Source organism: Netta rufina, assembly GCF_964035555.1.
Source record: "Netta rufina genome assembly, chromosome: 16".
NCBI classification, from domain to species: domain Eukaryota; kingdom Metazoa; phylum Chordata; class Aves; order Anseriformes; family Anatidae; genus Netta; species Netta rufina.
The window spans coordinates 13,704,915-13,765,862 of record NC_140140.1 but is presented as its reverse complement, the minus strand read 5'-3'; the positions used below and the strand labels follow the sequence as shown (position 1 = coordinate 13,765,862).

Sequence of the window (60,948 nt, the reverse complement as noted above, 5' to 3'; positions counted from 1 at the left end):
TCTAAGAGTAATTAAATGTCCTGTCCATGTGATACAAGCCAGCTGGGCCAGACAGTGCCTTCAGGTAAGAGGAAGAGCTCTGCACTGGAAGGACTGAAAACTTGCAGTAAGGTGTGCATGGGCAAGAGTTGCACTCACACCTGTGATATCTATTTCAAAGACAACCATAATTTTTCTGGACTCTTCCCATTTATTTTCTGCTGTCAGGAATGAATTAACTGTGCTCTCTCTGTAGTCACAGTCCCTGAGGGATGCAGGTGAGCTGTCCCAAACTTGCTATCACCATCCTGTCCCTGGGCATTCAGCCTCTGACCGGTGTGTGCTCACCCCACAGGGCTGCCTGCCCCCCTGGAAGCAACCCCAGCATTTTGTTTGGTGCTTGGGGCTGTATCAGTGCTCGTGCACTGCAGGAAGGGTTTTGCACTTGAGTGCCCACCGTCTCTTCATGCTTTCCTTCAAACTTAACAGCCCACATGAGACTTGTAATAATAACCAGGATGCGCTGCCTTATTGCTTGAATACCCTCGTGGATATGCTCAACCTGATCTACAGTTCAAATAAATTCAATAAGGCAGAGGAGGGTTTAAAGACATTTTAAATAAATTAACTTCTGGATGGATGTTTATTAAGTTTTATGAAGCCATTTGCTAAAACGCAATGTTTGGTTCAAAAGGCATCTTAAATATTCCTCCTGTGAACTATGGAAATTACTTTTGTAATTGAAATGAGAAATATGGGCCAAATTGAAAGCGTTTCTCCTTGCTTGAGTCTGCCTTTCTAAAAGGAAAAGAAACATAGAAACTCATTGACTCACAGTTTTTTGCTTTCCTTTTCATGGTGGGGCATGATGTGAGGCCTCATTGCATGAGATAGGTGGGAGGGGTGCATGGGTGGACTGAGGCTCTCTGGTTCCCAGGAGTTTTTGAAGAAATTGGTCCTGAGCTAGAGAATTCATGGGCAAAGGGCAACATTTTTCACCCCAGCACAAACCTGGTCTGGGTTTCTGCATGAGCACTGGAGACTCCACCGGGAGCATCCAGCCCTGCAGAAAAATCCCATGCAGCCAGAAGACGAGGCCATGGCTGCATGGTGTGGGTTTTCTCTGCTGAGGGCAGTCACTGCAGCTCTGTGGGCAGCAAAATGAAAATACACCCTCTAACAGAGCAAGGCTAAATACCAAATAAAAGGATCCATCAGATAAATGATTTGATTCTTCAATAATTGGTCGTGTAGGAGCAATAGTGGCTCCTGCTCTTCTCATCTAGAAGCAGCACCGAAATGCTTTTGGAGAGGCAGAAAATCTCAGCTAGGATTTAAAAGACGAATTTTGTGGCCGTGAATGACTCCAAACATTTAAACTTTATTTTGTTGTTGCTTTCCAAGCAACCTTTCATGCTGCCAGAAATCAAAACGGTTGGGCTGAATGGCTGAAAACTGTGAAGATTTTGTGGGTTTTCCTGGAGATCAGCTGAGCTATTTCATGACAGAACTTTACCTGGGAGCTGCGGGGGGAATGGAGCTGACTGATTTTTGCTCATTATGTGTAAAGACACTTTAATCTAGTCGGCAATACCTAAGCGTCCTGTTCTTACGAAATTACATCTGTGTTAGAAAAATCAGTGCTGGGAGGAAATGAGCCATGCAAAAGAGAGAGGAAGGTAGGAGGGAAAGGCTCACAGTTAGGGCACAGTAAATAAACCTGCTTTGTCTTTCAGCAGCAAATTCTCTGGGGCCAGGGCTGTCTCCTTTGCTGTGTACCTGCAGCTCCAAGTGCAAAAATGCCCCAATCTGCCCAGCGTCCTACGCGGAGCTATTGTAGAAGTAATGGCTGAGACAGAACGGTTTTAGTGCTTGCTCTACAACAGGGGAGAGCAAGCAGGCAAGGAAAGCAAGGCAGGAGTTTGGAAAGCAGCAAAACTCGTGTATTCCCACCTGGATCTGTGCAGCACAGGTCTTTCTTGAAGGCTGGAAGATCTCCACTCCCGTACTTCAGCCTTGTGCCACACTCTCAGAGCCCAGGAGTTCAACCAGCAGGAGCTGGATGCTCTTTGCTGCTGCTCCTAACACCACAGCAGGCTGGACTCTGAACCAGCACGGACTCTCTGATTTTGCCAGGTCTCGGGAGGAATTTCTCAGGTTGATCTTCACTGATCAGTGTCTCCCTCAGCCCAAGCCAGGCTTCTCACCCCTTTGTTTGCCTACTTGCAGGTGCACACACGAGCTGGCGTTTGGACACAGCATTGGTGCCAAAGAGCCAGAGCTTGCTGTGGGACAGGAGAGCTCAGGACCCTTCTGCAGAGGGGTTGCAGTGGTTGGTTGGAGGTCGATGTGATTTCACAGGTCAGGACGGGCAGTCAGATAGCCTGCTGTGGTAAGCAGGCAGTATGATCCAAGCACAGCTACCAGGTCAAGCATAATCAGCCCAAAGCCTTAAATTCAGATATTTATTTCTTAGGATCAATAAACGACAAAATAAAATAAAATGAAGTAAAATACCATACAGTACAAAGGCTAATATCAGGAAGTAACCATTTCATTACTGTTTGATCAGTAAATACAGTATCAATAATATCATGTTACATTGAAAGAGTGTTTCCCATTGCTATACAAAAGGATTTCACACCCTCTTCCTTCCCTTTGTCACAGAAACTCATACAAAAGAGACTCACACACTTTTAACATTCATTTTTTTTCCCATTGCACAACAGGCCACAGAAAATAAAGCACATCAACATTTTGTATTTCAGAAAAAAATAATAAAAAAAAGGTGCACTTCAAAAAATGTTTACCATAGATACAGTATGTGCAGGACTATCAGGTGGCACAGCTGGGGAAGGACTCTTGATCACAAAGCCAGGACACAGCACCATGGATTTTAGCAATTTCTGGTTCTCTACTGAATGGATCCAAACTGAAAACAGAAGGTTCATCTGTGATGTCAAGAATCAGACAGAGCTCCAGCAGGTACAGCTTTGTTGAAACAGCCACCAAACAACACGGTCAGGAAGATACCCGACTAACATCTCCCTAAATGTTTGATGCTAGAAATGCAAAGGTCCTGTGACTCTTGCCTGTATCCTGCTAACCCTCCTCACCAACCTTTCCGTTTAGGTTTCTTCTTTACCGGCGCCGCCACTGAAGTGAGATCTCGTGCACTTTACCAAAAGACAAGCTCAGCAAAGCGTTCGGACTCTGATGCATACTGGGCCTCTGGTGAGAAAGTCCTGTCTGGGGGAAATTTCTGAATAGCATAACGACTTGGGAAATCTGATTTCACACGCTGCCAAATGGATGGCCCTGCCTAGAATGCTGTCAAGATAAATGAAAGCTGAAAATAATATCTGGAGAGGTCACTTGGTAGTCTCTCTTCAGATGGGAATCCCTCCGAATCCATCTGGCAGCACTTCACATCTGTGGGTTCAACAGATTTTTTACTTGAAACAAACAGTTCAAAACACTTAGAGGAAATTTGCATAGATTAGCAGCGTGCTGCATGAATGCTCACCCCTCTGCCCCAGCAGAGAATTCAGACAAGGCAGGAATACAAAGGATGAGAGCATGCATTTTGTCTAATGGCAAAAGCCACTTGTACTCGATCAGGTTTAAAGCCAAACCTTGTTGGGTTAGTTGTTCAACCATCGTTAAAAGGCATGGAAAGAAAGAGAACCATTTGTTTCTGACAGATGCCCTTGGTATATACCAGGCTTTTTGTACCTTCTTCCCTTGAGTACCGTGCGTTCATCTACAAAACCGCGGGGCCTTGTACTGAGTTATCCTCACTTCTTTGAGCTCAGGGACACTAAAATTCTACGCTGGATACAGCAAAACTAGGTGGGGAGGAGGAAGAGGGTGAAACCAGCTGTAACTCCCACTTCTCTACTCAGGTAGTCAGATTTGCCCTGTGGAAGAGGTAGCTTTGAGCTGCACTCTCAGGTTAAGGCCATAGGCTTAGGTCTGCACCCACTAAAATTGCAGGAGCAGAGCTTTAGAAGCCAGTAAACTGCTCGGATAAATCTCCCAACATGAGCAGCTCTGCAGGACTTGTGTAGCCCAACAAACATTGCAGAAGTTTCTGATCAGTTCATTTTCACTCCAGCTCGTTCCCATTTTCATGTTAAACCCGAAATAAACCTACCACTCTTTCAGAGCTGTGATCAAAAATTCTGTAAACCGCCGGTGTGTCTCAGCAATGAAAATCAAAGCCAAACAGCTTATGTGAGACAACATTTTTTGTACAGTGTTTTCTAAGCTAATCAAGCGCATTTCAGCAGGTTGGTGTTTAACAAGCATAGTAGTAACTTTAAACGTTTCAAAGGTGGATATTCAAAAGCAACTGAGACATGCAGGATGTTAAATCCTAACAAAAGTCAAAGCAATGCACAGTTGGAGCTTCCACAGGAGGCTTCCGACATCACCTCCCAGCTGTTGACTCTTTTTAGATGTGAAGTTAAAAAGTGTGGGTCCTCTCCAGAGCCATTTAAACGTTGTCTTGCCTTGAAGGCCAGTAGTAAGCGTGTGACATTAAGACTCTTCTTCCTCTGCTCCTTGTACCTGGACTCCTGTAGCACAGGAGCAGTGAGGGCAGTGGAGATGAGTGGCTTTGTAGGGTCTGTTACAGATGATGCCCACACCACGTTATTTGCTGTGTGGCCACCTCAACCTCCTTGTCTTATTCAGCTGGAAGCTGCCAAGCTGCCATGAGTGCTGCATCTCCCCCGTGCCTGTACAAACCTGCCTCTTTCAGGGCTGCTGCTCGCAGCTGCAGTCCCCCATAAAAGTCAAAATTGACTGAGCTTCAATGGACAGACATAGATGAAGGCAGCAACAGTGAGTAAACCAGGAGTACACAAGTAAGTCTGCCCATGATTCTGCAGTTCCTACACGTAGTACATAGCCCACAAGGCAGCACGTAAGGTCTATAGCTTCTTCCTCCAGCCTGCCCAAGCCATTTCTAACACACACGCGATATTAAACACCAACATGATAGCATTTGCTGGTTCCTCACAGATTTACTTCCAAGGAGAGACCAGTCTCCTTTTTGCCTCTCTTATTTATTTGTCCCATTACCAGTTTTTCGTACTGAAGAGGAGTCGACTGCAAATGAGCAACAAAAGCGTTTTGTCGATTGTAAACTCTGCCCTCTGTTTCGTGCAACCAGGGCAAGAAATTAAGAGAAGGCATGGCAGGACAAAGCCTGTAGTTTGGCTGAATCAGAGGGAACTAAGGCCCTGCTGATTCCTATTTGGAGCCCTTTCTTTTGGAGTGGTTCTGTACTAGGCGTTAAAATAATTTCCCCATCCCTGCTAGGTGCGGTTGTAAGTCACGGCTGGTTGTAGCCAGATCCACGTGGTAGTAGCCAGCTCTGTACAATGGCTATAAATGCCTCAGGAGCAGATAGCCATCGCTCCCAACTCACAGCAAACACCACAACGTACTACATCTGGAGTAGGAAATGTCACTGGTACCTGCTGGAGGTGACAGCTCCCCACGGCTGTGTGACGCTGCTCTGCAAGGGCTCACGTAGCTGCCTGCGGGGTCAGAGCCACGTATCCAGCACTGGGACCAGTGTCACGGGCTGTGGGTGCTCCTCAGTTGCAGGGTGACAGGGGATGGGCAAAGCCTGCAAGCTGGATGGAGCCAAGGGGCTCTTTTAGTCTTTATAGTCTTTAGTCATTATAGAGGGAAGCCAGTGACACGTGCCAAGGGGCTGGGGCAGCTCCTGCACGGAGCCTCCTGCCACCAGAGCTCAGCATTGTGCCCTACCCCTGGATCTCCCTTCTTACAGAGCCTTTCTGTGCTTCTGACCAGGAGTGATCCGCAGCCACTGGCTTTCCCACAGCTGCTCTGAGCAGCAGAAATGAACAGCAATGTGTGTCACCACCAGAGAACAGCCCTTCTCACAGCTAAAAGCCAGCCTTAGCAGCGCTCTTTGGTCTGCCCTTTGCCCTGACACTGCTCGCCTCTTTTTTGGAGTCTGTCTGAATGCCTAGCAATGGTTTGTCACTGTCTCCCTTTGCCAAAGCCAGACCTTTAACAAAATGTGAGGTTTTCCTGATAGGATGTCTTCGGCTCACCTTAGTGTGAGCGTAACTGGAGGCTCGCTGGGTGGGTTTCTGACTCTGCCCAGGGTGTGAGATGTAGGAGGAGTGCACCGGCAAGGAGCATGTGGGCAGGGACCAACCCGATGTAGTTTCTGCCTTGGTGTGAAGAGGGACACAAGGTTACTAACAGCAAATCAAGCACGGGCTGCACAGGATGATGGTTTTGTTCCCAGGTTTGTGCAGGTCACAGCACCATGCTGTGACCACAGGGAAGGCCCTTTGGCTTTGTCCCAGAGACCCGTGACTTCTGGTGCTAAAGGCTCGAGAGAATTTGTTGCATCTCCCAGTTGGCTGTTAGAGGTGGGACCATATGGGTGAAAACCTCATGCTACCCATCCTGGCCAGCTGAGAAATTTCAAATTCAAAGCAAAAATCAAGGTGAAGAAAGAAGGGGAAGAGAAGATAAGCTTTATATTCTCTTATTTTAATCCCTTTTTTTTTTAGAGTATGCTCATAGTCATGGTGCAGCACAACCTCTGGCTGTCCCAAACTTGGATTTGCTGCAAACAGCTCTCACTGATGCTTCTCTGACTTGTTAAAGTTGTTTTAGAGCTAGACTCCCCAGCTTAGACTGTCCCATGTTCTTCATTTGCACTACCTGAAGATGTGTATGTGCAGATCAGTAAGCCAGCAGGATTGGTAGCAAAAAGAAATAAAAGAAAAGGTAGAAAAAGAGGCCCTACCGCCTACAACTGATAACCCATGAAATGTCAGCCGTGTGAAAATAGTGTGGAAACAAGTAAAACTGGAATCAGATTGTGAAAAATCTGAGAGTCCCACAGAAATGGGGCAGGTTGCTCTTCTCTCAGCAGACTGGAGCCTGGGAAAAAAAATAAATAAAAAAAGCAGGGTTTGGCTGTGTGGCATAAGGAAGATTTTCCATTTCTGTTCATTTGCAGCAGTCCAGCTGGGCACAGTTTCTGCATTCCTGGCTTTGCCAGAGACTCTGTTACTTACTGGTGTTGCAATACCCAAAGCAGGGGGTGCAGGGCTCGCTGTGCCAGGCACTATACATGCCCTAAAGTGAACGATGATCCCAGGCTACTCCCAGCCCAATCTAAGTAAGGCATCATCTGTTGGTATTTAAGTTCAAGGAACCATCGTGGCTCGACTGAGCACCCAGGTCATATTCATAAGAATTTAGATCTATTTCTAAACCCACCACCTGGCTCCCTGAGGTTTCACTCCTTGCTCATTGAACATCCCATAGATGAGCACGTCCCTTCTCCAAGAACATCCCTCCCTGTTCAAAACTGCTTTCTCCTCGTCAGACTCTGCTCGCTGCCGCCAAGAGATGTGATCTCGAACCCTTGGACATGGAAATGGCATCTCTGCCTTGAGAAAAGGATGAAATGCAGTATGAATTTGCTTACGTTTAACATATATTGGCTTCCCAGTTAGCACTGCACCTGGATTTATGCCAGACCGAAGTTACAAAATGTGTAGACATTACTCACAAAGAGGCAAGGCCAACGCGTTAAAATAACCTCAAAGTTACTGGCAGAACGAAGCCTATTTTTCCCAACAAAAATGACTTTGCTAAACACGCTTGTGTTACGTGAATTTGGAGACCATGCCTGAAAGTCACAGAGGCCTCTCTCAAGTTATGACTCCACGATGAAATGCATTTCCCTTCCTCCTTTGGCTTCAGTACGTTGTTTCCCTTGTGACCTGGCTGGAAAACGTGTGGTTGCTGGAGATACTGTTGGATTTCCTGGTGAAGGCCAGTCGTTTTTTCTTCTTCCTCCACGGCAGGCACAGGAGCGTGAGGGTGGAGAGGAAGATCTGTCGGAAGTTTGCAGACACCAGGTTGTACAGGATGGGGTTGATGGCCGAGCTGACGTAGAAGAGGACGTTGGTCAGCATGTAGAAGTAGTGGTAGAAGTTGTAGAGGAAACTGGAAGGACAGATGAAAGACAGAAGTCTGAGTGTGGAGAACTGAAAGAATTCAAAATCACAAGGGTGAAAAAAGTGTAAGTTGTTCTACCAGCTAAGCTTTCTCTGCTATGTGCCCTGTGTTGTCAGCTGCCACTGGACAGATGTAGGTCAAATAGCTTTACAGAGCTCTTGCCCCCGTTGTTATCAGTTCAAAACTCATTTATGCCCTGGGACTGGATGGGATATTTACCTCACATACTTATTTTGCCTTTGAAAATAGACTCGCTTGAAATTGAGAAACCACTTGGAGATTTGCTTCCGTGTCATGCATATACATGAGCTCGACTTTCTGGCTGCAATTCTGGTAGACAGAGCCTGCGGAGGAGCCAAGACCCTGTAAGAGAAGCAGCGATCTCCTCCCCAGGCAGCGAGAGCTGTGCCAGCTCCTTCGGTGGGTCCCTGCGTTGGGATGTGTCTGTGCTCTGGGATGGTTTTCTCTATTCTGGGGGCAGGCTGATGACAGTGTGCTTTTAAACATATCCTGACCACCACAAGATAATGTTTTCAGCTAGAACTGGTTGAAAACACTTAGTTATTTTTGTTTCTTTCTGAAATAGTTTTCTTTGGGAAAACTGAGATCAACATCTCGGAGATGGTAAAGGGTTTATAAACAACGTGGGTCTCATTTTCAGGAAAATGTTCCTCGGGATCATTTATCTCAGTGGAAACCACAGACCTTTCTGTTAGTCTGAGCACTGTCTAACAAAAGACAAATAGCCGTGTGCTGGAGTACATCACCACTCCCCCATGGCCCCCTCAGCCCTGCCAAGTACTGCCCGGCCCATCCAGCTCTTAGGAGCAGAGTTTCTCAATGTAGTTGTGAAGAATTAATTTAACGCAGATTTATCTTCTTCAGGGGCAGGCACATGCATTTCATTTATAAATGATTATGTCAAGCTGCTGCGAGCTCTTGATTAGCTACCGTACTGATAGCTGAGCATTCATAACATGCCTATAAATTCAACGTTTTCCTAAAATCACTCATGGCTTTTAATAGAAGAGAAAAAAGAAAAATAAAAAAGTGAATGCAACCACAATGCATAAATTCACACTAACTGCTGATGGGATTCTCTACCCCTTTTGCTCATAGCAAACGCGGGCACTACAGAATTGATTGCTGCTTTAAGTACTTTACTTATAGGAAAGCAAACAAGACACCACAGTTGGCCCCAGTGTGTGCCTCGAGCTCCGTTGTTTTCGTGATTAAAGATAGGGTTTGGCTTTTACTACGGATGGATGTACAATCCCATTCAGGAGGCTGCTGTATCATAAATTACTATTATTTGCTTTTGGCGTTTATGAAATTTTAATGTCTCCTTGTTGCTCGGCTTCTTGGTACCGAGGATTTTTTTGTTTCCTGGACATTGCAGGAAGCAGAGCTGGTTCCAGAGGGAAGAGGGATGCAGCTCTGTGGGAGGAGGGAAGCATCTCTCACCGAGCACCTCTCATGCCATCTCTCTGCCAGGCTAAACTAGGTTTATATCCCTGGACATAATGAGCTCTTAATTGCATATTTGAAATGAATAAACAGTTCCGTGGCTGCTTTGCCAAGGGACCTGGCCTGATGTGGCAGAAAGGCTGCCAGCAGCCGTCTGTGAGTACCGCACGTGCGTTCAGTGTAGGTGTGCAATGCGTGTAGGTACCTGTCCCTCAGTGACAACTACTGGTATTTAATTTTGATCCACTCACTTTAAAACCCAGTAAATACCCTCAGTGAGCAGCCCGGTTATTTTCTCATCTGCATAATCTCTCCTGTCACTAAGGGAAGGTGGCGTTGGGGAATGAAACTGCGCTGACAGGAGCTGCCTGGTCCTGGGGCCGGTGATCGATATCTCCACCACGGAGACAGCGATCCACTTCGGATGCATAAATGCCTCTGCCAAATATCATCTCATCAAGGGCTGTCAAAGGTGAATATCCATCAGCGTTGCCAGCGGGGGCGATTCTGTGGCCACAGCCACAGCAGGAAGGGCTGCTGATGCATTTCAGGGCAAGCTGATGCTTTCCCCTCCCACACCTGGGGATTTAGGTGATAAAGCGAGGACTCCTAATTTTGTCTGGCAATCACGGCAAGAAATCCATAATAAAGAACAAACCAATTAAGAGGTTGAGGCTTTGACCCTGTGGTCACACCTCTGCTCCCCAGGCCCCACTAGGCCCCGATCACTCACTCTGTCCAGTGGCTGGAGGGGACGTAGCAAAACATGAGGCGCCGTATGTGGTAGGGGAGCCAGCACACCACAAAGGCGATCACCACAGCACCTGCAAAGAATGAAAAAAGTTAACTTTTTGCGAGCAATTCTTCATCGTGGGTGAGAAAGGGACCTGTGTGGGGAGGTGCTTATCAGTATAAAATGATTTGCTAAAGTCCTGCTTTGTTCTTACCTTGCTGCTGTGCCAAGAATTAATAACCCGGAGGGAAAAACAGCCTGAAAATGTCCGTAAAAACAGGCATAACAGAAATAATAGAAAATATCTATAAGCATGGAAGCAGTGACATTATGAACAAAAGATACAGCACAGATAAGGGATGGTTGATGCCTAGTTCAGACAAAGGCTAAATGAAACTGCTCTGCATTTGCACCTGTCCTTGTGTTTTATGCCCTCAAAAGCACCAGGTATTTTGTCTACAGTGCTCAGAGAAGCAGTTAGTGGATGTTTTTCATGCAGGTAGACAGGGAAGCAGGGACGCCGCAATCCCATTAGTTGGTTATGCGGAGCCACTGGCCGCAGTCCCCATGGTGCTTGGGATCATTAAACAGCCTCAGGAGCTGCTTTGTGGTGGCAGAGCTCGGCCTTTTGTTCTATATTTGTGCAGTACCTGAGACAGTGATTACAAGATGCTTGGGTCTGGACATTGCCATCATACAACTCATTAATTAAAGAGCAAAAGAGAAGGATGATAGTTTTTCTTCCTCTCCACATTCTCGCCAAGGACCATCAACCAATGAGAAACAAAATGCAAAAACTCTGAAGGATAAAAGCTCTTCTGGTGCTGAGCATTCGTCAATATAGATTAAAAAGCAGATATATCAGGCAATCAAGGGAAAGACTTGTTTCCTTTTGTAATATGTATTTCATCCTCTGTATGAAATGACGGGATTCTGGCAGAATCCCAGCAGGAAACAAAGAAATCTCAGTTAAAACATAACACAATAAAACCCAAGAAGAAAATCAAGACTAAATAAAATGATTATGTTAATTTTTTTTTATCCCAAATTTGCTCTACAGACAATAAGGGCCACATTTTTCTTGTCCTTTATGTGACCTGTAAAGGGCTAGGAAGTAGCAGAGCTCTTATCAAGCTACTTGGCACTTGGAGGCCAAAGTTGCATTTCTCTCTGCCTTGGGACTGAAAATATTTATGTGACTACATAGAAGTGATGTGTATCCCTTGAAAAACAGTCCATGAGGAGCAAGACTGCCTATGGCTGCATCTTCCCATTGCCATTACACAGCCAAGAAGCACAGGGGAGGCTCAAGTAAATGCAGTGAATTTCCACCCCTCCAGTGGGGCAGGGGTGGGGAGACAAATGTCTGTGCCCTCTTTCTGGGAGTGTCATCAAGGCTGGAGTCACTGAGCGATTTGTACAGAAATCCAATAATTCTTGGTGTCCATCTCTGTACTCACAGCTTTATTTCAAGCCCACGTTATCGCGTTTATTAAACGTGTTACTAACAGTGGAGATGGGGAAATTCTCTTAGCGTCAGCCCGTGTGATGTAGGAAAGCATCTTCCAGGAATGCTGAAAAAGCCATTTAATCAGTAAAGTTTTAGGCATTGGGAAGGACAGGTTTGGGAAAGAAGGCTAGAGAGTTTGTTCTTATTCTCTAGAATAAGAATTCATTATGATATATAATTATCTATTATATAATTATATATTATTATTATATTATTATATATTATTATAGTCCAGTTGAATTCATTATTTCAATCTGAGTAGTTTTGGCTGCTATATGGCTGTTGCGATCGCAGATGTAATCCATCACTACAGCCCCTGCAGCTCTTCAGCAGTCCAAAAAGACACCACTAAGGGGATGGATTTGGGCCGTTTCTGAGATTTCATGCCTCAGTTTTTTGAACTAAAAAATTCAAGAAACCTGTGACTCGTTTGCCTCTGTGCAGAGAGCACGGCTGCTCCCCTGCTCTGCTGGACAGGTAGAGGTGCATGCCTTGCATCAGAACCAGGCCCTTCCCTCGCTTCTAATTAATTCAATTGCCACGTGGAAATGTGGTTTGCAGAGGAGCAGAGCTGCTCCATTAACTCCTGATATTTCCCACATTTGAGCAAACGAGGTGCCAAACCTGTGAGGCTGGGAGCAGAGGGGGGAACCTGGGCAAGCCAACCAGGCTGCGTCTTCATTTCCCTTTGAACTCAGACTCCTAATTTAAAAGCGTATTTAAACCTGAATTATTGCATCCTATAATTCTCTATTTGGTCTTGTTGTGGCTCAGTTCTCTGCCTCTTTGAACCGCATCCCAAGGAGGAAGGGCAGGGAGGAAGGAGGCGCGGCGGCGCGGCGAGCCCCTGTTTATCACGCAGGAAACATAAATTTTGAGTGACAGCTTTTACATTGTGCAAGAGAAGATTTAAACCGTGCCAGTCTTGACTTTCAGACTAAACTGAATGTGGAAGCAATCCGGGAAGTTAAATTGCATTAAATTGCAGTGAGTATTTTGTTTTACCGTGTGTATCCTGGGGCTCTGGCTGGGAGGCAGCCCTTGTCCAGGGCCAATGTCTCAGAAAACTGTCATGGTGTTAGCATGAACCTGGAGCAATGCCTGACATGTACAAAGCCCTGGCAGTGCCCAGTGGAGGGAGAGAAGAGAGATGCTGCTCATGCTTTCAGCTACCTCTGCAGTTGGTAAGACTTCCAGAGAAGCTCCAACCCAGCCTCCTTGATAGCTTTGTTGCAGCAATTTTGGCCAATTTACCACTTTTCCTTTGTGTTTCGAGGGGAGCTGAAATACGTGCAGCATATCAGAACTTGTGGGCAAAGGCAGGAGCTGTTTGGGTAGGGACAGATCTATCGGAGCAAAATCTCTCAGCCTTTCCTGAGGTTCAGCACATCAGCAGTGTCACATCTCCAGTGATGCTCAAGGAACACACACTCCGGCTGGTACCGAATAACCTATAAGGCAGTGTAATGGGGCTCATGGCTGGGATTTGCATTAATTTTGGTTTCTGGAGAAACAGCCCCTGTGCATTCGAAGCTCCTTGGGTCTGTGCTCTTATTTAGTTGGTGCCGTTACAAGAGAATCTATCCCAAAGGGAACACGTCACCGTGCGGTTTGATGTGAAAGATGGAGAGAGCTGGGCCAAGTGCAGATGTGGCTGGCAGTGCCTCGCTAAAGCTGCAGGCGCTGTTTATGTTAACATGATGCAGTACCTGACAGGTCGTCGGCAATATTTATTCCAGCAGGCCCCAGACGAGGGGTTGTGGTAGTTACAACGTGGGCATGAGCCTAGTAAAATGAAAACTGCTTATGCTGGTATTTGGGTCAGAAGGCTGCAGAAGAAAGGATTTCCATAAAAGTCGATCCCCACCAGTGGAGATTGGAGACCACCACTATGCACCAATAGTGCTTGGGAGAGCAAAAAAGAAGAGAAACTGGGAACAAGAAAGGGTCTGGGAAGCCCTCAGCTCCTTTAGAAACTGGTGAAGATGCAGCGTTTGCAGGATGCAATCCCCTGTGCTCTTGTACTCATTACTGAGCAGTGTAAACATGAAATTTGACTTCTTGATTTCCATTCCAGTGCAGCCAGAGATCTGTTTTTATCTTCCCATATTATTTTCAGATAGCAGAATAAATAGAAAAACTTTTTAAAAGGTTTCAAAAAACAAAGTTTCATACTCAGGCTCCAGTACTGATTTTCAGTGGCTTCAGCTGACGGGTTTGAAAATGGATGTGAATTCCTGGCTCTGCTCACGCTGGTGGTTAAAACATCCCCTGGCACCAACAAGACCTGGTTTTATCCAAAAAGAGCAAGGCAAAATAGGAAGGTTAAAAGCTAAGCAAAGAACCGGGCCCAGCGAGCAGCACGCCCATGCCAGCGCTGTGCAGACCAGGGCCTCTTCCAAAGTTCCCTTGTAAAGCAGTCTTTGTGAAAAGAAAGAAGGTGCTGCATTCAATTTGAGCTTTGTTCATGTCATTTCCTCCAGGGATGTCAGGGTGTTTGAAGGAGAAGAAAGAAAGACAGAAAAATTCCCTTTTGAGGGACAGATGAGGGCTCTCACCTTCTCCTCACCAGGTTCAAGGTTCTTTCTCTTTGCTAAGATCTGCTATAACCCAAGCTGACATCCTTTGCAGCCTCTCTTAATTCCCCCCATGTTGTCTCATGTGTCTTTTATTCCTCCCTGAGCTGTTTCAGCTTGCAAGGGGGGCTCTGAGGATGTGTTTGCTGCGTCCTTCTGCAGTGACCAAGGCTTCAGAGCTGTAGCCACGAGAACCTGAACTGCAAGGCCGGCTCAGCAGGAGCAGGAGCAGGGTGGAGGTAAGAAGGGCTCTGCCCATTGTTCTGCTGTGTTCTCCTCAAACTGAGAGCTCAGACTTGGAACAGCCAAGAAGAGGAATGGATGAACTCTTCAGGACTTTAATTCAGGAGCGGAATTACTCACACACAAAGGAATGAAACATGTGGGCTGCACCAATGCTTCCTTAACACTTGGCATTTGCCTGGTATTACTTGAAGAAGTGAAGAGGCCCCAGCATCACAATTTAGAAATTCTCAGATTTTCAATAAAAAAACATGGTTTAATTTCCTCTCCTAAGAAGCACCTCACTGAAGCATCACCCAGCCAACGGTGGGAGACTGAAGGATATTGTTTCAATTGCTTAAACCTCTCTAAGTGCTTTCTGACTGCTTTCATTAAGCAGCTCCTTTAACGGAGCAAATGCTACCTGGAACTGATCACACTAATAGGCTTAGCCAATGTCCACCCGGGGACGTGCAAAGCCTCCCCTTGACGTCCATCAATTTGCCTCAACGTTGTTCTCCGCGCTCAGCTGTGCCATTCAGCGACTCCTCCTTCCAGTTGCTGCAGGAACCAGCCTGGTGTGTGGATGGGGACAATAAGTCCATGTCACAAAACTGTCCCCATTCGAGAAGAGGATGTTGGCCAAACAGCGCTTTCAGCCTGAGCCAAGCTCAAGTATGCCCTGATTTTTCAGCAGCTGTACATGTAAAAATGAGACCAAAAATGTTTGTATTGCCTCCGGATTTGGTATGCAATAGTCTGGACAGTGTGTACGGGGTTTAGCTGCTGAAAGCTGCTTGTTATGAAGGGTGAGTGCGTGCCTGTATGTGTTTAAGACTTAGTGCTGTAGTTCAGATTAATTTAGGAAGTTTTATGCCTTCTTAAATGGTTGGTGTGTCAGGATAAGCAATCAGATTCACCCTTCCATGCAGTATCACACAGCACCCAAGAGACTCAGCTCCCCAGCACCCCTCCAATACAACCAACGAATAACAACACAACAACAGAAGTCCAAAAAAAAAAAACAAAAAAAAAACACACAAAAAGTGGAGGTGGCTTATTTTTGGAGACCTGGAAGCTGTATTGGCTGGGTGAGGGAGGGTTGAAATCCCTTGGTGGGAGGTATCGTTAGCGGCAGCACTGCATTGCCCAAACATTGCCCAGTTATCCTCAGAAAAGAGCTGGAGAGCTGCCAGATCCTGGAGCTCTCTGAATTGGGATCCTCACACCTGGAGAATGCTGACAGCAGAGAGGGAATTGCAATCAGGAATCACACGCTTAGCGAATTAACGAGCTGGCTTACAGGCAGCTGGGCTGACAGTTCCCTGATCCTGAGCTCCCTAATTATTTTGTGCACGACCAAAGTCAGACAGAGCCAAGAAAACACTATCAAAGAGGAGGAAAATGATGCTGTGGACATTTTGAATGAAGCTGTTAGCCTGACCATTATAATGTAAATAAGTACATTCTCTCAGTAGATGTGGAAGAAGGAAGAAGGGCTTTTGCTGCTCCTATCTCATCAAACCATTCTGCACACCATGAACCGCAAAAATTTCTTTTCTGAGCGCTAGTTTGATGTGTTCTGAAACATTTCACCCTTAAGACAAAAACAAGCTTTCTGTACTTCAGGCCAAAGTTTACCTTTGGAAATGGAAAATGCTTTGACCCTCATAAAGCCTGATTTTGTGCCAACAGTTTTATTAGTGTGGACAAGTGCCATTTTTCTTTCCCCACTGCCTTCCATAAACTTGTCCAGTCTGGGTAGATGGTTTTGGATGCCATGGAGGCCAGGATAAATCATGTGTCCCCGTGTTTGGTTTTGCTGCTTTTCAGACAGCTCAGATGTTTAAAAAAAAAAAAAAAAAAAAAAAAAAAGAAAGTTGTGAGGAAGAGGTGACAAAAGTAAATGTGAATCAAGCACCTCCAGTAGTCAAGTGCATCTGAAAAATGAAACAAAGCAACACTTGCTGGATAAAAAGAGCCTTTTTGCGTGATGTGGTGAGACACAGGCAAAACTGACAATGGATTTATTTGCTGCTTCTTCCTCAGTCCAGAAAGGGCACAAGCAGCTGCTCTGCCCTCCCTGCAGGGAGGGGACCACAAAGATGCACACAATGTCTGCGCATCGCTGCCCAGCACCCTACAGTGCCGCCTCTGACCCATTGCCACATCAATGCAGACCTTCAGGACCAAAGCCCTCACTTCTGCAGACTTCTCTAAGTTTTTGCAATACATAACAAAAGCAAAAATTGGCCTGGAGAAGAAGAAATCAAGCTTATCATTAAGAGCAAGAAGGGCTGGTTTTCAGTGCCAAGGAGGAAACAAGGTGCTCTCCCACCACCACCAAGCAGTGCCCGGGGAATGACAGCCGAAGATGTAGGTCTCTCTGTTATTATCCACAACAAGTCTCCCTTCTTGATGTTAGATAAGTGTACAACACTGAAAGGAGAGAGTCAGGTGTGAGCTGTTGGAGCAGAGGTGAGAAAAGGCAGATGCTCACTTGCCAGCAGGAGGCAGGAGCACAAGAGGAGGGCAGGGAAGCACAGCCCTGTCCTGGGAGCACTGAGCCTTGGTCCTAAAGCAAGATGCAGGAGAGGAAACCCCTTAGCCTAATAGGATCTGATGTTTTCTGGGGTTCTGACTCCTTTTCTCGACAGGCGTGGTGTTTGAAGCCGTGGTGTACCCAGTGGATTGCCTGTGGCACACGCACAGCGCGCTGCATGGGATGCATCCCTTGGGAAAAAGAGCTGGAAAAATCTGGAGGAAAATCTAATGGGGGTTTTTGGTGGCTTCTCTAGAGCCAGGATTTCTTTCCTTATGGAAACTGGGGCCAAAGCACTGCAGCCACCAAGAGCCTTGCAATGAGAACTGCTGGTCGGAAAGCTTTCAGCTAGCAAAAACCATTTCATGCTCATGAGGGCTCTCCGAGTGTAAATCCAGACCTGGTGTATTTTATTAGATATCTTAGCGTGCTATTTTTGAACAGCTTTTGCTTTATCATCTGTCAGACGATAAAGCTACCAGATTCTTTGGTCTTTTCCTCAGCTTATTTAATTAAGGCATCCAGTATTTCACAGCACAGCTCAATTCCTGGGTGCAGGATCTTTCATTTAACCTTTGTCTGAACCTGAGCTCTGCAGAAAAAAAGAAAGGAATAAAGCCATATATTCAAGTCTTAAGTTGCTGCTGACAGAATCATTGAAATGCTGGGCCAGTTTTGCTTTTGAATTCCTTCAAAAGCTCTTCCTCCGAGAGTCTGTGTGTGCGAGCAGGTCTGTTCTGTAGCTTTACATATCCGCAAACAAATGCAGAAGAAAAAGATTATTTGTGATGACTCTAATTGTGGCTGTCTGGAAGAATAAACAAATATTGAAGCTCTTTCTGCCTTCTTGCAGAGAGATGATGATTGTGCCTCGTCTCTCTGCAAAGTTACGAGTGCTCATCCAAGCAGTTCATAAATGGCCATTTGTGCTCACAGCTATAAATGTTGTTTGAAACACTGCAGTAATTACAAGTGCAAAGGTGAACCCTTTATTGCATGTGAAATATGGAGAAAGGCATTTTCAATAACAGGGCATAGGAATTCATCCGAAATATATTTAGATACCCAGCCCTCAAAGCTCTGCAAAATTTAATAACATTCATATAAGAGGAAGTTCCTTTTTCCTTCTCTTCTCTTCTCTTCTCTTCTCTTCTCTTCTCTTCTCTTCTCTTCTCTTCTCTTCTCTTCTCTTCTCTTCTCTTCTCTTCTCTTCTCTTCTCTTCTCTTCTCTTCTCTTCTCTTCTCTTCTCTTCTCTTCTCTTCTCTTCTCTTCTCTTCTCTTCTCTTCTCTTCTCTTCTCTTCTCTTCTCTTCTCTTCTCTTCTCTCTTTTTTTTTTCCCTCTGCTGCATGCAAATTTGGCTTAGGACAGAGAAAACATCTTTATTGTGATATCGTGTATGGCTGGGTCAGAGTTTGCAAAACATTGATTGCTGAGTTTGGTGAGAGCAGAAAAAACACAGCTCACAAAAAGGTGACGTGCAGCCCCCAGGAAGGCACGGGGGAATGATGATGATGTACAGTCTGCTGCTGTAAGACACCGAGCACCAGCGCAGATTTGCTTGACCCTGGTTACGTGCAGCACAGGGACGGGGGAATTCTCTGCCGCCGCCGACAGAGCCGTTGCCCGTCACTGCCTTGCCTCAGGCAAGGATTGTGTGAAAAATGTTTTGCTATCAAATCAACAGAAATGGTGACATTTTAACATTGTTTCACTTCGGAATTGGAAGTCAGCGTTCTGAAGAGGAAAAACAATCTGATTTGATCAATTATTATTATTTTTTTTTTCTGTCAGGAAGACAGAAATGGAAATCTGAATCAAAGCTGTGAAGGTTTGTGAGAAACTCATTTCTGTGTGTGTATCTTCAGGGCAAAACTGATTTTCTGTACCCTCTGGTGAAGCAGAGAACTTCTTCGGAGCAGGAGCTTTTGCCTGGGGAGCAGGGGAAGGAACCCCCAGCAGCGTGGGGCCACCGAGTGGGATCTGCAGCCGTAAGTGACCATGGGCAGCACCAGTGGAGCTGCCCATCCTGTGCCTTGTGGCCACTCGGGCTGATCTGTTGAAACCCAACCCCACGAAATATCTTTGGTTTTAAATCTGCATGAGTTCCCCCATCACACTCAGAGCCCCAGGCCAGCACCAGCTGAAAGGGAGATGTTCGAGCTGGAGCTGCCCAGTGACAGAAGGAGGAGCAGAAATTGGTAATACCAAGTTGTTTCTGTCTCACAGAACACAAAGTATATTTTTCCTTAAATTTGCAATTTTCATTTCTCAACTTCTCCTTCATTGAGCACAATGAATTAAACGCTACTTAAATCCCTAGCTTGCTTTCTCTATAATGAATTTTTGTATGCTTTAAGGGAAGATTAGGACTCAGAAAACTGTCTCTGGGAGAAAAAGAAAATAAAGGGAAATAGAGGATAAAATTCCCTAGAAGACTCTTAGTGTCTAAGCAAGAAATAGATGAAGAAGAAAGAGACCAAGAGAAGAAACAAATACAATTTCCAGAATGTGAGGCTTTGAGATGAGGACTGGACAATTACGGCAAACGTCAAAGCATTTGTTGGAAGCAATTTGGATTAAAAAAAAAAAAAGTTACTTTCCATTTAAGATGTTTCGGATGAAAGCATTTACCAATTTCTACCTATTCACCTTCAGATCAGATTTACACAGACAAGTTCAGTGCCAAAATGTGTTGCTACTTACGCAGGACCCTGACGCCGTGCTTCAGGGCTTGCACGCGGCCGGGCTCCATGGACATGCTGAGCATCGTCTGCTGCCCGCCGATGGTGCACACCTGGTTCTCCTGGGCTGCCTGCTTGAACATGACCAGGAGCTGGTTGGCGATGATGGTGTTGAGCACAGAAATGACGACCATGGGGAACACGAAGGAGATGAAAGTGTTGACCTGCAGGAGAGAGACGTGGCACGGTCAGGCAGGAGGAATGGTCAGTGAAGCGGATTGTGCTTCATTTCTCACAGCAGCAGAGGAACAGCCTGCAGTGGAGATCTTTTCCTTCCTCTTACTCTGCTGCCTTTGGTTTTAGAGACTTATTGAGCACAGGGAAAGCTCAGTCTCCACTGACATACGTTCATTCAGGTGGGTCAATGCTCATGAAAGTCAAATTCACACGCACCCAATTACATTTCCTTCCCCTTTTCAGTGTAGTTCATTGCCACAAATGTCATGACCAAAACGTGCTGTTATCTTCCTATCTTGCAAGCAGTAGGATGCTTCTTAGCTTTCATTGTGCGTAGCATGACTTCTAAATAACAGCATGTTATTTTCTTATTTTTTTTCTTTATTATGAGCTCTACTTGGGATGTTTTTAACTTTCAGTTTGTGCTCTGGCCTTCCCTTGTAGATTTAATGACAGCTTTTCCTTATCCAGTAATCAAATTATCCAATAGCCCTTGTGCCTTAACGAATTAAAATTGATCAGAATAAACAAGTGGAAGTTATAATGGTTTTGGTACAAATTATTTGATTACTGCAGTTTTGATAAAATTAAATGGAGGATCAAATTAAGCCGTGATTGAATCAAGTGGAAGTCGCTGTTCGTGTCAAATAAAAGCAGGAAGCCTTTGTGAGGGCCTCCTGCACTGCCGAGGAACCTGCTGGAGCCGAGTTTAACAAGCAGCAGCCTGGGGAAAAAGATTCGCTCGGCACCTGCAGGGCTCGTCCTTGCTCTTCAGCGGTTCAGGAGGAGGCACAGCACATCCCTGAGATGAGTATGTGACAGATCAAAAGCCTCTCAAAGTTTAAAATTTCAAAATATTAACAAGAATTGAACTGCATGCTGCAAATTGCCATGGAAGCAATTTTATTAAAAGCAAGGAAACACCAACAAAAGGACAAAACTACAAAAAGTAATAGGGAACTTTGCCCTGTGGTGGGGTTATGAGGCATGCTAACTTCTTCCACCCAGATAGACCTATCTCCTGAAGCTCAGTGCTTTAAAATACAGAAGCAACCTTGCACCCTGAGCCAACCCCATGTCCCTCTGCAGCCCCAAACCCAGGAAAGCCTCATCTACCAACATCTCAAATGGAGATGTCCCCTCTCCACCACCACACACAGCATGATCACCATGGTGTCCAGGCACGTGCTGTATACCCGATATCTTGTTCGGATATACATTCTCTTTGCCTTGGAGGGATTCAGAAATACCAGAGATGAATGGAAAAATGAAGAATGAACAAAAATCAAATCAAACTAAAACCTAACAAACAACAACCCAGAATGCAACAGAGGATCCCTAAAACAAAGAAATAAGAAGCACGTAATCATGTGCGTAGCAGGTGCACTGCAATCAGAAGCACTTCAGTTTCTTTGTCCATAAATTTAAGCAAGATGCAGCTCCTCTTTTGGTGAGGGCAGGCAAGGTTGCTGCTGCCAAAGTTTTCTTTAGTTAGCTCAAGTCTCTGTACAGCCTTGTGCTGCAGAGCTCGATGCATGCAGTAGAAGTACCAGCTGGGTTTTGTCTCTAGCAGCCCACATTGTGAGAACATCGTCTCTTGGTTTATGCTTGTAACAATAACAGAGCTCCTCTGTGGACAATTTCCCAAGGAAATTCCTAGATATACCCCACCGCTGCAAGCTGTTAACGGTCTCTGTTGTTAAATAGATGACACTTTTCTAAGCTTGTGTTGTCTTCTAAAACCTAACATGTCTCACAGCCTCCTGTATACAAAGAAGTTATCTTCTGGAGTTGCTTCAAGATGCTGAGAAAGATCATTAAGCGGTAGGGACCAAGTTCTCAGCTGGCACAAGATGACAGGCTTTCACTCAGAGTAGTGTGCTTGTCAAGGACCAGCTTTATTTATTTAACCTTCACAATTTAGCCTCAGCTGTGCTGAGCTGGGGCACACAGGTGAAGAGACTTTGCTCAGGCTCACCCAAAAAAAAGCTATGAAATTCTATATTATATATAGAATATATATTTTTTCGACTACGATGAAAGCCCTGTGGTCCCACTGCTTTTTGTGCTGCTTCAGCTGCTGAGCGTCCTTCTGTCCTACCATTTTGCAAATAAGCGAAAGGAAATGCTTCATGCTGTCACCTGGGATTCAGAGCTCATTGGATTTCACTCAATAGCATCATCCAAGTTAAAAATTACTCTTGCCTAATATAATTATGCAGAACCTGAAAAGTCTTTTCTGAGTTTTCTTTAAAGTCTTGATTCATTCCCTAATTGTGTTGGGAAGTCTTTTTAAAGCTTGAGAAGCTGTCTCATACATTGCATACATTCTATGAAAGGATTTATTTAAAGATTTCTGTCCTGTCTTGGTTTGTACCAAAACTCTCCTATGGTTAAGAAAGCCCAGCTTGTAACATGGCCACCAAAGGTGCTGAATTCCCAATTTCCATGAGCCTCACAGGCAGCAGAATTTGGCCCTGGGCAAGGCTGCCCTACACTGACCCCAACCTCTCTTCTCTGGATGCGCTCTGCAAAACGGGGACGCCGCGGATGCCAGCGGAGGGTGAAACCCCAGCAGAAACCTCTGCCCAGATGCTGGACCCATAAAAACATGCCTTTTGTCTCCTGGGGGCCCAATGGCAGCACACTTTCCATCCTGGCTTTCTCTTAGCCCTCTGTTTTCATAGATTTTAATCCCAGCCAAAGCACGAAGCACTGCAGTTAGGTGAGGACACCGCAGAGGGAGCGTGTCTGGGGATGGGGCTCCATCAGCTTGTGAGAAGACCAATGGAAATTTAGGGAAATGAAATCACACTTCTGGAGGGGAAAAATGCAGCTAGCAGCCTCTCCTGGTCAGCTCAACACAACCCGATTTGCGCTGATAGCTGAGCAGCAGAGCGCAGAACTCGGCAGGATGCGAGCTTGGGGCCTCCCAGACGAGCGCGTGGGAGAGGCACAGGGGAAGGGACTGGTGAAATCGAGTGAAACAAAAGAAGAACCGCTGGCATTTGTGCCTCTTTCTAAACCTTTTGTCCAGAAAACGGCTCCCTCGGCCCTGCGGAGCTTCGTGCTGACGTGCTCTGCTCCTGCCGAGCCGTCCCTCGCGTTACTCGGCCCCGCCGTTTCCCTGGGTTACTGCTGGAAGCAGCCAGCAGCGTTCGCCACGCTGATGGGGAAGATGGACACGTAACTTGGCCTGGTGGCTCCCCAGAGGGCTGAAACGAGCCCTGTAAGCCAGAAGTTCTGGGAAGGATCGTTCAGCTTGTGCTGCAGGGTGGCTCCTGGAGGAGCACGGTTCCCCAGGCCCCTTCGGAAGGAAGTTTTATCCCAGTCTCCTGACTTTACCCTTCATATATCTGGAGGGGAAGCATTACATCTATTACACACATTTTATATAGATGCAGACTGAAGGTGCAGCTGGTTCTGTGCCTCACCCAAAGCAAAAGGAACCCCAAGTGTGCCTCGCTGGAAGCCGCCCCAAGCAGCATCCCTGAGGGTGCAACACAGGGACCAGTTCCACCCCTCAGTGTGTCCTTTCCTATATTATTGTGCCAAAGCAATCTTAATTAATTTAATATTAAGGCTTCTTGCACCTAGGACAGAATCTTTCCCTAAGGGATCACATCTTCCAATAAACACACTGAGCAGTTTTGGGGTTTCAGTTAAACTCCTATGATTTTTTCCCTCTAATAAGCACAGCGACAGAATCTCCTTACCGGCAGCCCCACACTTGAAGCATCTTTTCCCCAGAAGCATCATAAGGGAGCTCAAAGCTGCTATTGCCAGTGAGGAGAAGGCTTTGCAGAGTCACTTTCTATTTCCTCTATTTCTGTGACATTACTGACATTTACTTTCAAGGTGCATAAAATCAATGGCGAGTTCTGTGAGCAGGACCTACTTATCCCATCCGAGGAAACCCAAAATGAAGGCTCTGCTCCAGCTCCAGGTCACCTCTGCTGCCAGCAAATCCAGCTGGCTGAGTTACCAGCGTGCCGAATACTGGCTGCTTCCATGGCCTGTCAGTGCATGGTTTTGGAGACCCCAAAGGAGCTGGAAAGCAACTCAGGAGATTTGTCCTTGCTGGTTTCCTGGAAGTGATGATGGAGAGGGCTGAGGACGCAGGGTGTCGTGCTTTTGAGCAAATCAATTAAACCACATAGCTGGGTTTTAACAATCTACCACATTCTGGTTCACCTCATTTCCAATGGAAATGAAAAGTAAATTATCCTCCCCCTGGCTGGGGAGGTAGTACTGTTAGCATATGCCAATCAGAAAAGCACATCCTGCTACATCAACATTTGGCTGCCAAAAAATCCTATTTGACTACACGTCCTCGACAAAATTACCAGTTTTCGCACCCGGTGGCTGGAATTAGCATTTTTTTTTAACGACCCAGTGGATAATTCCTGCTGTTAATAAGCACACTGCCACATTCCTGGGCATGCAACCGGTGGCAGACAAAGCAGGGCAGGGAAGCGCACACGCTGCTGGCACGCCACAAGGAACGCTTGGCATTGGCACTCGTGTTTGATGTTCACAGGATGTATCTGATGAAATACCCAAAGTTGTTTTTTTGTTTGTTTGTTTGTTTTTTTTCTCCTCAGGAAGTAAATTACCACCTAATTAAACCCCATCTTTGCATAGCTTTCCAAACGTCCATGCCAAGCACTTAGCAGTTATCAGCTAAATGCCATTCCTTAGATGCAACGGGGCAGGAGAGATCGTATTTGTAGGTGAGGAAAGAGAGCAACAACTGCTTTCGTAGCCAGTGCCTGGCACAGGGAGGAATGGGGAAACTGAAAAGCAGCCTAGGAAGGATTTCCTAGGAAGGAAGGCTGCTAGGAAGGCTTTCTGCTCTTCTGGAAAACGTTGAGGCATTTTAGTAGTTTCAGTTTGGCTTGGTTCAGAGCATACTATCCAGTACAAAGTCTTTCTGATCTTCCCTCTTTTGGATCATTCATTCGATACATATCTAAGTTAAATCTACGGACTAAAGAGGAAGCCTAAAAGAGTACAGAAGTGAGAGAATAAGGAATTGGAAGAGCTTGAGTGGGTGCCTAACACCCGTGGGGACTTGTACTGTGATGTGGGGCCCCTCGTCCTTATCTCAGGAGAGCTCATCCTGGCGTGGAAACACAAATAATGGGTAGATAGGAGCAAGGCCAGGTGCCAAAGCACGTGTTTGTAGGTTTGGGGTTCTAAGAAGGAGCTTGAGCAGAAGTTTGATGTTGCACATTAATCTCTTAACTCACAGAGACACATTTTGTTTCTGGTGCAGCAATGAAGTAGCCGTGGTGGCGTGCTGAGATGGATCTGATTGATGCTGCCAAGTAAGGGACCAAGTCCTGTCCCTATGTTGCTATTGCTCTGCACCCGCTAATATCAATGAGACTGATGGTTAATTAATTGCATGGCAAGGACACGTGAGTCTCTGTTATGGATACATCCATTACTGGCCTTATTCTGTTCACAAGAGGAAACCACTCGAAAGACAGCTCAGACAAAAGCCTTGCAGATGAGCTGGGGCTGCTTGCTTCTATTAACTTGTTGTAGGTTTTATATTGGTAGATATTTAAGATCAGAAGAAAATGCCTGTTACTGCAAGGCCAACTGTGGCAGCATGCACAGTTTTCGGGCTGTACTGAACCTCGATCCACCTGAACTTCATTGTCATTAGCATTTTGGGCTTGCTCCGGATAGTGATGTTTTCCTGGTAACATGCCTTCTCTCTTTAGACCCAGGGACATCACGAAAGAATGACCAGCCAGCGTGGATTTGGACATTAAGAATAATCAGTGTAACATTTTTAAGCCTGTGTGTGGTCCTGCGCTGATGAACTATAACGGGAATGCAGAGCAGCTAATGATCTTGAGGAGTTAAGTTAATCACACACTCCGCAGGAGTTAATCAGAGACAGAACAGATGGAAATAAATTGCATACTGGCAAAAAATCCATCATATCTCTATGGCAAAAACATTCCCCCAGCTTTCCCATTCATAAATCTCTCTCCATGGAGAAATCAGTTGTTCATAAAAAACAGCATCTGATGCAGAACAACTTAAATGTGTCTCCTGCTTATGATGGGATAGCAAAGATGTCAGAGCACTGAATAATGGTGGCATTCCTGAGCTCGACTGGGTACCAGATGAGATCATTTAACCTCATTTCTATGCATACTTAGAATCTTGTGGCCCAAGTTATTTTCAGAGTTATCATAGGTAATAGCAAAAAGGTATGATTCATGTTTGATATAAGGCGTATTATTCCTAATTGTACACAAGGGTAATACCTAAGCATCAAACTCCCTGGGGACCTCGGAGCTCCTCATTACCTTGCTAAATGTCAGAATAGTTTCTTCATTATAAATATTCATACGAGAAAACTTCCTCCTCTCCTGATCTTAAGGCCACTGGTCTCAGACTTGAATGGCTCTTCTGATTCTAGCTCCCGAAGGTAGAGAAAAGCTGTGAAATTCAGGAAATCCTGGAAATAATGTGCGAGAGAACTGGGCAAATGGGAAAACTTTAAGGTTTGTCATGGCGTGATGCAGAATGCCTTGTGGTGCCTCATGGATACTCAGCTTCACGTCTCCATAAAACTGAAGAATGTTTCTTTAGAAAAATGAGAGAGTAAAACAATTATTAAAAAAAAAAAAAAAGGCAAGCAACTAAAAAGCCCACCTCACTGGGATTACACTTGATGGTGAAAATAGGTTTGGGGCACTTGTACATCTCACCTCATTTAATCTGGAGTCTCCTGCTACTGACCTGGGGGATGTGTGGTAGCTAAAATGTTGGGGTTTTGGTCCAGGATGACTCCTGCCTCCCTGTTCCTGGTGATGCAGGGAGGAAGAAGTGCCAGAGCAGCACTACTGATCCTCCATCACATCATCCTTAACCTCAAAGATTCAAATCCTGTCTCCTTCGTGTTGGACTCGATGATCTTAGAGGTCTTTTCCAACCTGAGTGATGCTCTGATTCTATTATTCCTCCTTCAGGAAATCTGCCTTCTTAGTTTCCAGCAATTGGGTACATTGTGCTACAAGGTAAATTAATTAAATTTACTCGGTTTTGCTTGCAAACAAGAATGAAGTCAATTTGTCTGCTGTCAGAATGTTTACTGGCCTCGGCTTTGCTTCTGAGATCTAGTTATCCATGACACTATTTAGGGCAATATTTTTGGTTGAACAAAAGCTCAGTGAATAATGTTTTCGATTTTCCCTTTGAATGTGCAGGGCTCTGTTACTCCTTCCCCCTCACCCTCCTCACCAGCTATATTCTACTGAAGGGGAAGTAATAGTTTAGCTTCAAATGACAGGTTGGAAATATGCTTTAAATAATTTACTCGTGCAGTTGGGTTTCAGTTCTCAGTGTCTGTCAGTATTTGGGTTCCTCCTTGCTTCCGCCAAAGGGATATTGCCCAACACCTGTCACAAAGTATTTCCTTTCCTCCAGCTCTGCTGCTTGTCAGCCCTCTAAATATCTTAATGTTCATGCTCCTGACATCTGTGTAATCCTAACCCAGGTTTTTTGCAGTTATTTTGCTTCATCCTCCTGCCTGTCTGCAGTGCACACCCAGCGGGGGCTCCTTTTGGGGACATTCATCCATGGGAAGTGTCTCCATGGCTTGGTGCTTCCCTGGTGCGGGCTGCTGCTCCCCATTGAGGGTAGTTGATGATATCCTTGTCAAAACCAAAAAAAAAATCATCCTCTTTCCTATGCTTTTAGACACAACTGCAAGCTCTCAATGCCTCCGATGCTCCTGCTTCTGCTGCGCGGGGTTTGCTGCCTGGGGTGGGTGCAGAAGAAACCGTTTCAGACTACTCCTGTGCCTCGGTGGTTTATCACCATGTAAATAAAGCACGGCAGCTGTTCTTGCGAGCCATGCTGCTCTGATATCTGCTTGTTATTCTGCACTTCTTCGGTTCACGCTTGGGATGTTGTTGTAATGAATGAGACTATTATACTTGGATATTCTCTCGCAGAGCATGTCAGAAAGAAGCAAACCGCGGTGACAGTCGATTATCCCCCAACTTTTCTTCTTCTGTCATTTGGTAATATTGAGTCATTTCGGCCGTGATAATCAAAATGGATTGATTTTGTAGGCTTTTGCCTACGTGTGTATTAAATCGCTTAAAGGGACCAGGCCAGCTTGGGAATTTCTAGCAAAGAGTTTGGGGTTTCAGGAGTAAGCAAAAGGCACAAGCATGGGAGTGCATGTAGGAGGCAAAGATTTCTAGCTGTGAAGATCGGTAAAGAGTTAAATCGAGTGGTGACTTCTTTCTTTCTTCCCACACTCTCTTGGCAATGCATGGGAGATGGATCGTGGGTCTGCTCTGCTCCCCTGATGGCTGTCGGAGCTGTGCCAAAGGGGTGCTGGGGGTGAAGCAGAGACCTGGGGGTGCTGGCTGGATGAAACGAGCCAGGCTGCAGGCAAACAGGCATCCTCAGGGACAGCGAGAGCGAAAGGCAATTAATAAATCAGCTCCGACCCCCAGGACGATGCTGAAGATTTGAGGCAGAACCTGCACTCTAAAACCTTCAGCCTGATGCATGAGGCACACGGGCTGCAGAAGGATTCAAAGGAGAGCTAATTTGAAATGAAATGGAAAGAACAAATCATTCTGCTCCTGAAACACATGGGACCTGCTTCGGGTTTTGTACTTTCTGCTGGGTGAGAAGGAGGTAGAGAAGGGCAAGAGATATTATAGGTGCCTGAGAGACAAGTGAGATCATGGCAGAGAATAGTTTATCTGTTGAATTATGATTTGGGATCAAAATTTCTGCAGCTATTTGTAATATTTCACATATGCTGAGAAGTCACATTTAATATAGCCGGTGAAATAACAGCTTGTCTGCTTAAAATAATTAATAGTTGACAAATGGGTTGAATTTTAAATCCACGAGGAGCTTTGGTTAGCACTAATAAATGTTGATTAAGGTAGCAATTAAAATCTAACAACCTCTCTGGGGGTCTGAACTTTAAAGCTGAAGTTTGGAACATTCCTCAGCATACTGAGAAAATGCCGCAGTTCTGCCCAAGTTGCGTTATTAAGCCGTGGCAGCCCAGATCTTCTGTCTTTATTTTTTCCAGTTTCCAGAAATTAATTGTGGTCAGAAGGAGTGTCCCCAGCCGGGGGCAGAAACCAACACCCAATCCACATAAAAAGCAGGTTTTTGTACAGTGACAGCATTGAGCCATGTGAGTTTTAGCGTTGCTGTAATGGCAAAACTTCCCGTGAAGCCTTTCCAGCAGAAAGGGTTTGTGTCGAAGGAATTACTTAATTTCTGAAGGTTTTGGGAGAGGGTGGTCAGGGAAGGAAGCTGGCCAGGCCTGGAGGCACTGAGGTTGAGGAAGGTGCAGGAGGATGAGGTGGGTACTGGGCTAAGCACCACGGGGGCTTTGGCTGTGAAGAGATGCAAGGCCAGGGGATTTTGAGATGGTGCTTGAGGAATGGCTGTGATTTTGCAGTGTTTCTGCCAGCAGCTTCGTGGTTTTGCCCCGTCAGAGATGGTTTCCAGACAGAAGCCCAGAAAACCCATGAAACTACCACAGATCCCACTGCCCACCAGCAAGCACCTGCAGAGAAACCAATTCCTCAGGCTGCGCTTCAATCATTACACCCAGCACAGCACCGGGCTGTCTCTTGACTACGCTAATGCCATAAGACCCTCTTCAAGTCCCTATTTCCATGGCAGTCCTTCCCAGGAGGCAGTACCTGTCCCTCTTCTCGTCAGGCATTGAAGAGGGCTGGAGAGATCTCCATCTCCCCTCCACGATGCGCTGCCGCGGGGCTGTAGCTGACCTCTCCAAACCGAGCACGGTCGAGTGGCACCGAGTGAGGACACAGCTCTCCTGAATCTCTCCCTGCTGCTCCCAGGGAGCCGGCTCTGCATCTCTTAATCAGGGGGATTGGATGAGCTACCAAAAAAAGACATCGACCAGGTAGTGTCTTGAGGGAGACCGAAATTATCTCCCTCTGCTGCGCTCGAACAGCACGACCAAGGCACATCAAGAAGCACAGTGCTGTTTGCAGGCTTATTTCACTGATTTATGGTCATGGGACTGATCAAGAAGGGCTCAGGGCTTTTAGGATCTTACTGAACCTGAGAAGATTTCAGTCATTTCTCAGCAGTTTCTATTTTTGAAGGAGGAAAGAGCATTTGTATTTCACAGAGCACCTTTTATGCTGGCCAAATACTTTTTTTTTTTTTTTTTTTTTTCCACTCTGGCTGTGGGCAAGGCATAAATATAACACACCGCCAGATTTGTCTTCCTTTGTCACACTCTAGCTGTGTGCCCTCCATTAATTACATTTCCTCCCCCAGATCAGAAGCTGAATGCCAGCAGGCCAGAAATAGGAGTGCGCTGGGAGCTGGGAGCGACTCGGTTCCCGGTTCCTGGCGTGCAGGGGGGGACGTTGGCACGTCTGCCTTTGTCGGGCAGCCTTCATCACCAGACGTCTCATTATGTTGTTATGTTACAGTCCATTTTTTCAAGTCTCTTCCCGCTGACTTTGGGAGCAGCTGAAATAAGGTGCATTTCTTCTCGGCTATGTGCAGAGCTTGCTGAACGAGTGGACCAGCACGGAGTTTGTCCATGTGCATTGCAGTCACTGTGCTCAAATCTGGGAATCCAGGGGCTGTTCTGGGGGGAATAGGAACCAGGAGGAAGCCTTGTCCCCTTCACTGGTGGCCCTGGTGGCTCTCAGTCCTCCTCTTGGCCCAGAATAGCAGATTGTAGCTTCATGAGGACTTCCAGCCTCTGTCCTGGACAGCTTCTTGCTCTGGGAAGGCCCTTTAATAATCTGTTGGTGCTTTCTTAGCCCAGCTTGTGCAGTCTGAGCGTGGCTGGTGGTTTCTGCACAGCTCTGCGTGCTCCTCAGGGCACTTGTAGGGTCTGTCCATTGCTGAGGATATTTACAGCAAGAGAGAGAGAGCTGAGGATGTGAAGTGCTGGAGGAGGAAGAGGAAGAAATCTGTCCATTGGGTGCGAAAAACCCTATTCACTCTCATTCAATGTGTATGTCACTTTTTTTTTTTTTTTCTCCTTTTTTTTTTCTGTGTTGGAAGGATGAGACACAAACGGCTCAGTTAAAGGCAGGAAGGGACAAAAACGAAAGCAGAAACTGGAGATGCTCAGAGCTATATTTTTTCGAAGGAGGCTGGAGAACCGAGCACCGCCATGCATTGGCATATCAGCCAGCAGTTTCCATGCCTGAAGTTTTGGACAGGTCACTCAGGGTGGACACAAGGCTTGGCCCAACTCCTGTGCTGGGCACAAGAGACCATGGGGAGCGATGCCTTGGCTAGCTCCGCACTGCCACAGCCAGGCTTTCAAGGAAAAGAGCACTTGTGAGAGATCCCCAACTGGACATGGTCATCTTGGGTGTCTCCACCCGCACGATCCCTCCTTCCACAAGTAGGTGCATTAAATCTGGCTGAGATGGGTCTACCTGTGCAGCAGGGGGTGCTCAGGGCTGCTGTGGCAATGGTACCTGGGGTCTTGAAGCAGCATTGCATGGAAAAACGTGAGCTGCCAGAGGGACACTGGGGTGTTTACTCACACACAGCCTTCCAGACTACTTAAAAGGCCCCACTTGGTATTTTTACAGTAACACTATGCACTCTGCTGCCCTTACTGTAGAATTACAGGTGTCACCCTGAGGAGGGGCCCCGTCTTTGGAGAAAAGCCATTTTGCCAGGGCGATGAGACAAGGCGAGGAGCTGCAGGGGGACCTGACGTCTCCCAGGATCTCAGAGGATCTGCTGGTTTCAGAGTGCTGCCCTCCCACCTCAGGAAACCCCGGGGGTAAATAAACCAGCGGGTAAATATGGGAATAGCAGAGGGAGAATGGAAGTACCCCATGGCTCAGTGGGGAGCAAGGAAGGTGGTAGCAGAGAGAGCAATTGCAAACCTAATGTGGCTGGAGAGGAGAGCAGATATGAGCCATCCTTGCCTGGTGCCAGCACCTCTGTTGGCTAATTAAAGCCCCTGTGGTGAACAGATGAGGTTCCAGTTTACCCCAGCAGGGTTTTGGAGCTGCAGGTGCCAAACCTAAGTGGACAGCCACAAGGCCACAATAACCCCAAATCCACACAGTGCTTCAGGAAACGATCCCAAGGCAGAACATGCCCAGGTCATGGTGCTCTATGTAAACCACAACAAAGACAAGTCCTGGTGCATGTCCATTTCTCAGAATTGATTGTTTTTCTAATTTTTTTTTTTTTTTTTTTAAGTAAAGTGCAAAATGAACACATGGAACTAATTGCCAGAGGATAAGACTGCAAATGAGACCGACAGGCCAAGTGTCAGATGTGTTTCTGGTGTGGCTGCTGAGGAGTCAGTCCTGAACACAGACTTCATGTAACCTCTGCTTTGAGGTTTAATCCAGCCCCCAGGTGACTGGCACGAGGAAGATGTTTTGCCTGTGAGCTGCTTTCTTTTCTGTTCTAAATTTCTTCAGACCTTGCCCCAAATCAGCTGGCTGTGGCCAGCATTGGAGATGGGCTAAAAGTCCGATGGGTGAGGCAAGTGTGAGGTGCCGGGTGAATGGACTCCTTGGATCCTGTACAGGGCTTGGCTGCCTGCAAACACATACGTTGCTATTCCTTGCATTCAGATTCTGATTACAGGTTAGAAAAATCTCTATTTTTCCATGGCATTTCAGCCTCCTGCATGGCAATTTGCAGCCAGTTCACAGGAGGGCTGTTTTTCAGAATTGCCTCTCTCAAAACCCCTAAGGTCTGTGGAGGAATGGCTAAAAATGCTGACATAGGAGCTGGAGCGGAAACTAGCTCTGACACCCTGACTTTAGCAGTGCAAGAAGCAGGAGCAAAATCCCTGCAGACAGGGAAAGTCCCTGCAAGCCCTTGGTCCTGTTCAAGGGTCTGAGCTTGGCTGCAAAGGCTGACGGCAGCAGCATCCTCCGCTTGCAGAGATGCTGCTTACACTGACCTTTGCTATGCATTAACTAAAATCATTTCCTTTTTTAAGCACAAGAAACTCATTGTAAAAATCACTACGTTTATCCCTAAGGCAGGTCTCCCAGACACAAGAAGAGTCAGTCTCAGGTAGAAACTTCTCCTCTCCAAACAGCTGTGGAGGCAGAGTCCTTGCAGAAGAGGAGGCGGTTTAGCACGATGAAATAATCACAGTGTCATGCATGCAACCAGGATTTCCCTGTTAATTACCTAACTGGTTAATTAAGGGGTGATTTTTTTATTAAAATTAATTCTTATCTTCGTAAAGTACATGGCTTATAAAGAGGATAGTACAGAAGTGTTTATCACTGATGCCCTAAGATGCTAATTTCCCTATGTTATGACTTGTAATCAAGATTAATTTTCTCTGACTTATCCTCCAAAGGAAAGACTTTACACCGGTTTTGACATTTAAATTATCTTACATTTGCAAGTCCAATATTGCCATAAATATTCATAGCCAAGAATTGAGTATCTAGTCCTTAATTTCTTTTAAATTCACTTCTCAAAACCGGTTTCAGAAGAAGCCCAGGGAGATGGAGGCCATTTCATTTGGAGCACCTGTCTTTGCTACCAAGCAGCGGGCTGACAGCCCACGTTCCTGTTTGATGCCATCTAACGGTAAGGAAGGAGCCTCCAGCTGAAGGCTGGCCATGATATACATGTATGTTATATATATATATACATGGGTATTACATATATACTTGTATATCCACATATATACATATGTGTATTTACCCATGGCTGGCTGTGCTTGCAGCCCCCAGCTGAAGGCACATACCTGCACACGTCTGCCTCAAGAACGGGCGAATTGGCTTGCTCAGGAAACATTCTCCTCCTTTCCGTGACCGATGACTTTTTGTATCTGCTACCTTGAAATGCAATTACTTTGTCCAGGCTTTTTTTTTTTTTTTTTCTCCCTTCAACAGCAAGGCAGGGCTGGAGAAACGGCGGTATCACTATTCACTTCGCAAAAACGTCTCTATTTGCAAAAGGCTAATGAAAAAGGAAAAAAAAAAATCCCCCAAGCTTTCCAGTGACCTCTCCTACCCTTAAACCAAGAAATGTATTTAAGCAGCCACATCTGAGAAGAGCTGCTGCCAATGCTTTAACTAACTCAAGACTGACCACGGCAAATACTGTTCTTATGGCATGTGAGGATGTTCTTCAGCTCCCCCGCACTCCGAGGCCTTTGGGTGCCTCTCCTGCTGCCAGGGGCCCACGGGTGACGGCATCCTTACCTTCCTTAGCGACTTTGCACCACAAGGACCAAGCTGACTCACTCTTGCTGACCAGTTAGCAGGCGAGTCACACTCACATCGATTTTCTGATGTATAACTGAGGTGTCTGCTCCTCCGTGCAATAAAAGAAGGACCTGCTAGCCAATATTTTTTGTTTGCTTGCGTGCTTCTCAGTTCATTATTCTAACAACGGGTGTTTTCTCTGCAGGCGAAATCCTGCCTCACAATGGATTACAGAATCACTTCGAATATTTTCCTCTTCCGGTCGAAAAGAAATTCTGATGCAGCCCAAAGTTACAATGAAGGTGAATTATTCAGCTGGCATAAGACTGCCCTTATAAAATGAACCCCCAAGTTTTGAGGATGTGAGCAGGGACATAAAAGATCTGGGATGTCAAGTTCAGGCTTGTCTCTGCCGGAAATACTGAAAAGTGTAATTATTTAATTACTTGGTGGGGTGGTATTCCCCTAAATTCAGTGTCAGGACAATACATCTCAGTCTTTCTAGGTTCACCCCCCATGAAAGACTGGTCATGAGAAGGATGAGCATCAAATCTGGTGAGGATGAAGCTCTGCAGCTCTGAAGTGTTTCGAGAGACTCCACTTGAGCTAGAGTGGATAAAGAAGGTGCCAGAAAGCTTGGGCACTGCTCTCCCAAACAACTCCCTGCAAGGAAGAGAAGCTCCCATGTCAGGCGGGTAGAAAAAAAATATGACAACAGCCTTAAACTTCTTGATTTCTGAATCAGTAAAAAACGAGCGTCTTTTAAGTGACAAGTTCTCATAAATAATTCCATCTAATGGAAGATACTTCGGTAATTGCGATATTTTAATTTCAGCCCTTCAAGTGCAGAGAATTCTCATTAGCTCTCAGCGTTCAGGTACGGCAATGAATTTTCATGGAGAGAGAGCAGCGTACATAGCACTGAAATGGCGGAAGGAAGTCAAATTTATTCAGCGTTTTATGGACAAAGACATTATGTGGTTCATTAAGCAAAACCATCCGTTCCCTTCTGGGTACGAGAAAGTTTTTATTATTCCTTTTTTTCAGGTTAATAAACTGAGGCAGAAAATAACTAGATATGATCTAAACCTCTTCTTCGCAAGCATTTTCACAATGCCTTCCTCTGTTTTCAAGCAAGATTTATTATTAAATAAAGCCTTAAAGTGACCCGGAAAGTCTGACTTTCCATACCTCAATCTAACTCCTGCATAATATTGCTTTGACTAAAGGCAATAAAAAAATCCACGAGGGAGCTGAAATGCCAGGCTGGCAGGCTGAATACATGGATATTATAAATGAATAAAGCAATATGTAGACTTCAGGAAAAGAGGTGTGCCATTGCACCAATACAGAGGGAATTTGGCCTGTTAGCCAAGCCTGTAGTTGTTGAAATGAATTTGAAGTACCTTGGAAAAGCAACTCTTCTAATTGCTATATGGTGCTCACTCTGAAACCAAGCCATGGAAATTAAAACAATGGTGTCCTTAAAGGAAAAAAAAAAAAAAGAGAGAGAGAGAGGAAAAAAGAAAAGGAGAAGCAGGGGTGCTGGAGCAGGGGGAGCAAGGATGAAGGCAAATGCTTGCTACATACTGACCCTGGATCCTGTGAAGCTGTGGATCACAGCATCTCAGCCAAGCGGGGCACTGTGGGCAAAGCAACACGAGTGGCAGCACATTTCCCTTCTGATTCTTGCCTTCTACGTGTCTTCGAAGCCAGGTGTAAGCAAGGATGTAAATACTGCTTCCTTCATGTCTGATGCACTCCATGGAGCAGGCAAAGGTAAAGCTCTGCAGGTAAAGCCGGTGGCAATGGGAGCCACTGATGTGAGTCACTGCATTGAATTACCAGCTCCGAGAGGCATCGCTTGATTTTAAGGTAGAAATTAAACGTTTGCAAGACCCAACTCCCTGCTGGGCTGCTGTTTACCATCAACATGTGAGTGATCGTCAGCGAAGAGGACAAGCGCTAGAGCAGTGCCAGACCTCAGCCAGCCTGGAGGATTTGCTCTGCATCCCTTTACCACTGCTGCAAATGTTTTCCTTTGGGGATTTTTTAGACACGCTGCTGCCTCCGTGCTCACCCAGACGAGGCATTGGTCACCTGCATCCAGACGTCCCCACACCAAGGTGTGCTTCTCCTGCCTTCTCTCGTTGTCTTTCTTGATCACCCAAATTTTACAGGGTTTGCTGCTGGTTACCTCCATTTCTCTCTAATCTTGATATGACTCCTACTTGATATTCTCCTTTTTATTTGTTGGTATAGGAACTTTCTATCCCCAAACCCAACCATGCTGTCATCTTCCTTTGATTACACCCAGCTTATTACTGAAAATAGCTCTTCTTTACTTACACATCTTACTCCTTTTACCTTCCTACATTAATTTGGATAAGCACAGCCCCAAGGACAAGGTTATGCAGCTCTGACCACTTTACCAGGGTCACAAGGAGAGCTGAGAAGGGTAGGTTGCTCCTCACTCAACCTCGACCTGGGTCTCTTTGCAGATTTAGTTACCACAAGCAGCCAGCCCTGCAATGGCTCTTTCAGTTTAATTTCGAAACCACCTTCTCTGATCTTTCCTCCTTTTGCATGAAGAAATGGCTTTTTGCTCAAAACGCGTGCATCTAATACCAGGGACGGCTTTAATTCTGAAGGCAGGGCTCAAACCCGATGGAGCGCACCGAAACGTCGCACAGGTGGGGACCTGTCTGGGGCTCGTCCAGAAGGCACGCAGAGGTTCTGCTCTGCTGCTCAGCCCTTGGCAAAGCAGGGATCGTGCAGATGAAAAAGGGGATTTGTCTGATGGTTCACGATACGGTCAGAGTTCTTGCACAACCTCTGAGCAAAAATAAAGAGCCCGAACCAAACGTAAAGAGAGAGAGGCACCAGCCAGTTGAGTGCTATTTGGATTATTATATTTAGAGCCTATTAGGGAGCTTATTAAAGACTCTTCATGCAGGATCTCTCTGGTATAAACCTGGCACAGACAAGGGAAAACATTTGATCTTCAGCAGGGGAGGAACATGAGCAGGCTAAAAAAAGGCTACGCTAGAAAACAAATACTTTAAACAAAATGAATCAAGAGACAATGCCAAGAAGGCTGCGCCTAACTTTTAGGGGAAAAATTATGTTTTTGTTTACTTACTTATTATGCATTAATTGAAATGCTTAAAAGAAGTGGAACCTGGCTCAGTGTTTGATGAAGCTGAGGCAGAAATGCTTTGACTCTGCAGCGAGACACTGAAAGCCGTATGAAAAATATAACCAGGATGATCTGCTTGTATAATTTAAAAGCTTTGTGCGTTTAAGGCTATATCGTGTGCTGTCACAAGGCAAAGAGAAGCTGAAAAAAAGACTGAGCAAATTGCAGGTATGCTCATTACAAAAACACCTAAAAAATGTCATTCTCCTATGAGAAGGTGCAAATAATAGACTGCCCTTAATTGCCAGGATTAAGTGAAAGGGCAAACCTTGTGCCCCTTGACGCCTGCTGTCCCCGTGTTAGCGGCTGTGGGTAGCTGCTCGGTGCACCCTTGCTGCAAAAGCTGTGTCTTTTTGCCCCCTCCCATTGAAAGCAGTTGATGAAATGAGATGCAGCACATGGGGAGCCTCAGCAGGACGCGCAGGGCGAAGGCTGATGCCAAGGGATGGGGAGTCCCAAGCCGAAGGCACACGGCTCTGCCCTTGCTCGAGGATCAGGAGTTACAGGCAGCTCATCTTCTCGGGAGACTGGTGAATTTGATGAACAGCGAATTTTTGGAAGGAGACCAAAAGCTGCTTGAGGATTCAGGTTAAATTCAAGGAACAGAATTGACAAGAAAAAAAGGGGGGAAATGTTGAACTCTTGCAGTGTTTTGAGATAAATGTTAACACATCTCATTTCAGCGTATTAAGTGAAAAAACACGCTGAACTTCTGCTTTATTTCAGAACTGTCCTAAGCTAAATAAAAAAGGAGGAAGGGTTAGAAGCCAAATAGGAAGGAAAGTATTTCACCTCAGCTCAAATTAAATGCTTTATTCACAAACAAAGTACTGTAGGTCAACCCCAAACTAATTGCTTTGTTTCTCTCATCTCTGCTAAATTTCTGAAGTCTTTCTTCTTGGTTTGATCCAAACACATTATTTTTTTCCTTTTATCATGAATTATTTCACTCCAAAGCCACAAAACCCAAGTGAAGGAGGAACATCTCCAGTGGAGAGAGGGGATGAAGGAGAATGAGTGGCAGGAGTGCTGCTCTTGCCATGGGCTGCTGCATCTCCGCAGTCTTTGAGCCTGGTTTTCCTGTGACAAGCACTGAAAATGGCTAAGGGCAAGGGAGGATCAACTTCTCCTGCCACAGCAGCCCGGAGACACCACGCCAGCATCTGGGGAAAGCCAGGGCCAAGCTGCGACACTCCTCAGTGCACCCCAGGGCTGTTTCTGTGTCCTGCAGCAATGCTGTGCAGGGCTGGTTCATTAGAATTAGGCAGAGACATCTCCATGAGTACATCTGTGCCACTGACAGCTGACTCCTCGGTAATGACACCTTTAGAGACAATTATGACAGACAATTGTTTAATGAGAAGTGGCATTTTTTGTAAAAAATAATTCTATCGATGAAGCACGAGGGCATTTTAGCTTCGAATCTGTGTTGTTTCAGCCAAGCCCATCTTGGTGGTTGACAGCCTTAATTGCACTGCCCTGGCCAACTGGCTCTGGACTGTTCATACAGCAAGCACTGTTTGATGGAACACCAAAATCTAAGCACCAAAATCAAGCTGGCATCCTCCTGAGCACCAGTGCAGGCAGAAAACCCACCGCCAGGCTTCAGGACTTCTTTGGGCATTGCAGGTGGGTGCTGCAGGTCTGCACGGCCCCCTGCCTTCACCTCCCTCCAGCTCTTCGTATCTTCTTCCTAGTGTGACACTGAGAGGCATCCTCCTGCTCTTTCTCTGTAGGGAGCACCAAATATCTTCATTTTCCAGGCATCACCTGGGCTGACATTAGTCATTCCTGACACGGGCATTTCCAGCTAACAGATTAAGTTTCTCCTACTGGGTACAAAGTATGGGACATCGTCTTGCAAATTTAATTCATTGCTTGACATTTACTGTGCTCTCAGGCTCTTTTACTCCTTCAAGAAGGGGCTGTTGGTGCAGCTCAGGAGAGATGGAAAGGAAACTGGGAACTGCTGGGGTTGGTGAGATGCTGCCCTCCTGCCAGCCCACCTCCCAGGGTGGAAGGTGGAGCTAGAGCCAAAGCAGCAGAAAATCGGTGAAAGTGAGCACTGCATTAACAACCCAAGGCTTGCACAGCCTCTGGGAATTGCTACAGCCAATGGTTTATCCAGCACTCTTCATGCTTTGAAAAATAATTTCCTCTCCCTCCTTTTTGGCCTGAGCAGTGTCTGCTGTTCGCTGGTTCAGACAGTGAAAGCGTGGAATATTTTGGAAAGAATGACAAAAAAGTAATAATCCGCAAACATTTCCAGTTCCATCAGATCTTGCTTAATAAGCCTTTAGATTTTATTAAGAAGGCAAAGTTGTTGACAGTGAAATTACTTGCCTGTGCTGGGAGTGGCAAAGCAGATTGTTAGACGCGGAGAGAAGGGAGCTGGCTGCGCTCATAAATAAGTCAATGTGTTACTCCTGCTAGACTGGAAGCGGGATGACAGCTCCTCCACGCGCTGATGCTCTACTTCTCTGCGCCCTTCGCTAAACTGACGTTTGCTAAAAATACCCTGCAAAGGCACACGTGAAGCTTCAGGGCTACGGACACACCTGGAGCAGGGGAGGCTTTAAATGGGCAGGTTCCAGCTCGCAGCCTCGAAACCCAGCCACGTTGCCTGTTGCACCTCCACCTCCATTTCATGTGCCCAGCTTTTGGCCATGGCTTTGCCTCCCTGCAGCTGGGGATGAAGGTTCCCCTCTTCCTCAAAATGCTGCTCACTTGCAGCCAGCAACCGCCCTAGAGCCAGCCTGGGCACATCACCATCCCTCCACGAGACCCAAAGGAAAAAACACATCGGGTGTCACTGACACCCAGGCTTCTCCCCCTTTATCTGCAATTCAACGTCAGAGAGGCATAAGAAAAGAGAAAGCAGGAGTGTGACAGCGTGATTCATGCTCATCTTTACCTCTGCAGACAACGAGTTACCAAACAGCCGCTCTCTCCATCCCTATCTCCTTATTCAGCATGCAAACGAGTGAAAGAATAACATTTTAATTGGATGGAAATGGAAAAGCTAGAGGACAACAGTGTTGTCGCAGCAGCCTGAAGTTCCTGAGCCACGTGTCCTTGCTTGGGGAGCAAAAGCCCAACAGCAGAGCTGCCACAAACAACTCCTTTGGGAAAGGACTTTCCTTGCAGCTCAGCAAGGACAGCCTTCAGGGCAGGGACCCAAGCTCCTGCCCTTCCTGCTCCATACCTGTCCTGCATTAAAAATAATAATAAAAGAATCCCACATCTCCAATTAGGAGGTGCTTTAATCAAAGAGAGGTAATGAAAGACATCCCTGCTAAGCTTTGATGCTGACTTGTACCTGAAATCACTGCAAAGGTGAGCAGTGAGACGTCTCCCATGTGGTGCAGGGATCGGGTCCTTGCAGACGGTTCCCCAAGGCTCACTGCAGCTGCAAGCCCAAATTTTGGAGAGGCGCAGCCTGGACTGCATGGTGCATTGAGGCTTTTGGGATGGGGCCGTGTGCCAGCACAGGATGTGTCACCGTGAATCATCTGGTTTCAACGCGCAGAACCGTTCCCTGAATCGTGGCGAAAAGCACAAATGTTCTGCGCTGAAAAAGGAAATTCGCTGCCTCCTTTTTGAGCCAAAAATAGGGAAAAAGGTTGTGTAATTCATTTGCTTGGAATAATAAGCTTTTCAAAGTTATCTAAACAGTATTAATAACGGGGAAATCTCTGTTTATTTTATCAGTGCATTTGATACTAGTGCTCCAGGCAACCTTGACTCCTTCACCTTCAAGCCCAGAACTGCACCCAGCAGCTGGCAGAGGCTGGGCAGCAGCCCCGTGCTGCCCCAAAACCATCCCACTTCTCTTGAACGCTGTCTTGTAAGCAGGAGGAAAAGCTGAAGCATTTTGTGGGTGAGTCCTGGAACAAACTGCTTTTTTTTTAGGGGTGACCAGTGCACATTTCATCCCCAAGTCGCCCCCTTTTCCATCCCGAGCAGCTCTGCAGGAGCCGCGTTCCTGAGGAGCTGCAGCTAGAACTGTTAATGGCAGCCCCAATTGCTAATGACAAAGCCACGCTCATTTTCAGCTGAATTTCTTGTCTCCCTGGATAATAACTCTGCTTTCTTCAGCAGTCTTTGCAATTCATTCTTTGTGACAGGACACAAAAGGCCTGTTTGCTCGATCCCTTATCTCCAACAGAACTTTACCGGAATATCAAATGAAGGTGTGAAAGCTCCATCAAAACAACCGCTGTCCCAGGCTGGCAAGTCACAACTCACAGCTCGGTGTTTGCTGATAACAATTTTCAGGCTATTCTCTCCCAGGAAGGGCAGGAGAAATAGCTGGCCAGAGGCTGTGCATCTCTGCACCCCAAGGAGCTCACAGCAGGGCTTAAACAGCCCCTAGGTGACACCAGAGAGGGAAATTTGTAGGATGGAAATAGAGAGAAACACCTCTTGCCCTGAATGTCAAGGTATTCCTTTGGTGCAAGGCGTGGGGCTGTGGATCAGCCTCCCAGAGGGGAAAGAAAATCCACTGCTGGAAAGGAATTAGTGCCCAGCAAATCTGCGGCTGGGCTTTGGGGTTGTATCGGCGGTACCCGCAGGGCGTGAGTCGAAATAATCCCTACAGCCGGATCGATAGACGTGGCCTTAAAAGCAAGCTGCTCTCTGCTGCCATGAGGACCGCTCAGGATGGTGCCAGCCCCACGGTGTCATCCTGCAGGGAAAGTCAGGGACTGACCTCTGCCAGGCACTGCTGCCAGCTCCAGAGCCACCAGTCCCTGCCCCGTAAAACTGGGAAACGGGAAAAGCCCCATAAATCACTCCAACCAGCCCCTACTCATGGGATTAGTGAAAAACCACCCCGCAGTGTGTTTTGGCTGGATTTGAAGGCATGGCTGTGATTTGTGGCACTGGTGAGCACCGTCCCTGCCTGTGCTGGGCCAGGTGATCCCGCACAGGGTGCGGAGCAGGCGTGCGGCTGCTGGGCCGTGCTCCAGCCACGGCTGTGCAGGACGGGGCAGGAGCTGCTCTGAGAGAGATCCAGCCTTGTTTTACAGGCAGAAAGGCCTCTTCTGCACAGCAGGAGGTCTATAAAACTGTCATTTCTTGCCCTGTTCCTGCCCTTGTCTCTTTACTTTTGTTTTTTACAGGCTGCCAAAGGATTTCTTATTGCCTTTTTTTTTTTTTTTTTTAATTGAAACTGTGTAAGTTACTTTTTTTTCACTTAAGTAGTCAATGAGTTTAACAACGGTTTCCATTATTGCATGGAGGAGAAACCAGCAACCTTCCCATCAGGAAACAGAGAGGTAATTTGGACTTTTTTGTGCGTGAGCAGGGGACATGACCTCACAACAGGAAGGGCAGTCCCAGAGAGCCCTTAAAAGCAATTTTTGCCTGGGCGAAATTTAAGGGATGGAATTTGGCACGGCAATACATGATACGATAAAAACCTCTAGCGTATGCTCTGAAATTTTCCCTTTCCCAACCAGACTCGTTTGAAAGGACTGAAGAAGCCAGGCAGCATTTTCCCTGGGTCCCCATACACCAAGCTGTGGCTCTTTAGCTGCTCAGCAGCGTGTTCTTCTCTAAGACCTGTGCTTGCAGTAGCCAACGGAGCCCGAAGCAGTTTCTCTGCAGAACTGGAGCACACAACACATCCACGGCCAAAAGCAACCCCAAACTGATTCCTGTCCTGGCAGCTGCTCTTGGGTTTGGCCACATTTCTCCTCCGTGACGCATGAACGTGCTCAGGAGTGATGGGACAAGGAGAGACCTGGGCAGGGTGGTCACTTCTCAGGAGGGTGGGAGGGACCCAGAAGGACCCAGGTGCAAGGACAGACACAATCCTATTAATAGAGTCCCTAACGAGGTGCTGAGCCCACAGCATTACACCTGACAAATTCATCACACGAATGTATAAGGGAATAAAACAGCTCCGGATAATTGCAGAGCACGAGAATGTGTTCGATGGCATCCGAAACTTGGCGAGATTAATTTTCCTGACAGCTCGTCTAAAATGGAAATGGGCTATGTAATTAAAAGGAATAAAACCCCCACAGATAGCACGTTGCAGGATCAGTGGAATTTACCTTTGCAGGTCCCTGTCACTGGCATTGCTGGGGGAGGCGAGGGTGTAGGGCTGGGGGGGCCTGGCCCCTTCCCCTGGCTTAGGGGAAGCCCTTTGCAAAATTAATATTCACCCTCGTTTGTGCAATACCCATCTGCTTTCTTCTCTTTCTCTCCTGCTTTTCTGGATGTCAGCACGTCCCAGAGGTTTTTATGCCTTTCCTTGGGCTGTGGATCCCAGAGCAGGATGTCAAGCACTGATTTTTTTTGCGGAATGGCAGCCTTAGATGTAGGTTACTCGATTCCACTATCCTAGCACATGTCTAAAAAGCACCAAGCGCAAATCAGCGCCGTATAAACCGGAGTAATAGAAAAGCCAGGCTGTTAATCTTCATAATGTGCCTCTCAGTGGGGATTTCGCTTGAATGTTATTTGCATTAACTATGATACCAACTGCTGGATATGCAGTTATAAATAAATTAAAGGCCAAGTTAAGTCAAATACCGTCCCAGTGCTGACTGCAGACTCCAGTGTGAGTGCTGTTCCCAATGGTGCCCTGGAAAACTCATTTTGGGGTCAGGTAACCCCTTAACGGGGCTTACGGTGTCAGCCCAGGCTCTGGTGGTGGGCACTGCGTGGCAGGAAAGAGGAGGGGTTTGCTGGAGCTGACGTTCAGCAAAATACCTCAAGCACGTGGTTGTTTGCATTTGATATACGACTATTTTATTTATAGTGACACGGCCAGTCCTGCTCTGCTGGTGAAAAGGAAAACAAAGCTGGTGCTAAACAGTGCGGAGATGAATTCATCGGATATTTTAGGCAAGGAACTGCAGAAACTGCTCTTGGCCTGAGAGTGGAGAAACTAATAGATGGGTTCGGCTGCATAGATGTCCAAGCAGAGCTGAAGCCCTTGGTGATGGCAGTCAAAGCCCCGGCGCAAGGCTGGCTGCTGCTGCAGGAGGTTCAGCCCTGGGAGGTGCTGGTGCTCCTCACAAAGCCTGCTGCACCATCACAGCTGCCAGCACAGGGGTTTTGCAGGGCCAGGCAGTGTGCAGGGCATGAAGCAAAGGGATTTGTTTGGTCCCCTTCTTTCTGGGGCAGCGGGGAGGAAGCTGCTGGATTCGGGTGCTGGGATCAACCATCTGGAGCCCAGAGCAGGACAGGAGGGCCTGGGGTTCTTCTGGCTTGCTTTAGGCTCTGAGAACAGCCTTGGTGCCCCATGGTGAGCCTGGCTTGATGGCACCAACATAAAGGCAGGAGAGCACCAGTGTGGGATGAAGGCAACCGGTGGCTGTGCTGTCACGCCACATCCCTCTGCCCTCCTGGCTGCTGCTGCTGCCCTGCCTGCTAAGCCCTCTCTAATTCCCTCAGCAGCTTTCGGAGCCTGCCAGCTTATTTTTTTTACCAACCTGCTGCAAAAACACGAAACCCAGGCCCTCTGCTTTCTCCATGCACTCGTTAGGGATTTTCCTCAGGAAAACCACGCAGCCACGAGGCAACGAGCCTACCTCCTCTTGTGCTGCTGGGAACAGGAGCAAAGAAAATTCAATTCAATATTAGGGGGGAAAAAAAAAAAAGGCATATCTCAAAGGAGCCTGTGAACTTATCAGTTACTTTCTTTGTTTCTGCTTTTTCCCAACATCTCTCCCTGACTCTTCTGCCTCTCAGAGCCTCTGCTGCTAAAGGATTTGTCTCCTGGCACTGCTTTGTCTCGGGCTGGACCAGGATGAACAGACGGGCTGTGTGTCCCACTCCTCTCCGCACTGACATGCTTTCTAGCCACATGCCTGCAGCAATTTTTGCCCTTTGAAGGGATTTTTTTTATCCCCAGCTCCATTGGGCTGCTCTGGAGCTGTATTTCCCTTTGCTCCTCCAGTGCTTTATCACACACTTGGAGTTAAAGGACATGGAAGCATGACAGTCATAAGGCCATAACTGAGAGTAGTAAAAAAAATTAACTGTGGGCTTTGGGGAGGGAAAGCCATTCCTATGAGTTTCTCTTTCGAATGAAAAGAGTAAATTAAATGTATAAATTGTCCCCTTAAGGATAAAATGGAAGGAGCAATCGATAGGATGATGCAAGCAACGAGCTAAACTTTCCCAGTGGTTGCGTGCGTTTCATTCTTATAAGGTGGTTTTGAAAAATTCACAGAATAGCAGCGAAACGCAAGTGAATATTAAATTGGTATTGAACACGCTCAGGTACTTATGGACTCATTAAACAAGTTCTCCGAGGGAGCAGTCCCACCAAGTGCTGAGACCACGGTTACTCAGCTCAGCCTGCGAGGACAGAAGACCCACCAGCCTGGGCTGGGAAGGCAACCACAAATTCATTGCAGGCTTCACCCTTTTGCACAGGCAGCCCTCCTGCTTGCTCATCTCCTTCCTTTCAGCGCAGACTGCGATAGAGGAGCTCCCCGAAGGAGGGACACTTCTCCCGAAGCCAGGTGAAGCATTTGCTTCGAGAGCACACGCTGGCTCTAGCAGCAGCAACCCTAAATTTATTCTTTATTATCTAGAGGGAGTAGTAGTTGGCAGGAAGCACTAGCAGGCATTTGCAAAGAGAAGGGAGCACAGTGCTGAAATCAGATGATATTCCTAGCCCTGTCTGGTCTTCTATATATTTAGAAATGCACTTGGCAGAGGGACAACTGGAAGGTTTTATAAAGGGAGATTTACAGCACCGGGTGCAGCATCTGGGGAGATGTAAATCCGCAGGCTGGGTGCAAACTCTGGGCGAGGAGCCGGCGGGCACAGGGACGAGGGGTGGCTCTGCTGGAGCCAGCACCACTGCCACCAGCCCCAGCACTGAGCCTGGGGCACGTCTCTAGAGGTGCTTCCAGGTTTTTCGTGAGCACTTTTCATAAAAGAGAGAGAGTTTTCTTTCCTTTCAGATATGAAAGGCTTTTTTTTTTTTTTTCCCCACTAGGAAAATCTCATCTCTGTGACTGCTGTCTTCAGCTGACAGTCAGCTCTGGTCCCTGAGAAATTAAAAGTTTCAGAGAAACCTCACTGAACTTTCTCAATCAAAAGTTCTGTTAAAAAAGATTTTGTTCGTTCTATTTTTGTTTTTCCTGGGAGAAAAGGAGCCCCCGTGGGGCCAAGCCCAGCAGCACACTTTCTGCGCTGAGAAATACTGAAATACGGACAGGTTCCTGGTGGCCCAGGGAAGGAGGAGGATGGACATACACACAGATGTGCCAGGCAGGAGTTTGAGTACAGGGATATGAAAGTGTCTCCCTGTTATTTCCCTTCCATCTGCAGAAGATTTAACAACAAATACCGTGAATGCAGGAAAACAGCTCAAAAACTCCTGCTCCCCAGAGATGGTCAGCGCCCCATCACCACCACCTTGCCTGAACCATCTCCAAGCATATTTTTCCTGAATAACTCATCAGCTCGACTGATTTATCGTCAGCTTGTTTTATAATCCCACACCTACGATGCTTTGAAATGGGATTGAAGAAACGGCACCTACAGGAGGCAAAGAGTGGGGGCAGCTCCGCGCGAGACCCTCGGCTCGGATGTGTCCTTGCTGGGGGCAGCAGCCAAGGCAGGGCTGGCCTCGGGTGCTCACACCAGAAAAGGGTCCGCAGGGTGCTCACCTGGTGTGAAGGCAGGAAAAAGGCTGGGAAAGGTGAGAATTTGTAACCCTCTTTTCTCTGCCGTGCCAGCCTGAGCTGTGAGAGGGAAGATGAGCGATGGAAGCACCTCCAGCTTCACGTGGGGTGAGTGGCTGATACCAGAGAGCAACCAGCCGGGTCAGGGGTGTGATAACCAAGCTCCACCTGCTTAGAGCAAAGGTAAGGAGGGACGTCAGCACTGGGGCTGTCGGTATCACCATCTCACCATGCCTGATTTAGGGCTAGATGGCCACCAAACTCCATCTCATCACTGCCACCCCCTCCGCAGAGCAGCACCCATCCTGCCATGGCCCTCGGCAGCCTCACAGCTGGGCAAGGTGACGGTGGCAGCCCCAATGCCCAGACCCTGCTCTGCACCCACCTGGGGATCCCAGGGCAGGACGATGCCACCATGGGTGCCTTGGGCAGGACACAGAAGCATTTCTGAACATCAGGGAGTGAGGGTGCCATCTGCGAGCCTCCAGCAGATGCAGCACAGAGCTGAGTGCGAGCCTTCAAGGGGAAGGAGGGAGGAAGGAGGGAGAAGACAATTAAATAGCTGTTTTAAATGATTTGGAAGAAGATTAAAGGCAGCTGCAGGTTTTTCTTTTTTTTTTTTTCTTTTATTTTTTTCTTTTTCTTCTCTGGCAAGAGGAACCACCAGATTACCTTCATCTCTGCTGCCTTTACAAACTGCTGTTAAAAGGAAACCTAAAAGCTAAATTGATGGGCCGCATTTCTTCACTTTTTATTCCCTCCAGCTGACATCTCAGGAAGGGGGGGGGGGGAAAGGAAGGGAGGAGGAAAAAAGAAATCAAGTGAATAAAAAAAAAAAAAAAAAAAAAAAGAAATTATGTAAGAACTGGCAAAACCCAGCAGGCCAAGTGGTTATGTAAAGCAATGAACACAGCAGCTTATTTAATTCAGATCTGGCTGTAAGACGGACCATCGTGTAAATGGCTGGGGATTAGTGGGGCTGAATTAAAGCCCCTGGGTCCCTGGGCAGCCTGTGGGAAGAGGCAGCTCCTTAGGGATGCTCAAACCACCAGAGATGGGCATCACCCCGGGCCAGGTGTCTCTCTCCATCACTGCAGGGATGGATCCAGACACACTCCAGCACCAGCACCTTCATTTTCTCCTCTGTCTGGCAGCACCCACAGGAGCACCATGCCCTGATGGGACACCTTGCATCGGACACAGCCCTGCCACCAAGGTGCTGACCCGTGCTGCTGCCTCTGCAGGGGCTAACGGCATCTGGGGGGGCTTGCCTGGTGGGCAAAGACCCTTTGTGGGGTCTCTGTGGCCAAAATAGTTCTGTCAGCTTGGCTCAAATTATGGGGGGATTATCTCTGTGCGGAGCTGTAGCAAGTGACTGAAAACAGGACTGTTATTAAAAGCCGTAGCAGGAATTTGGCTGTGACTGAAGGAAAAGAGGCCGACTTCAGCTCCTGCAGCCCCGCTGGTATAAACGCAGCATTCCTGGGCTGAGGCCGTCGCCTAACCCTGGATACGATGTGCTCAGAGAGAGCTCAGCCCTTGGGCTTTACGCACGGCTGTTTTTTGTGTACTACGAGCAGAGCCATGCCAGATTGACCCGCAAAGCCCTGCTGGGTGTCCTGTGGGGACGCGGGAGGTGGTGGGCACAGCCCCACTGCCCACACCACCCATGGGGCAGGGGGCTCCCCATGCGTCCCAAGGGTGCTCCTTGTCAGAGGAAGGCATACAGAGGGGTTTGTGACAACGTGCATGGGATTCAAAACTTTCTGGGCCTCTCAGATAATGGGATTTGAATAGATGTCCTTGGAAGAGTGTGTAGGCAGCGAAGCATCGAGGCCAGGCAGCAGATGACCACAGAAGGGGCTACTCCAGGAGGCCAAGGCACAGGTCACATCATGGGAACAGATCTGGGGCACCTCGCATCCCCCAGCTCCAGCACCCGGTCCTTCCTCCCATCCGCTCCAGGTCTGAGGCTCTTCAGCACACTCCTTCAAAGGCATCGCAAGAAGAAAGCAAGCAGCGGACCTCCCTGGGCAGGCAGTTGTTTCATGTGTGGTGCTATTTACTCTACAAATCAGCAGAAGTGGGAGCAGGCTCCATCAAACGTAACCAACGGGAGCTGCAGGGTGGGCTGATGCAGAGCAGAACTGCAGAAGAAAAAACTGCAGCCCACCAAAACCAGTGAGGAGGGCAACAAAAGCTCCCAGGGTGCTTGCCAAGAAGTTCCCCTATGGAACAAGCCGCCTGGAGCCAGTGGGGCTGTGATGGTTTGTGGAGGCTGCTGCCACGTGTTTTAATAAATGGGTTCACACCAGCTGGCCGTGCCAACAAAGCACCAGCGTGTGTCAGACACTCTGCCCAGGCACCGTAAACAGCAGGTCTTCTGAAAGGAAAGAGGAAACGCTTTCCTGCTGAGACTGAAAGGTTGCAAATGGCCCTGATGTGGTGTAGGGGATGTTCTGCAGCAATGCCACCCGAGCTGAGGCTGTGCCATGCTGCAGGATGGCACAGATCTGCCGTGAATTGAGTTAGGGGCTGGCAGGGAGCTGCCCGCACCCCATCTCCACTGCCTCTATAACCAGGATTCATTAAAATCCTCAAATTTTAGGCCAAGGAATTGCCTGGCTTCGTGCTGGGTGCTGGGAGCTGCACCAGGATCGCGGGGACTTCTTTAAACTTCCTCTGTTACCCCAGGTTCACTGAGGACCTCTCTGGAAAAGATCTATCAAGGTAAAGTAAGAAGCACCACAGGAAAATGGTATTTGCGCTCTGGCCATTCGAATTCAGACCTTTTTTAAAGACAGGATGGAGAGTGCATGGTGCTAGCAGCACGTGGGGCAGCCGCTCAGCTGTCCCCTGCTCCGGGGAGCAGCCCCAGAGCCAAGAGCAAAACCACAACAGCCAAAACCACAGGTACCGACCTGCAAAGGAACAGGGCACTGATCTCCTTCCGTCTTGGAGCTCTTTTATCTGGTGCTGCCACAACGAGTAGCTTTTACAGCCTCCTCCAGCTGAAGTGGCATGAAAACATTAATTTGCTTGTATGGAAATGGCTTTGAGAAGTGCTTAATTTGTGTGGGAAAAAAAGAAAAACACCATCAAATTGGCTGCAGCGTGCGGGAGAGGACGTCTGCCAGTTAAAGTGTTAACTAGACCTAAATGATGCAGCTATAATGGACTTATTCCTGCCACCGTACCCCAAACCGATGCCAATATTCAAAGCAGACATCCCTAACCAAGAGAAGTAGCAGGCAGGCTTGGCGCTGAGGAACACAGAGCAAACCAAAAGCCTGATTTAGGATGCTGCAAGGATGGTGATAACCAAAGCCAGGGCTTCTTCCAGTGGCTGTGCAGTTTTAGTGGTACAAGCTAAGTAATACGAGCAAAAATCTAATATGCCAAGTGCTGTTTGAATAGTTACTCTTCTTTTTCTCACTGTAAAGGAACCTAATTGTCTGCACAGCCTAGCTTTCCTTGGGATTGTCCTTTAAAACCTAAAGATTCAAAGCCAATAGTGAGGAATCTTTTCAAAGAGAGACTTAAATTAACACCCTCAAATATTCATCCTGGGAAGGCTGTTCCAGTCCAGGGAGGAGCGTGCTCCTGGGCTTATCTGAGCTCTCAGTGGGCTCCGAGTCTATAAATGGCTACATTCGCTCTGTTTGGGGACTGGCTTGCAGTCAGTCACCAAATAAAACCTCTCGGAGAACTGATGGTTTCCAAAAACATCCCCGTTTGCTTTAGACAGTATGCCAAACAGGAAGAGTGAAATATGTTGAGTGAGTTATTACCAGAGATTTGCCAGCTTGAGCAAGTGTATCACTGCTCTGCCTAATTTAAGGACAGAAAATGAACACAGAGATGTAGAGACCTGCTCGAAAGCAGCTTCAGTCCTCTGCAAAAGTCAAGGGCTCCGACTGTCAAGCTGCAGGACCTTTGTGCATCACTCTCCCACATCACCACTGCCATTTCTCACAGGTCTTCCATTATTTGTCTTTTTTTAAACCTCTGCACAGCGTACCAGGTGCGAATGCCCGGCCACACGCTGTGCGATGGTTCCCATTAATGCACTTCAGCCCTGACTTGCAGCTGCTTTGCTTATTCACTCCGGAGCCCTCCCCAGCCCGGGCCCTGCTTCTCACTGTGTGTGTGCTCCTTCAGAGTCTGGAGGAACGAGCCCAAGCCCTTAAATAACCTTCCCATCTTAGCAAAGCCCCATTTCAGATCCCCTGAGAAGGAAAGGTATGGTGTTCAACCCCCAAACCCCGATAGCTCCCCCCAATAATGGCCTCCTTTTTACTTTTAAATTAAATCACAAGTGAACTTCAAATGAAACGCACAAGGAAAAGCCCCCAGGCAAAGTTCACATTCACGTCTGCCTACTTTTTCCTTGGGCAGCAGGACAAGGTAGATCCTGAATAATAGCAAGACTGTAAAATATGTTGAGAATTGTTTAAACTGTAATCTCTGAAGACGTAGCTAGGAAATAATCCGCTCTCTTTAGCCCTATCATGTTAACACAGAGCAGGAGCCTAATCCTAAAAGGAAGATGAGTGGAAATAATGCATTTCAACGACATTGTTCTCAAATCAGACAGCTCACGTCTCCGCAGAGAATAGAGAATTTGGGTTAAGCACACTGGGCTGCCACTGGCAAAAGCTACAGAGCATGTACAGGAGAAATACAGCCTCCAGGATCTCAAGGTAGAAGTTAGGTACCAGGACGACATTCAGGGGGAAGTCAGTGCTTTTGGTTATGGGGGCAGAGGTGGGAAACTTGGAGAGACATGACTAAACATCTAACTGCTCCAGGCTTAAACCTACCCACTTGTACCCTCGCCCCCTTTTAGCAGGAGAAAGGATTCTGGTTTGTTTCCATTTGCGTTCCCTCCCTTTGGCTGCAGGAACATCTCCAAGGTGTCAGTACACTTGCAGTTTTAAACTCTAATTGGCTACTGATTAAACCCACCTAAAATTCATGTTCCAAATAAAAGATTGAGGAGCTCTCACATGTAAGTCTGGCAGCGGAGGAGCTGTGGAGATCGGCGTCTTGCTCTTTCCGCCTCTCCTTCCGCTCCTCTTACATTTTTCAAGCCTAATGCTCCAGTGAACAAATGCTTCGAGCCCTCAGAGCACCGGAGCGCTGCAAGTGTTGAGGCTGAAATCCTTCCCACGCCTGGGAGTGTTCGATTTAGCAGCGCGTGGAGACCAGCAAAGCCTTCCTGAACTAAGGAAGGGGACTGCTGGCTAAACCAGCTACGGATTGCCCTGAAACAGCCAAAATACCAGCTGCTGGCTTTGAAGGTGCCGTTTCCTTTCGGAAGCCTGTGCTTGTACCCAAAACTTTCTGACATCGGGGTCTGGTGCTGCACAGAGGAAAGGAGCCGTGGATCAACCCAAGGAGCTGGGAGGGGGAGGAGAGGCGGTTTTATTTCCCCTGCTCCTGCTGGCCCCTTTCCAGCCGGAGGAGAGGAGCTGCAGGCGATGCTGGGGGGGGAGATCTGTGCATTTTTCTGGCGATGAGCTGCCACATTTCGGGGGAACCTGAGTGCTCCTGCTCCGCTGCTGTCAGAGCAGTGGCTGCACAGTGGAGCAGGGCTGGGGTACCCCGGGGTGTGCGGCTCAGGGGGGTCCTGCTCCGGGACTGGGTGGGCTCCATGCACTGGGACAGCTGCTCTGGGGGGGCTGCACTGTCTCGGGTTGGTTTCAACCCCATGCAAGATTTATCCCAGTGTGGGATTAACCCCTGAGCAGGCTCACAGCGAGCAGAGTCACCCTCTGACCCCTTAGCCCTTCTGCCACCCCAACCCTTAGGCCCTGCTGCCACCACAAGCCAGGCTGTCCCATCAGGGCTGCTGGGGTCCCCCCTTCCCAAGCTGGCTCCCCCCGTCCCAGATCCCCATTCCCCTCCTGGCTCTGACAAATCTGGGCTCTCAGAGCCCGGGAAAGGAGGCAGCTGCCCGACCCCAACCACTCGGGATCCCCGTCCGCCTGGCTCCTCACCTGGATGACCATCTTCAGCGTGGGGGCATCCAGGATGGTGGTGCAGATGAGTGAGTCCGGATCGTGGTCCTTGGCGTAGATCTGCCCCATGGTGAAGATCATGGGGATGGCGAGGAGGAAGGAGGCGATCCAGATGCAGCTGATGAACTTCTTGGTGCGGCTGCGGGACATGATGCTCTTGGCTTTGAAGGGGTGGCAGATGGCCATGTAGCGCTCCACGCTCAGGCTGGCGATGTTGAGCGCCGTGGCGTAGGTGCAGGCGTCCCGCAGGAAATAGTAACCCTTACAGACGGCCCCCCCGAAAGCCCAGGGGTGGTGGACCCAGATGAAGTTGTAGAGCTCGATGGGCATGCAGAGGAGGAAGATGAGGAGGTCGGAGAAGGCGAGGCTGGCCAGGTGGTAGTGCACGGTGCTCTGCAGGTTCTGCAGCGACTTTTTGCGCACCAGCGTGTACGCCGTGATGGAGTTGCCCACCGTGCCCACCAAGAAGAGCGCCAGGTAGATGACGGTCACCATGACTTTGGAGTAGATGTCGGTGTTGACGTCCAGGTCCTCCTCGTTGGGCCCTTTGGGGAGCAGCGGGTCGGAGCGATTGGAGGCGTTGGTAAAGGCGCTGGGCTGAGGTCCGGGGGTGCCTCCGGGGGTTGAACCGTTTGGGTGCATCCCGGGGCCGGGTCGCCCCGTCGGGGGCTGCAGCTCGCCGGGAGCCTCCGCTGCGCCCCGCCGGGGGGACTCGGCCGGTTTTAAGGCTGCGGGGAGGAGGCGCCTGCCCCTCCCGGGCTGCCGTGCGTGTGTGCGTGTGCCCGTGGGGGTGTGTGTGTGTGTGTGTGGCAGCGGGGGACACGCACTCACCCCCTCCCCTTCTCGTGTCCCCCTCCCGGTTCCCCCTCCCCTACCACCACAGCATCCTTCCCCTGGCTGCCCGGCTGCGCGCAGCCCGGCAGCTCCGGAGCTCTCCTCCTCCTCCTCCTCCCCGCAGCTCCCCGGCTTCCAGATGTGCCCTGGCAGGGCAGGAGCCTCCCTGCACACGCACACATGCACACGCACAGCCTCGCCGGGAGGCTCCGCTCTGCAGCTGCCTTCCTTCCCCCCCCAACCCTCCCCCGGTCCGGGGCCGTCCCCTCCGCTCGCCTCCCTCCTCCCCAGCCCCGCCGCCGCCCCAGGGTTTCGCAGCCCCAACCCCAAACGGAGCCGATGGGGAGGAGCAGAACGCCCCCCCCGGCAGCTGGGTTGGGGGAGAGGAGGTGCAGAGCCCCCTCTGCCCAAACCGGACCCCCCCCCCCCTCTACCCCCTGCTCCCTCCTGTATCCCCTCTTCTGCATCCCGTGCAAAGCCAGGCACAGGCGGGGCTGCAAGTTGGGGGCTGGCAGGGGGGTCCAGAGGGGTCCCAGCACTGCTTACACCCCCTCTTCTTGGCCCCTGGGAGGTGAGAGGCACCAGGGATGCTCCATCCCGCCTGGACACCCCCCCTGCTAGCCCCCATTTGAGGGCATCCCCCCCACCCTGCTGCTTCTAGGAGAAATGCATTTTAAAGAGGGAAAAAAATAAACACCTACAGATATCTCCTTCTGCCCTGGGACCTCTCAGCCCCATAGCACAGTGACAGCACTGAGCTGCTTTGCCTTGGTTCCCCTCCCCATGACTTTTCCCTTCTCCCACATGCTCAGATTCGGGGTGTGTGATCTCTCTGAACTGTCCTGTTGCAGGGGCAGTGATGCTGAAGAGATGCTGAGGGTCAAAGGGGGATCCTCCACACCAAAGAGCCCCCAGGACGGGCATGGCTGAGTGGTCTGCTGGGGGCTGCTCCCTGTAACACCCCAGCGAGCTGCTCACTCAGCCGTCTCCACGATAAAGCTCTTTGCTACTGCACAGAAGCTATCTAGGAAAATCCCATCCAGGGAATCCTTGATTTGGTCAAAGACGACCATAATTTTTCCCATGTATTCATGGACAGATGCTGGGTTTCCAAACACCAGTGGGCTCCGAGTGCACCTGTGGACTGCTTATCCATTTGATGCAAGAAGGGCTCTAAACCTGCAGTCAAACAAATAATGGCTGCATGAACACAGTGGCCTTCACACAACCATCCACCAAGAGCCAATATTCCTCCAAACTTTCCTTCTCTTAAATCTGGCTGACAGGGTCACCATGGAAGGCTGACCAAAACCAGATTTATTTAGTCATGTGTAGTCATACAAATACAGAGGGAGATGTTTTCTAGCCCTCATCCCACACTGGTTTAAAGAATGACTAATAATCTCTTAAAACCAATGTTCCTTTCATTTAAAAGCCTCTGCTATGAAATGTCTGTTAGCAGAGAGCAGTTTGCCAGGGCTGGTGTACCCAGCTGCTCTCACCCCTTGCTCCTGGTCCTTGGACAGGTTCTGGGGATGGATCAAGAATATCCCGAAGAAGGGAAGTGGGACATGAAACGTGGTGGGTTGTGCTCACCTACTCTTTCCAGGGGAGAGCTGCAGCTGGGGTGCGTGCCCAGCATCCCTATTCCTGGACCCCCCAGCTGGGGGGAGCTTCTGGCCCCATGATCCAAGCCCAAACCCACGCTCCTGCACTAAAGCTCTTCTCCCCCAGAGGCAACGAGAGAGTTCCTTTGGGATCCTTGTCTATAACGAAGAGTTATTGTCTCTTCCTGGCCCTGTAACTTCATTTTGGCCTTGTGGAAAGCAATTGCTATCCCCACAAACAAGCTACCCATCTGCTGGTCTAATTTTACAGTGTGTGTGTGCACGTTTATATCAATTGCTGTCTGTAGAAATGCTCTGGTTTGGATCCTGTTGCCTCATGTTGCTGCACGCAGACAATGCAGGCACGGCTGCTTACAAGGAGGATATGACATCTCCTTGCTCTGTCCTAGCAGCTGTCCCCGGGTGCTCAGTGAACCACCTCCTCCATGCCAAGTGCTGGCAGGCAATATCAAGAAATATAATTAAAAGAAAACCTCAATTACGCTCTGAAATATCAGCTACCTGGAATCAATGCAGCTGTTGATTTACAGTCAACGCTCTACCAGGTTGGTACAGTTTGTGTCTGTTGCCAAATCTCTCCTTTCTTAAAAGCTCGTTGGAAGGGTACCTACCACCTAACGAACAGGCTGAGGGCTCCAATCAGTAAAGGCTTCAGCAAGATGTTTCTGGGAGTTAATTAATTTAGTACATCCTATTAATTCCTTGGCAAGTTTGGCTCAGCCACACATGAAGCATTCCCACTAGCATGGGCATGTGCATCTGCTCTGTTCTTTTTTCTTGTGGATCTGGGTTTATCTCATGGTCTGGGATAAAAGACATAAAAGACTCAATCATACAAGATCCCAAGACCAGTCTCATGGCTGCTGAAGGTGTCCTGTGGTTACTACATACTTACATCTGGTTACTACATACTGGTTAATACATACTACAGGTGCCTTGTAGTATGCTGGATGTCTGGGGTCAGGCAGACAGGGCTAGGCTGGCTCTTTTTCGGGTGCCCTTAGCAGATGAGGATACCAAGATGTTGCTCCTCTCTCACCACAACTAGTTAGCCTGCACCTCTGGTAGAGACCATCTGAGGGCATGGGCACACGACTAGATGTGAAATCATGATGTGGTTCTCAAATGTAAACCAGCGTTGGAAAAATTACCACCAACTTATCCCAGCTGAGATGGAGTTTGCTGGCTTCCCAGAGTCTGACTTCCAAAATGCAACCCTGCTGTTCTCCATGCTAGAAGTGTGCTCCCCTGTAAAGAAGAAAGTAAAAGAAAGTCTTGGTCTTTCTCCAGACGGAAGGGGGTCAGCCTCTCCCCTGTCTTTTCAGAAAGTTTTTGTCCTGCCTTCTGTCCAGGCAGAGGTGATGCTGTGCCAAGGGAAGACACCAGCCCTGTTCCTGCCTCTCCGTGGAAAACATCTTCCCAATGCACCTTCAGTCTCCCCATTGCTCGTGTGTGGTCTGAGGGATATGTGCACTCCCTTCCTTGTGTGGGATATTGAAACGAATGCCAAAACTCTCTTCACAACTTTGCCTCTGCTCCCTGCAAGGGTTTCATCGGCATTCTCCTTCAAGTAAAAGCAGAGCCAGAGGTGCATCGCCCTCTTCTTGTGCACCAAAGCCTCCAACCTAAATCCCTGCTGTTTGTTTCTGAACTAGCCGACCTTTTAGCTAAGCTGGGCTCGTTTTAATATATTTTGTATGTGTGTGTCTGTGGCTTAAAAAGGAAAAGTATCGTGGAAACCAACGGGAGCCTGATCTCAAATGTTACAGCAAGGCATTTACTTAAAATCTTGCAGGAAAATGTCACCCAAAGACCTTGTCTATTAAAACTTCCTGGACTTTGAGCTGAGGGTCCCACAGTGCCCAGGATATGAGGCCCACAGGTTGCCTCACTCCCTTTTATGTTGACCAAGTGTTTTTCTTCTTTGCTTTTCCTGTTGCAACTGGGGACCCCTAGGAATTTTTCACATTAACCCTATTGCAGTCTGATTTCTCCAGGTGGGATTTTTCTGAAGGACACAGAAAGCAGCAGACAGAAAGCTCTGCGAGAAGCAGGTGCTAAAAGACAGCATCAGCCCTTTCCCTTGCTGAGGTGCCAGGTCCCAGTCCTAAATACCTGTTAGAGCAGGTTCCTGAGTCAAACAGTGCGGGGCTGATTCAAGCCTTTCAAAGCAGATCCCAGTGGATTTACTGGGACAGGTAGTCCCTTCTTCAAACATCTCTAGAAGCCATGAGTATGTAAGGTGGGTTAGGAAGGTAAAATACTGGGCATCACAAGGCTGTTTTAAGCATGCTGCTCTTGAAAAAAAAAAAAAAAAAGAGAGGGAGAAAGGGGTGATAGAAAAATTGACATATATCAGCTTTGTTGATGACAATATCGAATGCATCATTACTGACAGGCATGGGAGTGCATCCTTTCCTGAACTGATATTGCAAAATAAAGCATTGCTAGTTTGGATGAGCAATAAAAGATCCCCAACTGCTGCATATTATTTAGTGTGTTTGGCTGGACTGATTTCAGGAGAGTATTTTAAATCAAAGCAGTTGATACATGGGATATTTATTGCTTCTGATTTTTGTAGCAGAGGAACCTGCTGAGACTTCTCAGTGTGAGCACGGTGGTGTGTGGGTCGGCAAAAGGACAGACCATACTCAGAACAGAGCAATAATCACACATCCCAGCGTTGTGTCCCTGGGCAGATTTAAAAGAAAATAGGAAACTGGAAAACAGGACACACTGGGATGTGTATGATGATGTTGGCAAGAGAATTACTCAGAAGAAGGGTCAGTCTCTGGGAATGGACAGCTGGGAAATGAGGTGTCCAGTTACCTTGTATGGGTCTTATCTTCTGCGTGTTGGATGTTCGCATTCATCCCTCTACTTTGGCAAAGCTCCTTTAAAATTAACAGATGTACTGGCTGATAGACCTTGTAATATTTGTCTCAGACAGAGCCAGATATGTCATCTGGACATACACAGGAGATACCAACTGCTTTAGTGTAGAGATAAAAGCATATTTTGAGTCCCTCGAGTTGTTACTGCAACAAGCTCAGACCAGATTCCTTGTGGCAATAAATGCACTTTATCTTCATATACAATTTAAGTGCTCAACATGTGGGCAGACATGCTCACACACTGCCACACTGGCTTTCCCTCCAAAAATCCTGGTTTACCCCAGGAAAAAATATAACTCAAAGAGATAGAGTTTGAGTTTGCTGCAGCTGGGAACCTCCACCGCAGCCCTTGAGGCCTGAGCATGGTGCTGGTATCCACAGGGCAAGTGGATTCCTCTGGTTCCTCTGGTTCTCGCTTATCAGAGGTGTCATCCACTATCACAGCCCTGGTTTTCTGGGGGGCAGCGGCTCAATTTCCAAAAGATCTGCTCCACGAGGCACAGTGCTCACCGCTGCTTGCAGCCCCTGGCTCAGGCCCTGGCCCACATGCTGTGCTGACATTTTTCAGGAAATGTGACCTTGTTTTCTGACACCCCACAATAATTGAAGGCAGATGGCTATTATTAAGGATCCTAAGGAGGGCTACGAGGATAGTGAAGGGTCTGGAGGGCGAGGCATATGAAGAAGAGTGGCTGAGGGCCCTGGGTTTGTTCAGCCCAGAGCAGAGCAGGCCGAGGGGAGGCCCCATGGCGGCCTGCAGCTTCCTTCTGAGGGGATCAGAGGGGGAGGCCCCTGATCACCCCAGGACTGGTTTCTGAAAAGTTCCCAGTGGGAATTTTCCTGGGACACATTACACTGCTTTCAAGTCACTCTGTGCCACTTCAGCAGGCACAAAAATTTGGCACTTTGTGCCTTCCAAAGCACACTGTGACCTGCTGTAAATGTGCCTTATTTGTGCTGTGCAATCTGGCTCGTTCCTGCTATTCTTCCCCGTAAGAGCCCACATCCTCCCATTTTTTTACAGCACGCTGGTTTTACCTGAGTCTGGGCTCCTTCCGAGCCAGCTCCGGAGTCCCTCTCGCTGTTAGAGGAGGCAGGAGAGGATGTTGGTGCTGGTCTGCAGCCTCCCTGAGCGATGAGAAGGTTCCTCCCGGTTATTACCAGGAAGAGGAATGAGAGGCTGCAGGGGACATTTATTCCCTGAACTCCATTCCTGCCATTACAGGCAATGGCATCATGCAGCTGCCTGGGCACAGAAAAGTCATGTTTCTGTCCTGCTGCTCTCTCTGTGACGCCGCTGCAGGACCTGATGGGGAACACAAGCCTAAGAGGAAGGCTTTATTCATGTAGTGAACTGCCTGAAACATTGCTCTGTGGACCCACCTGGGGATATTTCACCCCTAATGCACTTGCTGAGCTGTCCACAGATCGAAGTAGATCTGCAGGGACACCAGCTCACAGCCTCCCCGAAACACAACCTCACCCCTAAGCACAGCTCACTTTTTGCTGCTGCTTCTCTTCCTCCTCATGGCCAGACTTACCTGGATGATTTCTCAGTCAGAGGATCTTGGCCTAGAGACAGCACAAATATTTTAACCTGGTTGGAGTGGACAGAGGGTCCCTGCAGAGGGATTTTCTTCTGTTATGGCTTGATGGATGGTGCAGCCACCCCTAGGGAAAGGGTTCCCAGGGTTAGGTAGCAGCTCAGACCATAATGTAGAGCAACCCTGGGACTGCTCTAAGCTAAACTGAATGAGAACAGCCAGAGGAGGCAGGCAGGAAGCTGAAAGAAAACAAAAACTGACAAACAAATGGTCAGGAAGGTTAATCGGTTCAGCCTGAATTAGACAGGGAGCTCATTCAGTGCCTTTCAGTGTGATACTGGGGCTTGACTGTGGCTGCATTCACTGCCTGAGAGTTTTTGAAAGTCTGATCAGAGCTGTTTGGGGAACTACAGGTATAGAAACAGTCTGGAAAATAACTACAATAACAAAACAGTTTATATGAAATAAAACTTTGGTTGATTTGACAAGGTGTTTACTGAGCACAGGAACTCTCTGGACAACAGCAATTTTTCTTAACTTTCTCATAAATCACAAACAAACTGTTTTGGCTCCTAGGGCAAATTTTGACAAATCCTAATAGAGAAGCAAACAGGTGATTCTATGATATCTTTGCCAAAATTGATCTAGCACTGCTATAGCTATGAAATAAGGGAAGGTTTATTTCATGGAAGCCTCCAGGAATACTACAAAGAAAATGCAGTGCAAGATTATTCTTCCTGAATAACTTTTAAAGACAATAATCCACCTCTTCTGTTGAAATAAGGACCCCTTCACTGGTGCAAAGAACTTTTAAAAGAACAGCTTATTTCTAGCTCAGACTTCCCAACACCCAGAAGAGGAGCCTTAACCAGCCCTTGCATGGTCCTGAAAAGCCACAGGGATGGATTCAGTGTAATACAGTATTCAGGTTTACTTTGGGAGGAAGGGAAGGAAAATAC

General features: G+C 47.7%; 1 protein-coding gene across 1 annotated transcript; it reads right to left on the bottom strand.

Moving 5' to 3' along the window:
• Window positions 1-7,748: 7,748 nt before the first annotated feature.
• On the bottom strand, window positions 7,749-53,731 carry NTSR1 (neurotensin receptor 1; the record flags this gene model as incomplete). Its single annotated transcript, XM_084296380.1, has 4 exons — window positions 7,749-7,998; window positions 10,211-10,301; window positions 19,766-19,967; window positions 53,069-53,731. The coding sequence occupies 4 exons, from the start codon at window positions 53,729-53,731 to the stop codon at window positions 7,749-7,751; spliced, it is 1,206 nt and encodes a 401-aa protein (XP_084152506.1).
• Between the last annotated feature and the right edge of the window lie 7,217 nt (window positions 53,732-60,948).